At 36.3% G+C, this 72089-nt stretch overlaps 1 long non-coding RNA gene across 1 annotated transcript; it reads left to right on the top strand.

The window, feature by feature from the left end:
- The first annotated feature begins 40304 nt into the window (after nt 1-40304).
- LOC139440125 (uncharacterized) lies at nt 40305-46108 on the top strand. Its single transcript, XR_011650184.1, has 2 exons — nt 40305-40449; nt 45148-46108. It is a non-coding gene; the product is annotated as an uncharacterized lncRNA (long non-coding RNA).
- Nucleotides 46109-72089: the final 25981 nt, after the last annotated feature.

The following is a 72089-nucleotide window of genomic DNA, read 5'->3' as shown; positions in this document are numbered from 1 at the left end:
TTCAACTTATCAAATTTTTTACTGGATCATACTTTTCCTGTCATATCTAAGAAATCTGTCCTTAATCCAAGGGTACAAATATATTCTTCCATGTGTTTCTGGTAGGAACGTCAAGTGGGGCAACCACTTTGGAAAACAGTTTGCCAGTTTCTTAGAAAGTTAAACACACACTTGTCATATAACTCAAATATCTGACTCTTAGGTAGTTACCCAAGAGAAATGAAAGCATATGCTTATGCAAAGATTTGTCCATGAGTTTTCATAGCAGCATTATTTATGATAACCATAAAGTGAAATGTCTATCAAAATTTGAATGGATATATGAATTATAGTAGATATATACAATGGAATAACACTCAACAATACAAAGAACAACCTATTGATACACATAACAACATGAATGAATATCAAAATAATTATTAGTAAAAGAACAGTTTAAAAGAATATATAATTTATATAAAATTTTAGAAAATTCAAACTAATTTACAATGACAGAAAACAAATCAATGTTTGTTTGGGAATAGGTAGCAGTGGGAAGTGTGCCTGGAATAAAAATGATACAAATAGACTTTGAGAGGTTTTTATATGTTCATTAAGTAAATTGTACTGAGAGGTTCATAGAGTTATAGATATGTCAAAACACATCAAATTGTACATTTTAAATAGCTTCAGTATATTTTATGACAGCGATATGTCTGTGAAGCTTAAAAAAGATCATATATTTAACATAAAATTTTTAAAATGGCAACTTTTAAGGAAATCAGTTAATTGATTACAAATTCTAACATTTCTTGGCTTGTGGCATACAGATGGGAAAATCACTTAGGAAATTATAATGATACCTGGCAGATTAAGATACAGAACTACAGATCTTCACCATTTATTTCCACCCTTCATATAATTATAATTGTTTAAATAAATAGTTGATAACAAATACAAGTTGCTTGCCTCAAATTATATAACTTTCAGTAAAGTTAAATTATGGACATTTACATAATTCTCCATCATCCATTTTTTCTTCCATGTAGAAAAATTATAAAGTTTGACAACATTTTTTTTCCTTATCCTTTATCTGTGCAAGTTGAAATTTTTTTCTCATTCTCTTCATCCTAGTCTATAAAATTGATATTGGGATGAATTAAGCAATGACTGAGGTGTGAATTTTTATTTTAAAAATACCCACATCTTGAAGTACATTTTGTAATTGTGAAATCTGGTTTTTAGTATGATTCCTCTTAAGAAAATATTACCTGATAAATAAAATTACATGTATTGTTTACTGGCAAAACAAAGATTTAGACAAGTTACCTGAGGATATTTCTGGTGTATCATGTCAAAATTAATAAAACTGTAGGTGATTGCCTTTTCCCATAAACCTCTTAGAGATATTTTGTTTTACAGTTTTTCAACTTTCAGTGGTATGGAATTAGAATAAGCAACCACATCAAACTTTCAAATGAATATGCTTAGCCCATCAATATGTCTGTAAATGTACTAACATTATTAGTTATTATTGATGGCTCCTACCTCCCTATCAATCAAGGAAATGAATGACTTGGACATAGAAAGCAAGTGCCAATTCTGTCTTAGTAGACAGAGTGTGGCTTGGAGCAAAACGATTCTGAAAAATATGATGTGACATAAATAAGCAAGCCAATACCTATACATCTAGTTTGTCTGGGAATTTCTTATACGATCTCAGGAATATCCCAATATATTCTTTCTGATTGTATCCCTATATACAAAATTTCCCAGTGGTGACCAAGGACATTCACATCTGATGATGTTCAATGATTCTTAAGCTTATGCATCAGGTCAAGACCTTTATCAGGGTCACCTGGTGGAACTCTAATTTGTAACATTTCCTTTAGTTTTCCAGCACTTAATTAATGTTTGCTTCAGTTGTTTTAGAACATTTACCTAATTCTCCCTGCCTCTGACTCCTGTCTAGATTTCATATTATTAAAGATTTTCTTTTATTACTTGATTCCTAAATAGACTTTGAATATTTGGATTTTTTTCAGAGCCCCTATTTCTTTATTTTTCCAATATTACATTCCCAATGTTATTTCCTGACTTGATTATATCATTGTCAATGTTTTTAAATGTTTATCATTAATTTTCTATCATTATTCATCTTCCTCTTGGACATTCATGGCATAACCAGTTTCAACAAGGATATGGGGATAAAAGAGTCATTTCCAAAAATTCATTCTTGCCTCAGTTTTTAACATATTGCTGCTTGTTGTTAACAGTCAGTACATAATTTAAGCAACAGTTCATTGTATCATTCCCTACACAAGCAAAATTTTATGTCTTAGTTTACCTTTCACATAAATTTTCTAGCATTTTTTTCAAACTTTAAGTCTTCTGGAGACACTTCAATGGGGTTTTAGGTGGTTTTATGTGTTAATTATTGCTTCAGTAATACTTTAAAACAAACAGTCACAAAATACCAGTGGCAAACAACAGTAACCATGTATTCCTCATCCCTGCATCTAAGGGATGTTGGGGAGACATTGCTCAGCATGTTTCACTCTGGTGCCAAGGGTAGAAGGGCAGGTCTACCAAAGGTCTGATCTCCTCTGGCAATGACAATGGCAAACATCCAAGACATCAAGGACAAATAGGACAAACTTTAGTATATTGCATCCACTCTCTAAAGCAATTCACATATCCAAACCCAAAGTCAAGAGATACATAAGTACAATCCTCCCACCAAGAGACAAAAACTAACACCAATAGTGTTAGAAGAAATGTTCTTCTCAGGGCTGGTGGGAAAAGGGGGCAGATGGTGAGTTTTGCTGAAAAATAATCTAATCTACCACACCAGTGGAATATTTGCAACTCCTTTCAAAAGTTAATAGTCTAAAGAAGTAAAAAAATAACTAGACTGACATCAGTACTTTAAGAAAGACATATTGATTGATTTTCCCATAAAAATATGGTTACATACAGAGATTAGAATCAGTTTTTAAATTACATTTTGAGTTAAGTAGATTTGAAGACTGGTCTGAAACCAAACCACCATGAATAGTGTTATTTATGTGTTCCAAGTCATGATACTTCAAACTATAAACACATTTTTTTGTTGTAAATGGTAATTTGGGGACAGCCTTCATTTCCTTAATTTTTTTTTTGCTGTACTCTTTCATAATTCACACAGAACAGCAAGAATTTTATTTTTGATTGGAGTGACAGAAGCTTAGAATAATATGTGAGTTTTCTTAGATATGCATTTCCTCAAAGTCTCCATAAAAACATAAGCCAAAACACATACCATTTTCTAAGAATATTAATAGAAAGTAGGCCCAGAGAATCCTGTTTACTCTCTATTGTTAGGCTTGAATATTTAATATCTTTTAAAGTTACCACTAATATATTCATGTATATATATTAGAATAAAAAATAATTGTGGTAAGTGTAACCTTAAAACAAACAAAAGTTCAAGAAGGATATCCAGAGTTAGACTACTACTATAGCCAGTACATTTATACTTACCTCAGCATTTTCCCTCTCAGACATTCAGGTACACTTTTCTAGGTGGTGCTATGAGAACCACACACCACACACAGAAAGAGGGACATATTAAGGGATGTATGTAAGCTTACTAAACTACCTTGACATATTATCAGGCTTCACTGTCTACACGGACTAATTCATGTCTTAGAAATTCCATTTATCTATGCTTATCATAATAAGGCAATAAAATTAATATAGTTAAACCCTCAGAATCCTCAGAAATCTTAGAAAATCTAATTAAAATATCTATTTAAATATATAGCAATTCCTTTGAGATTCTCAAAGAGAAGTTGAGAGTTTATTCCCACTATAAGAAAAGGCTACCATTGTGTTTAGTATTGACATATTTATCTAATACTTGGTATTGACATATTTATCTAACATTGACATTTCTGATTCAGAAAAATATGTGTAAACTTCCTTGCCATCTTTCATTACCAGATTAATATTGTTACTAATTATAAAGCGACATTTATAAATAGGCCATGACCCATACAACAATTGGGTTTTTTCCTATGGAATTTGTTTTTTCATTCAGAATAAGTTGATTTAGGCCATGTTGACACAAACTAGATATGTTAAAACGCTGTATTATTTGATCCACAACGTTTTTTTTTTTTAATTCTAGCACTTTTGTAAATAAGGACCTCAATATTTGAGTTATAAAGAGATATAAACAATTTTTGTGGTATCTGATTGTGGCTACCTAATGCAGATGAACAACTACACCTGTGACCACCATAACTTTACCCGTTTAAGTTCCCCAGTATCAGCATTTGGGGATCTCTGAAGTCCAAGATATCAATCATTTTCCACACAGGCTGGTAAATATTCTCCATATCTTAAAAAAAATTACCAGAAGCTTCAAACAATTTGATTTCCTAAATGTCCTCCTTCCTTCCTTCATCAGATTGCATATTTGCAGCACTTGGTTATATAACTCTCCCCACCCCCAATCTAATCCTCCTCTAATGCTAGGTTTGGTGAGATGAATTTATTTGTTTAATTTCAGCTTATGACTATACTTTATCTTGTTTATGTTTATTAAAATTCAAGATTACCTATTATACACCAGTACTACACATTCACAGATTATATTGTTTTTGTTTATACTTAATTGTATATTCATGTTAAAAAGTTTTCATTATTATTGCTCACACATTTTTCCCCCCATCATATCCTAAATGGAGGTCTATTTTTCATGTTTATTATTTGCTTACAGTATAAACAAATAATACATTATGTTTAGAGCAATGTCACTTAAGTCAGACAAACAGTGTGAATCACAACTTCAGTGTTGCCTGATTGAGTAATCTTTAAAAGTTATATGTTTTCTCAGTGTCTCATCTGCTATTTGGAGTACTAATAATGCTTACTTCATGGGCACGTTATTGGTATTGTTATTGTTTTGCAAGGATAAAGTGGGTTTATATATGTAAAAGGGCTTAGGAAATTGCCTGATATATTTTAAGAGCTTATTATCTGCTTTTGCTCTAATAGTTTTCTTAAAATTTATTCTCCAAAGCCTTGCATATCTCAAATATCATTCTTTAACTCTGGGTTGTTATGAGATTCATGAACTACAGTGGATTTTTGTCAGTAATATGCAAATACCATTCCACCAACTCTTACACTTAGATGTCAGAGATAAAAATGTCTGGTTTTGTTCTTTATATTTTAGAAACAAAATTTTATTTCCACCTGTGATGATTAGGCTAATGTGTCGACTCAGCCAGGTAATAATGCACAGTTGTTTGGTCAAGCAAGCACTGGGCTAACTGTAATACAAGGACAAGGACATTTATGGGCTTTATTCACCCATGAGTTTACTGCATAGATAGCTGATTACACCTATATCAGTCAGGGAGATTGCCTTGAGCAAGGAGAGATGCTTTATCCAAACAGTTGAATGCCTTAAAAGGGGAAGTGATTGCAGCACGCGAAAGAATTTCCCAGCTCTTCTTTGGAAAGCCAATATCTCCCAGAAACTCATGAGGACCTTCATTGAACTTTCATCGGAGTCCTTGGTTTGCAGCCTGCCTGCAGAACCTGAACTTGTGCATCCCCATGGTCACAAGAGAGACTCATAAAATATTTTATTATTGACAGATATCTCCCATTGATTCTGATTCCCTAGAGAACCCTGACTAATACAGCTTGGTACCAGGAGTGGTTCAGAAGGAACAGAGTCTTAAACATGGGATGTCTAAGGTGGTTCTGGGAGTTTTACAATTGACTTCTCTACTCTAATTGGACTCAAGGGTACTAATGATTCCCTTTCCAATAATGAAGAGGCAGCTAACAGTCTATGGCATGAGCTGGCTATAGAGATATGCAAAATATCAAGGATCTGGGTGAGAGTGTTTTCAACACCTTAACAGAGTTTGTGGCATCAAAAGATATAGTGAGGTTGGCTGGCTCCTCCTAAATACTCTGGATACAGCTACCAAAGAAAGAGATGTGCTAAAGGCTTCAAATTTGCAACTTAAATGCATCATGAATGATGTGAAAGTCTCTATGTGTGCTCTGAAAGAAAATTTTGTCTCCTGTAGTCACAGGCTTGGAATATCTGAGAACCAAACTCAGAGTCTCATTGTATGAGTAGCAGAGTAACAAAGGAAAGTAAAATCTAAACCCTGCAGGGAGGGTTTCTGACATTAAAGTGGAGGCATTGATTGGAAAGGAATGGAACCCAGAGAATTGGGATAGAGACATATGGGAGGATGATAATGTTGGTGGGGACATTGGAATCCTAAATTCTGCTGAGATTTTACCAGATAAACCTGTGATGGCCTGCCCTGTGGAGACCATACAGTGTCAAACTTGTATCACCCAGCCTCCAGCCTGCCCCAGGGATTCAGGGATTCTGGATCTCCAGTCATCTGAAGCCTTTATTGCCTAGCCTCTGGCCTGCCCCAGGGAGTCTAGACCTCCTCCCAGGTCTGAGGCAGGTGCCAGCCAAACTCCAGCATGACTGCCCAGCTTCCAGCCTGCCCTGAGTAATCTTCCTTCCAACCCCTTCCTGAATAGGTTAATCCAGTCTCTGGAGAAGAAAATGCAAAGGAATGCCCTAAGGTTAGTAGCTTGTAAAACATTTCTAATCCCTCTCCTTGCCCACCTCCACCACCCCTCTTGTCTTCAAGAGCTATTACTAGACCAAAATCATGACAAGCTCCTAAAGGTGAAATACAAAGCATGACCCATGAGGAAGTATGCTATACTTTGAAAAAACTGCATGAGTTTTCAAACTTATATAGACAGAAATCAGGGGAATATATGTGGGAATGGATGCTAAGTGTATGGGATAATGGGTGAAGGAATATAAAGTTGGATCAAGCTGAATTTATTGATAAGGACCCACCAAGCAGAAATTCTGGATTCAATGCTGTAGCTCAAGAGATTAAAATGGGTTCTAACAGTTTGTTTGGGTGGCTGACTAAAACATGGACCAAAAGATGGCCTAGGACTTCTGAGGTTGAGAGGTCTGATTTGCCCTGGTATACAGAAGAAGGAATCCAAAAGTTTAGAGAGATTGGAATGCTAGAATGAATTTACCATTTGAGAGCTGCCTACCCACTCCAAAAATGTCTAGAGGACACACCTTTAACCAGGACTGTGAGGAATAAATTTGTAGGACTAACTCTACTCCATCTTCCCTGAAGAGCTCTGTGGTTGCTCTTCTCTGTCACCCAGATATTACTGAAGGGAGGGCTATAATGGAATTAGAATCCTTAAACATTATGGGGATGATTGGATCTCAGTCCAGTAAAAATCAAGTATCCACAGTTAATCACCAAAGACAAGGTTGGTGTGGTTACTGTAATGAAAGGCAGATTCAAAGCAGCACTCAAAATAGTCTGAATCACATAGAGTTAGGCATTGGCTAATAAATCTTGGGGTACCTAGAAGTGAAATAGATGGACAGTCTACTAAATTTCTTCTGGATCTGTACAAATAGAAGAGTTCTAGTTTGAGTGATAAAAACCCTAACTCAAATTAGATGCAGAGAATCACAATCCCTTAATCAATTCCAGGACTTGAGACAGTTTACAGAACCAGAGCCCCTTGAATGAGGAGAAGGCCAGGTCTCCATGGGGAAGGATCCTGTTAAACTGCCAAAAATGTATACATTAGTCTTTCTCCCACCTTTCCCCAAGGAGACTTATGGCCTTTTACCAGAGTAAATGTGCATTGGGAAAAAGGAAATGATCAGACATTTGGGGATTATTAAACACTGGCTCAAAGTGAAATTAATTCCAGGAGGCCCAAAATGTCACTATGGTCCACCAGTCAGAGTAGGGGCTTAAGGAGATTAGGTGATTAATGGAGTTTTAGCTCAGGTTCATCTCACAATGGGTCCAATGAGTCCCTGGACCCATTCTGTGGTAATTTTCCCAGTTCCAGAATGCATAATTGGAATAGACATACTCAGTAACTGGCATAATCATCACATTGGAACCCTGACTTGTGGAGTGAGGGCTATTATGCTTGGAAAGGCCAAGTGGAAGGCACTAGAACTACCCCTACCTAGCAAATTAGTAAATCAAAAGCATTATTGGATTCCTGGAGGGATACAGAAATTAGTGCCAACCATCAAAGATTTGAAGGATACAAGGGTGGTGATTCCCACCACATCCCCGTGCAACTTTTATTTGGCCTGTGCAGAAAACAGTTGGATCTTGAAGGATAACAGTAGCTTATCATAAACCTAACCAGGTGGGGACTCTAGTTGCATCTGCTGTCCCAGATGTGGTCTCATTGCTTGAACAAATCAACACATCCCCTGGTACCTGGTAAGCAGCTGTTGATGTGGCCAGTGCTTTTTTTCTCAATTGCCATTAGTAAGGACCACCAGAAACAGTTTGCTTTCAGCTGGTAAGGCCAGTAGTTTACTTGCACTGTCCTTCCTCAGGGATATGTCAGCTCTCCAGGCCTATGCCATAATATTGTCTGCAAGGAACTTGATCATCTCTTCCTCCCACAAGACATCACACTGGTCCATTATATTGATAATATCATATTAATAGGCCTTAGTGAGCAAGAATTAGCAAAGACTCTGGATTTATTGGCAAGGCATTTGTGTGAGAGAGGATGGGAGATAAATCCAACAAAAATACAGGGCCTCAGTGAAATTTCCACCTCAATGAAATTTCCACCTCAGTGAAGTTTCTAGATGTCCAGTGTTGTGAGGCATGTGAAGATATCCCTTCTAAAGAGAAGGATAAGCTTTTGGATCTGGTGCCTCTGTGACCAAAAAAGAGGCACACTTCTTAGCTGCTGTCTTTGGATTTTGGGGACAACACATGCCTCATTTTGATGTGCTACACCAGCCCGTTTACCAAGTGACCAGAAAAACTGCTAGTTTTGATTGGGGCCTGGAACAAGAGGAGACTCTGTGACAGGTCCAGGCTGCTGTGCAAACTACACTACCACTTGGGACATATGATCCAGCAGATTCAATGGTGCTGGAAGTTTCAGTGGCAAATAAAGATGCTGTCTGGTGCCTTTGGGAGGCTCCTATAAGAGAACCACAATGCAGACCCTTAGATTTTGGAGAAAAGCCCTGTCATCCTCTGCAGATAAGTACTCTCCTTTTAAGAAACATCTTTTAGCCTGCTACTGGGCCTTAGTAGAGACTGAATGCTTAACAACAGAGCATCAAGTTATCATGAGACCTGAATCGTCTATCATCAACTGGATATTGTCTGACCCACAAAGCCATAAAGTTAGGCATGTACAGCAGCATAGTAAAGTGGAAGTGGTATATATACAAGATAAGACTTGAGTGGGTCCTGAAAACACAAATAAGTTACATGAGGAAGTAGCCCAAATGTTCACCAACAATCAGTGAAGCTTTATCCAATTAGTTGAATGTTTTAAAAGGGGAAGTGATTTCAGCATTCAGGGTGAATTTCCCAACTCGTCTTTGGACAACCAACATCTCCTGGAAACTCATCAGGGACCTTCATTGGACTTTCACTGGCACCCCTAGTTTGCAGCCTGCTTGTGAAAGTTAGACTTGTACATACTCATGATCACATGAGAGACTCTTATAAAATCTCTTACTGTTGACAGCTCCTGTTGATTCTGTTTCCCTAGAGAACCCTAATACACGACCTGAAAGCTTACATTCTTTGCTCTTTTTCCTTGTAGCTCATGAACTTAAAAATACATATCTTGTTGTGTATCTTTTCTTATTTATCCCACATACAACTTAGGAAGTCATTTTAATGTGGAATTAGGATTTTTAAAATATATTGTGGTTATACATGTATTTCACAAAATTTCCAATTTTAACCATTTTTAAGGTTACACATCAATGGCATTAATTACATTTGCAATGTTATGCTACCTTTATCAACATCCATTACCAAGACTTTTTCATCACCTTAACCAGAAACTCTGTAATTTTAAACAATAATGCTCCATTCCCCACTACCCCTTGATCTTGGTAAACTTTAATCTACTTTCTATCTCTTTGAATCTGCTTATAAATATTTCATAAAAGTGGACTCATACAACATTTGTTCTCCTGTTTCTGGCTTATTTCACTCAACAAAATGATTTCTAAGTTCATCCACATTGCAGTATGTTTCAGAGCTTCATTCTTTTTAATTGCTGGATAATATTCTATTGTATATTTATATTAAATTTTGTTTATCCATTTATCTGTAAATGGAAGCTTAGGTTGCTTCCATTTTTTAGCTATTGGAAAAAATGCTGCAAAAATCATTGATATACAAATATCTGGTTGATTTCCTGTTTCCAATTATTTTTGGGTATATACCTAAAGGTGAAATTTCCAGATCATATGTAAAACTATGTTTAAATTTTTGAGGAGCTCAAAGTTGCTTTGCATAGCAGCTGCACCATTTTATATTTTACATTTTATGGTTTACATTTATAAGAATTCCAATTTCTCTACATCTGTGTCAGCATTTATTTTCCTTTTTTTTTTTTTTTTTTTTTTAAGTACTAGCTATCCTTGTGTGTGTGAAGCTGTATCTCATTTTGGATTTGATTAGCTTTCCCCTGATGAGTGAGTCTGTGCATCTTTTCATGTGTGCTGGTTATTTGTATATCTTATTTGGAGAAATGTCTATTCAAGTATTTCACCTAGTTTTAAATTGGGTTGTTTATCTTTTTGTTGTTGAGTTGTAGTTCTGTATACATTTTGTATATTAAATGCTAGAGGAGATATAATTTACAACTATTTTCTACCATTCGATTGGCTGTCTTTTCACTTTTGTAATAATATATTTTGATGTATGAAAGTTTTTAATTTGATGAAGACTAGTTTATCTATCTTTTTCTTTTGTTGCTTATGCTGGGAAATCATAGCCAAATCCAAAATCTTGAGAGTTTTCCCTTATGTCTACTTCTAAGAGTTTTGTGGCTTTAGTTCTTATATTTAGGTCTTTGATCCGATTTTTAGTTGATTTTTTAATATGATGTGAGGTAAGGATCATATCTTTCTTAAAGTAAGTGAGATCTTCATATAGCTTTGGTTCCTTTCTATCCTTTAGAGATTTCTTCCTCCTAAAAGTTTCTTACCTTTATATTTGCCTCATACTTTTGCTTTATGGTTTGAGATATGTCTTCAACTTTACATTCGAGACCACTGATTTTGGTCTCAAATATAATCATTCCTTTGATTTACCTATTGCATATTTTATTAAAAACAATATTTCTAAGAATCTTCTTGAGCACATAACTCTCCTTAAGGAGAATATCTTCACTGGCAATACAACAGTGAGCAAAACCATTTCTCAGGCCTCTGATAATGGTCGATTTCTTCATCTATAAATTGTGTGCAAAAAATGACTCATATTTGCAGGAGGCTACATCCATAGTAGGTTTTCCTTTAGATTATTTTTTTTTTCTTTTTGAGTGTGTATTAGTATATAAACACTGATTCATATAAAAAGTTTGCAGGGGACAGTGACTCACTTGAGATATTGAATTAAAAGAATTTACTACAATCAAGATCATCACCTAATTTAGGATCCTCTGGTTGCAAGTGTGAAGACCTATCAGGAAACTTTGATAATGAGTTTGATTTATGGAGGAGAATATAAAGGAGTCTTCCTTTGGAAGATGGATTCTTCTATCTGCAGAAGTTTGTAAGAAATTTTTGAAATTTTTTGAAGTCCATGATTATCTTACACTTTAATTGCTTTTTTAAAAAAGTTATAGCTCTGAAAAACAACTTTGTGACAATATAAGGTTAAATATGAGAGTGCCTCTAAATTCAAAGACATAGCATACTATTACAGAGGTTGAAGAGTTTAAGAAAATCCTGCACCTTTTTATCCCTATCACTTATTGTAGGCACTTGAAGCAAAATATGGTAAAAATTCTTGTTTTCTACATACTGTTTTCTGAAAAATTTTCTGCCAAAATAATTGGTGAGTGACACATGAAATTAACTTTCACAGGATGCCTTTAGGAGAAAAAGACTCAAAAGGGAGCCATTGTTTGAAAAGTGGTATGACTTTTCAAGAGCTAGTAAGATGAAAAGTTGTTATTGGACATCCATCCAGTTGTATAATATTTGTGAGTATATGCATGAAGAAAGTAAGTGGAAGAAATGTTGATGTATTGTTATGCAAGTTGTGTATTTCTTTACATAATATGATTATATGTATATTTCTTTACATAATATAATTATAAAAATATCAAAATCCATGTTTGTGTGCATATAGGTATATAGGTATAAGCAAAGAAAATTTGGTGAAAGTATGAAAGAATGGACACCAATTTTCCTTGCATTTATTAACAATTAGGGCACCCTTTGCAGTTTTTTAAAAGTGCTGCCATTATGAATTGCTTTCCCTCCTCTTTGATGTTCTGTGAGAGAAACAAATAAAAATGTAACTATTTTAATTAACATTTGACTATTTTTCTATTATTTGATGATAAAAAGCCATTCCTAGTATAGCCAGTTGGGGACAGAGATAATCTGGGATTAAATATGTATACTGTCCAGAATTTCAATCTGACAAAACATTTTCTACTTCTATAGAGCTTCTGTTCTTTTTCAGAAAGTTTTCAATTTTAGCTTTCTGACCTTGGAAATATTTTATAGGAATATTAATGGATCTAAAATTTAGAAAATAAATTAAATCACCCATTTAATCCAAGTAGTATTATGCCAAGCATTTTAAAGTCAATTTCAGCTGCCTGTGACTGCCAAGATTATACCATAATCAGGCTTGTTTCTGACTTAGTGGTATGGCATTTAGTTATCAGATGGAGCATGAAGACTTGATCTTGGAAATACTTAGATACATATTAGTCCTGACCAGTTAGTTTCAGTTTTAAATTGCTACTTTAATTGGAACAGAATTTACTTTCTGCCAGTTATGTTACTACATACCTATAAGAAAATTAACTAGCTTCATATTTTAAATATATTCAAGTATTGTAGACTAGTGCTAGGCATGTGTCCAGCTGTCCCACACCTTAATGAAGGACTGCTCTCAGCAGGAACTGTCAGAGAGTAGACAGCTCCATGTTGTATACAAACTCACATACACACATAACCCTGTCCAAAACACTCCTGATCTGTAATGCAGCATCTGTGGGACACCACAGGATCCAGCTTTGTGTTTGATTCTTCCACCTCATACTTGAGCCCAAATGCACAAATAATATTCCTTCCTCAATTTCTGCCTTAAGATCAAGATCTGCAAATCTTTCAAACAAAGAAACACATACATGGAAATGGTCATAAGGTATTTTGAAGTATCTTCAGATCATTTTCTTACCAGCTTCAACTACCCTCAAAATACCCTCATTTACAACAAGTTTGTAATCAGTATCTATGTGCATATGTTTAATTTTTTTAAATTTTAAATGTTTATTTTCAAAGGAAGTTGCAAAAATAGTACAGAGAGAGAAGTACATGTACCTTTTACCAGTTTCCCCCAATGGTCACATCTTACATAATTATAGTACAATACAATATCAAAACCAGGAATTTGACATTGGTACAAAAATGTTATGGATTCAATCATGTTGCACACAAAGATACGTTTGAGTTCTAACCCATGGTTTTATCAATGTGAACTCATTTGTGAGACTTTGAAGATATTATTAGTTAAAGTGAGGCCAAACTGAATCAGGGTGGGTCTTAATCCAATAGGACCAGAATCTTTATAAGAAAAGGAAATTTGAACAGTTAGGAATAGGGGACAGAGATAATGGACACGTGACTGAGATAGAGATTGAGTTATAGATTGGTAACAAACTACTACCAGAATGCTTCAGAGACAGCATGATTCTGCAAAGACCCTTGTACAAGATTTTGAACTTGTAGCCTCCAAACCCACGAGTTGACTCTTTTTTGATACTTTGATTAAAAAATCCTTGCAAAATAAGACAAAGATATAGTTTTATATCATTTTAATACATGTGTATATTTTTGTAGCTACAAGTGCAATCAAGATACAAAAATCACCCTTATGCAAAACCTTGTATATTCACACCCAACTCCTGCCCCAACCCACAGACCCTAACCTGTGGCATCACTAATATGTTTTCTATTTGAAATTTTCATTTCAAGAATTCTATATAAACGGAACCATGCAGTAGAGGACTCTTAAATTCACTTTTTCTCATTCAGCATAATGCCCTTGAGATCCATCCAAATTGTTGTATGTATTGATTATTCCATTTTAATTCATTTTAATTCAGTAAGACTGAATGAAAAGAGTTTTCATCCCATAAAACTATAGGAAAGATATGTTAGATAAAGCTCCAGATAAATATTCATGGATGAGGGTGGTAAGGAGAAAGTTAAGATTGTCTAGTCTAGTATTCTTAATTTTACTTTGATAATAGTCTTTGTCATCTGTTAACAGTGAGAGGGTTGGTGTTAGAAGATAAACTCGAGGTAAGGGGCTGCATTTTATAAAACTGAGAGGAGATGAATAGAAAAAATTATTGAGATGCAAAAAAAATCAAAGGGATTTGTAGCAGTTTGATAGAGTTCATGAATTCCAAAAGTAGATTTTGGATTATATTTGTAAACTGGTATGTACCTGGGTGTGATTAAATTATGATTAGGGCTTTGGTTGGGCTGCTGTCAGTAGGGTGTTAGGTCCCTGCAACTTTGTGGGTGGGAACTCACAGATAAAAGACATGGCAAAGAAGCAGATTTGGCTCAACTGATAGAGCATCTACCTAACGTATGGGAGGTCCAGGGTTCAAACCCAGGGCCTCCTGACCCATGTTGTGAGCAGTACTGATGCACACAAGGAGTGCCGTGCCATGCAGGGGTGTCTCCTGCATAGGGGAGCCCCACGTGCATGGAGTGTGCCCCACAGGGAAAACTGCCCTGCATGAAAAAAGCGCAGCTTGCCCAGGAGTGGTGCTGCACACAGAGAGCTGATGCAGCAAGATGATGCAACAACAACAACAACAAAAAGATACAGATTCCCAGTGCCACTGACAAGAATGCAAGTGGACACAGAAGAATATACAGAGAGCAGACAATGGGGGGCAGTGGAAGGGGAGAGAAATAAATTTAAAAAAATAAATCTTTGAAAAAAAGAGACAGGCAAAGGACAGAGTTGGAGTTTTTGATGCTTGAGTTTTGAGCTGGAGCTCAGAAAATAAACCCACAGAGGAGCAGAGCAGATGAGCCCAGAGTGAAGCAAGCCCTGGGGAGAGAAACAGAGCCATTCAGCTGATAGTCTACAGCTGGCCTGGTAGAGAAAGGCAAAGCCTAGAGAGCATCATAGTCTAGAGCTGACCTTGTGGACAAAACAGAGGAGTTGGGCCTGGAGAGAGGCAAGCCCTGGGAAGAGAGGAACCCAGGAAGCCTGAACCCCTACAGACATCAGCAGCTATCTTACCCCAATATGTGGCAATAGACTTTGGTGAGGGAAGTAATTTATACTTGATGGTCTGGTAACTGTAAGCTTCTACCCCAAATAAATATCCTTTATAAAAGCCAACAGATTTCTGGTATTTTGCATCAGCACCGCTTTGACTGAATAATACAGGATTGTTTAGCCATGTCAGGGAACCAGCTGAAATCGAGAGAGTACTAATTTGTAAATAAAGCACTCAAGATATAAATTTATCTTTTCTTTGTTTTCATATTTTAACTAACCAAAATAAAATTTCTTTGAATAAATTTTCACCCTGGAGATATTATTATTGTCCAAAAAATCCAGAAAATCTTATTTTTTAAAATTCCAAATATTCTACCTCACAAAACAGAATTGTATTAAAAATATACTTGAACCTGTCAATTAAAAAAGCACATCAATTACACTACCTAAGTAATGTTTGTTGAGCAAATAGATCACTGAGTCAGTTTTTGACGTTGTGAAATGGACACAAATAGCTGTCCAATATCAAAATGGAAGTTTTTCATCATGCTAATAGTTTCATGAACATTATATGCCTCTATTTCATCTGTCATCCATATCTAGTATTCATCATTTCTCAATGTCCAATTTCTTCAGGATGGCAATTTGCCACCACAATATTAAATTTATCAGAAGAGAGAAATCTTAGAAGTTATCCCATCTATCAATTTGTTTCCTGATTAGATTACATCTAAAATATTCCTATTTATAAACATCTGCAGAGCAAGAGATTCCACAACTTCACTTGACAACAATTTAAATAAACCTCTTTGCTGCGAGAATGTTTCTTTCTTAGATCATTTTCGAATGCTGCATATACAAAAGAGAATCTGTTTTCTTTCATTATCTGGTTTTGTTCAAAAGATCTGGCTGCAAGTTGTCATATACAAATGCTAACTTTGTTTAAAAATATATTGTGGGATGCCATTCTATTAGAATCTGCTTGATATTTTTCTCAAAATTAGACTTGATTTTGATTTTGGGGAGGAAGATCACAGAGGTAATAAGATATTTTCATCACATTATATTGAGTAGATATTATCAATATGATTTATGAATGTTGACCTTGAGCAGCTGACTAATGTAGTGTTTGTCAGGTTTTTGAACTGTAAACTTATTCTTTCTTTTCACCCTTTCCATAATACATGGAAGTCACTGTGAACCTCATATACCTAAGGATTTTGCTTCCCTTTTTCAAGGAAGAAAATCTACATAATTTATATGGAACTATTAAATATAGGACACTTATCTGTTCTCCAGAATGTTAATGTGTTCATCACTTAATTACATTAGTTTGGACTCAGATATTTATTTTACACTTTGAATTATAATTCAATGCCACTTTACCTATTTTCTTACTCATATTATTCAAGCTTTGGCCATTGCAAACTCTTTCAGTTGGCTCATGTGACCCTTTGGCATAACCCCATCAATGCAAGTTTGTTTGTTTTTTTTTTCCTGAGCACTTCTAAGATCATCTTATATATTACATCATCAGTCTTAGAATTGGACATTTCTGCTGAGAGCTTTGGAAAATAGAATTTGAAACCAATTCCCAGACACTAAGTATTCTCATACTCCTAGAGAGTCTTTTCATTTAGGCCATCCCCAATGACAGAGCAGAGAAATGTACCGGTTTATTCCAATTCATTTATATGCACATATGTATAAACACACCTATACATAGCTATTTGTACCTATATATAGTGAAATGGGGCTTACTTATGTCCCCAACATTAACCTATTACCATACAAATTCTAACATCTATTGTGTATCTGCAAATCTCTACTCCAACAAATGAGAACACTGGCTGCCAGCAATTGTCACCCATTTTCTTAATTGTTCAATTCCATTATGTATATATAGCAGTTTCAGAATCAACTGTTTTTTCTCTAGTGTCATCTTTGGGAATTCCCAAGAATCCCCTCTAATATTGGATTTGTGTTTTGCCATTCTTTCAGTTATAAACCACTGTTACCCTTTAAGTGTTCCTACCAGTTTGTGGTACCTGTGTCTTCTGCTTCATCCAAGCTATCTCAGCTGTATTTCCTGTCCTTTCAGATTTTAAGGTAGAAGTTTGCTTGTAATCTCAAATTTCTGGTAGGACTAAGAAAAGTCATTATTTTCAACCTGAAAGTTTTTTTCTTATTCTAAGGATTGGAGTGACAATTTCCAATTGTTTTGTATGTCAGAGTTGAAAACAGAAGTGGATTCTTGGTTTTAATATATTAAAAAATATTTGAACCATGTGTAGCAGTTTGATATGGTTATGAATTCCAAAAATAGATATAGTATTATGTTTGTAATCTGATCTGTACCTGGGCATGATTGAGTTATGATTAGGGCATAAAAGGCATGGCAAAGAGAGTTGAGGGTTTCTGATAGTGGAGTTTTGATGTTGAAGTTTGATGCTGAAGACTTAAGCTGGTGGCCCAGGAAGTAAACTCACAGAGGAAAGAAAAAACAGCCCCAGGAAGAAAGGAACCTTGAACCCAGAGAGAAGCAAGTCCCTGGAAGGGAGGAATCCAGGAAGCCTGAACCCTCACAGCCATAGGCAGCCATCTTGTTCCAACAAGTGAAAATAAACTTTGGTGAGGGAAGTAACTTTTGCTTTATGGTCTGGTATCTGTAGGCTCTTACAGATACAAACCAACCAATTTCTGATATTTTACATCAGCACTCCTTTGGCTGCCTAATACATCATGTAAGATGTCCCCCAAATTAGTTATTTTTAGAAATCATTTTTTTCTTAATTATCTTTCCCCACTTATGTTTTATCAACTTGATAGAAACTCACATATATGATTCTCAAATATTCTTTCTTCTCTGTGTATTTACTTTGAAGTTTTCCATTTTCCAATGGAAGGAGAAGAGGATATAGGTTAAAAACTACTATGACTATAGAAATTATATGTCCTTTCTTGCTTTATTCTTTAAAAGTTTTCCTCTACATTGAGCTTGTCAAGAAACATTTTATTTTACTTGATGCTTTTCTGCTATTTTTACATCTGGAATTAAAATACTTTATTACAGTAAAGAATAGATTCGGTAGAAGATACTTATTTTTAAGAAATTAATGAGAAGATTTCTTAATAATATCATGACCTGACTTACAGAGAACCTATGACAGGGAGTTGAAGCATCTCTGGTTTAATTTCCTGAAAATAATTATCATTTGATGTTGATTTCTTTATTCCTATCTGTAGAAAATTCTTTTATTCTACTCCCTTCTCCTGAAGTTAAGATAAATATAATACAGATTATGGAATTAACATTTATAGAAGAAGAAAAGAAGACGAAGAAGAAGGAGAAGGAGGAGAAGAAAACATATTGATTGAAAAATATAGCCTCCTAATAAATTCTCTTCTAAAGATTGTTAGCCCTTGATGATAAAGGAACAATTATTAGAAATGCCTAATAGTGAGGGCTTTTTAAACTTATGAGTTTTTTTTTAACCTATGACATATAAAACTTCAGAGCTTTTTCAAATTACAGTATTTGTTAGTAATAAAAAGGCAGGAATTTATTTATAGAAAAATAGAATAGAGTAGAAATAAAATTACATTTTATTACATACACACATATGCAGTCAAGTCAATCACATACAAACACACACAGTCAAGTTGATTATTATTCACATATTGTGTATTTAAAAATTCACCAAACTCACTAAAATTTTCACCTGAAATCAGTATTCATAGCACTTTTAAGGTATTCATGCAGAGTGGTAAAAAATTTGTATTGTCAACATGCACAGTGCTAACTAAGGTCAAATAAGATAATGGTCTGCCTTCTCATTTCAGCTCCCATACTCAGTTTATTTACCTTTCTGTGGTACATTTAGCGCCACTTTTTTTTTTTTTTACAATTTTGTGCTTTTTGTTGATTTCGATATTTGAAAAGGTTCCCAAACGTAGTGCTGAAGTGTGTCTAGTGTTTCTAAGCACAAAAATGCTATAATGTGCCTTACAGAAAACAAAACAAAACAAAACAAACTCAAGTGTTAGATAATATAAAAAGATAAATGGAGGCATTTTTTAAAAAATGTATTAAAGTTTTTCTGGATAACAATTTGGCAGCACCAACCCAAAAGTGGTAAGGGGATCCAAGGGAGTGGAAAGTGGGGGTGCATGTAGAACAAATGTGAAAGCAAGTGAAGAAATATTGATTGGATTTCTAACCTACAAGGCCTTACATGGGTAGTTTCTGATTGAAATTCCCTTATTAAATGTATATTTCTGATTGGCTTGCACTGTTTCCATTTTATATAGGAAGTTTCTTACAAAGTGGGGAGCAAAAAAGCATTAATTAACACGGTACATCTGTTCTGTTAAGCTTTCTCTCCTACAACAATCTGGGTCATCACAAGACGTAACTTATCTGCATATCTGTTAGGTATGTTCCACTGTTCCATTTTCTCAGAAAACTCCTGAAGGTCAATTGTTTTTGTCATTTGGGAAATCATTTCTCAGAAAGGGACATGTCTTGGCAATATCCAATACAGGCAGCCATTTTATTTTACTTAAAAATAAGTGTTGTTCAGACATAAGTTATGGTGTTGGCCAGAGTTCAATGTTAATAAATCAGCATCTTATTTAATGAGTTCCAGTTGCCTTACCCCAATGTAATTTGATTAAACTTGCTAAAATTTATGTTCAGAGGCTTTGTCTATATGTTGCTCTAAAAGTTTCTGAAGGCAGTGATACTATATCTAGATGGGATTAAATTAGGTCAATGTCTGTCCAAAAGGCTGGTGACACAGTAAACAGTGTCTCAAACAGTGGGGCTTCTAAGGGCTTTAGAGATACTAAGCACTATAAGCAAGGCAGACAGGCTCAGGAATTGGGCACTCTATCACTGGGCCTTACTTAGGAATTTATGCTCCTCAGTGTAATAGAGTTAACTCATTTTTAGTTTCCCTACACGTGGTTCTTCTGCCCATTTTATTTGAACCTATAATTAGCACTATACTTGTTAAATATATGTCCCAGAGATAAGCCTTTGGTCCATTCAAATGCCAGTTGAGCCCTGAATCTCAGCAGAGTTGCAACACCTACTCTCCAGTTCATTGTACTCACCCAGGAAAACTAACAGTTAGATAATGATGGACAATGACTATCCAAGGAACAGAGAGTGTCTGCAACTGCAAATGAACTACTTCCATCCATTTGGCCCATAGGATCTGTGATAGTTATGCTATTGTGTCAATTCGGCCAGGTAATTGAGCCCAGTTGTTTGGTTAAGTAAGCATTGAGCTAACTAATACAAGGGCATTTATGGATTTTAGTCACCATTGACTTCACTGCAGTGGTAAATCATAGATAGCTGGCTATAATAATATCTATCAGGGAGATTGCCATCAGCAGTGAGTGATGTTTAACCCAATCAATTGAATCCCTTAAAAGGGGAAGTGATTCCATTTAACCCAATCAGTTGAATCCCTTAAAAGGGGAAGTGATTCCAGCATTCAGAGAGAATTTGCCAGCTTGTCTTTGGACAGCCAACATCTCCCAGAACTCACAGAGAATTTTCATTGGACTTTCATTGTAGCTCCTGGTTTCAGCTTGCCTGTGGAACCTGGACTTGTGCATCCCCACAGTTGCATGAATGACTCTGTTAAATCTCTTACTATTGACAGATATCCCTTGTTGATTCTATTTCCTTAGAGAACCCTGACTAATACAGCTTGGTACCGGGAGTGGGGTCCCATATGAATGCTCACCAGAGAGTAATATCAGCAGAGGAAGATTTTAATAATCAAGTGGATAAGATGATCCACTCTTTGGCTAATACTCAGCCTCTTTACCCAGCCATTCCTGTCATTGTCCAGTGAGATCATGAACAAAGTGGCCATGGATGTATTAATTGATGTTATGCGTGGGCTCAGCAACATGGACTTCCCCTTACCAAGGCTGACTTGGCTACAGTCACTGATGAGTGCCCAATCTGCCAGCAGCAGAGACCCACACTCAGTCCCCAATATGGCACCATTCCTTGAAGTGACCAACCTGCTACCTGGTGGCAGGTTGACTACATTGGACCACTTCCCCCATGGAAGGGGCAATGATTTGTTTTAACTGGAATAGAGACATACTCTGGATACGCATTTGCATTTTCTGCACACAATGCTTCTTCCAAAACTACCATCTGTGGACTTACTGAATGTCTTCTCTACTGCCATGGCATTTCACACACCATTGCTTCTGATCAAGGAACCCACTTCACAGCAAATATGCACGGGAATGAGCACATGCCCATGGAATTCACTTGTCTTACCATGTTTCCCATCACCCTGAAGCAGCTGGATTGATAGAATGGTGGAATGACCTTTTGAAAACTCAATGACAGTGCCAACTAGGTTGCAGTACTTTGAAGGACTGGGGCAGTGTTCTCTAGGAGGCTGTGTGTGCCTTAAATCAGTGTCCAGGTTATGGTGCTGTTTCTCTCATACCAGGATTCATGGGTCCAGGAATCAAGGGGTGGAAATGGGAGTGGCACCATTCACTGTTACCCCTAGTGACCCACTAGCAAAGTTTTTGCTTCCTGTCCCTGCAACCTCAAACTCTGCTGGTCTATAGGTTTTAGTCCCAAAAGGAGGAGTGCTGTCACCAGGGAACAACAATGATTCCACTGAACTGGAAGTTAAAACAGCCACCTGGCCACTTTGGGCTTCTCTTACCTCTGAATCAACAGTCAAAAAGGGAATTACTATACTGGCTGGGGTGATTGATCCTGACTACCAAGGAGAAATAAGACTGCATCTACATAATGGGAGTAAAGAAGAGTTTGCCTGGAATACAGGAGATCCTCTAGGGCATCTTCATTACCGCCATGTCCTATGATTAAAGTCAATGGAAAATTCCAACAACCCAATCCAAGCAGGACTAACAATGGCCCAGAATCTTAAGGAATGCAAGTTTGGGTCACCCCACCAGCAATGAACCACAGCCAGCTGAAGTGCTTGTTGAGGGTAATGGAAATGTGGGATGGGTAATGGAAAAAGTTAGTGATAAATATGAACTTCGACCATGTGACCAGTTACAGAAACAGCTTGTCTTTGGACAGCCAACATCTCCCAAAATTCACCAAGAATCTTCACTGGACTTTCATTGGAACTCCTGGTTTCAACCTGCCTGTGGAACCTGGACTAGTGCATCCCCATGGCTGCATGAGAGACTCTGATAAATCTTTTACTATTGACAGATATCCCTTGTCGATTCTGTTTCCCTAGAAAACCCTGACTAATACAGGATATAAACCCCCATCTCATTATCATCCCCAAATCCTCAAGACTGGGAATGAATAATGGACTAAATTAGACTTATTATTGTTATTATAGCAATGGAAGAACTTTTATCATTGCTATAAAGGAAGTGGCCACCAGAGGTTCTGAGAGCAGAAAAATAGGTATAACTTGGGACATTTTGGGGACATTGGAAATATTTATGCATAACTTTCCTTTCTCTTCTTTTCTTCACTTATTTTTTATTCCCCTTTCAACCTTTATTTTATCTATATCTTTATTCATTATAACCTACCTCAAATTCTTTTTCACAAGTATAACACAACAAATGAAAAGATAAGAGTTGAAAATTATACTTAGTGTGAGTTAAATTGCTGTAATCCTTCAATAATTTACCCTTCAAATCTCTTGTCCATTCTCTTTGAAACTCAATTATCTTACCTATTTGCAAGACTCAGAAATACTTAGTATCATTGCTTAGTAGAGATTTTATTGTTATTTCTTTATAGAGGCTTTCTCTCATGATATTTAATTGACATTTTTCTCTCTCTAAATCTGATTGATAACATAGGAAATGTGAAATAGACCTCATCACAGTAATACTAGGAAATAAACACACTTTCATCAGCTGGGTGAATACAGACACATAAATAGGGATTTTTATTAAAATGTTTTACACCATTCTTGAATTACCATTGAGTTGATACGTTACTCATTTATTCATGATGTAATCAATGTATAAAGATTCAAATCAACTCTCGTAAAGTCACTTGGAGTTATTTCCTTTAAACAGAGTTTATGTGGTTTAAATTTTGTATATCAAACTTTATATGTATATTATTATTCAAGTTACTTTCCAGCATTTAGTGTACACACACACACCACACAAAAGCAATTTCAGAAATATTTAACATAAGTTTCTAATCTCTACTAATTATATTATTTCAATAAATTATATATATTAGAGTTAAATATATCATTTATTTTAAAAGTTACTTATTTAATGCCATTTTACAAAGCTTATTTAGTGAAACTAGAAATAAGAATTGGAAGGAAGGAAGATTCAAGTGTTATCAGAATAAAGTACATTAATTAAATAGATCTTTATTTATTCATGCAGACTGTAGAATTTTACTCATCAACCTCTGTTCCATGAAATTTACATAATTTTGAGTTTAAGTTTAGTTCTTAGGGTGACTAATTCCTAATGTTGTTTGGGAGTTGATTCTAAGGGCCATAGAGCAAAAGTTAGCAAGTACAATTCTGCATTCTTCAGTTCATAGTTTTTTAGTGGTACATTTTATAGGTTTTATGTATTATCAGGGATTCATTTATGACCCTTACTTCCACTTACTTGGCCATAAAGATGATTAATTTATTTAAATGCTTGAGTCAATGAAATTTTTTCTGTTTCCACGTTACATCTTTATTCTCTGCCCAGACTTATATCTTTAGGCATGTATTCTTTGCCAAATGAGGTGCTTGTTTTGCAAACATGGAACAGAATGTCCTTGTTGATTCATATAACTGCCTTATACTAACTCTACAAATGGCAACAGGAAAAATGCTTTGATAACTAAAATTTAGAGCTAAAATTATGTACTTCAAATATACAATAAGCATGCATAATAATGCATATTTATTCTGCTATTACTTTTTATTCAGCATTTATCAAGGGAAGTCAAAGGCATAATGTGTCAAGAAACAAAATTTGCAGTTTCCACAAGAAATATGGTAAAGCAAATGTTGAAAGTTTCTTTTTACTAGATCAAAATAAAACCTTAGTTTCTGTATGATTTTTGAAATTTAAGTTTTTCTGTTTAGTTGCTTTTTCCTTATTTTGTTTCAGTGATCTTTAACCAAACAAATGTTTTGCTACACTGCTTGGAATTCAAGCTTATGATTGTTTAGGGAGTTTCATGACTACATTTTTTCATTAAAAGCCTGTTACTCTTTTCAGTGGTTTGGACAGAAGGAAATTTTGTGTATATTTCATTTTCCATGAATCAACAAAATGTCTGCAGTGCTTAGTTTTCCTCTTACTGAGAACTCCATGAAGAGAATAAAAAGAGAACTGTGGGAATCACAAGAGCAACCTGAGCTCAAAAAGTGTGCATGCATTCATAACATATTTATGTTGACACAAACACTCCAACAGGTGACTAGAGAATTCTGAGACATATAGCAGATACATATTATCAGGTTTTTAAAAAAATCCTAACATGGTAAACTCCTTGTTTTCATTTGTACCATATTTTGAGAAACCACAAACAATACCCCTACTGATGGTGAGCCTTCCCCCAAAGTAATGTTGTTTGGCTAGATAATGTGGTGACCTTTGGCATCTTATCCATCCCCATTCCACACAGTGTTAGCTTAACAAATTCCTAAATTTGGTAAGGTACCCATGCCTCTCCCATGAATTCCATGAGTTTCAGGAGAAGCTCCAAGCCTGGCAATCCTATGAGCCAATGTCACATACCTCCCCTCCCCCACAAAAATTAGTTGTGAAACCAGACTTCAGATTTCAGGACATGGAATTTCCATGGTGGCAATTTTTTATTTTAATTTAAATATCTCAGTCAAACTTGGGAGGACAACTTTACATCATGGTTACAAAAGGTTTCCTCTTTTCTTTTTTTTATGACTGCCCCTCTTTTCTTAATACTCATTAAGGTATTATAAAGAGAGCATGTTAATTTAGTGATTGCTAGATGCCAACACTAAGGCAACCTAAGGAAACAGCCTGGGGACAAAATTTATTCTCAGATAAAGGCAGAGACAACAATTATCAAATCCCAGAACACTTCCATCACCCCAAAAAGAAATCCTGTTTCTATTAGCAGTTGCCCTCAATTTCTCCCTTCCAACATTCCCTCACAAACATAAATCTACTTTTTGTCTCTAAAGATTTGACTTCTTGGAAATCTCATATAAATTAAATTTTAAAAAGATGTGGTCTTTCATTCCTGACATTTTATTCAGTGTGTTTTGGAATTTCACCTATAATGTAGCAGGTCTGAGGACTTCATTTCTTTTTATGGCTGAATAATATTTCATATACCATATGTTTAATCATTCATCAGTTACATTTGGATTATCTTCATGTTTTAGCTATTATGAATAATGTCACTATGAACACTCATGTACAGTTTTTTTATTGTGAAAGTATGCTTTAAATTCTCTTGAAATTTAACAAATAATTCCTGAGTCATATAGTAACTCTTTGTTTAAATTTTTAAGGAACTATTAAAACTATTTTGCAAAATGACTGGCCCTTTTTACATTCCCACTAGGAATATATGAGGGTTCTCATCAATACTTAATAACTTCATTTTGTTAAATATAGCCATCATAGTGGGTGTGATATGGTGTTTTAATCTGCCAAAGTCTGCCAATGCAAAACTACCAGAAGTGGGTTGGCTTTTACAATGGGGATTTATTAGACTAAAAACATATTGTGCTGAGGCTTTGAAAATGTCCAAATCAAGACATCATCAAAGATGCTGTTTTACCAAAGGTTGCCTGCTAGCAGCTAATGGAGTCCTGCCATGTGGCAAGACAAAATGATAGCTCTACATCTGTGACCCGACCCGTGGGTCAGTAGAACCAAGACCTGAAGGAGGGAGCAGGAATGAAAGGGACAAGAGACACAAAGAATGGAGCCAAGACAGGATTCTGATCAAGTCTTGTTTATTGAGGGTCGATCAGGGGTATTTATAGCCAGGGATGAAGGAGGTGGTACATACCGATGACAGCACATATGTCGGTAAATGATTAGGTAATTAGATTTTGAATTTCGCGCCACACGCATGTGCAGATGGTTGTTTGGCAACGTCTGTGGAAAGACTTTCGGGCTCTTTAGGGAGTGCCCAATCAGAGCCTGGGGGCGTGGCGTGAGGATAGAAACTTAATTACTTCAGTGAGGGTGGGGAAACAGAAACTTAACCGGTTTAGTATCTAAAAATAGCGTTTAGTAACAAGATGGCCAATATGATACCAGTGCCAGAGGCAGCTTCCCACACATCTGGGTCTCTACCTTCTCCTCCCGGCCTCTTTCTTCTCAGGCTCAGCTAAGGCTGATGTAGATACAGGATGGCTCTTCTCTTCAGCTTTGAACTGTTCTGTGGGCCTAGCTTCTCAGCAGTCTCTTTTCCTGCCTCTAAATTCCACTGATTCTAGCCTCTGGCCTCTCTCTCAGCCCTCAGGGTTTCTCTCAGCCTCTTTCTTAGCAGAAGCTGATCCTGGAGTCCTCTTTCACATGCAAGGGTCAAAATTGTAGTTCTCTGTATGTGTGTCCCATTTCAAGTCTCAGCTTATATAAATCTCCAGTAAGAGGTGGAGACCTGCCTTTGGTCATACCTCAGTGATGTACTCCAAACAAAGACCCAAAGGAATCTAATCAAAGAGATCTAATTAAAGGTGCATTAACTGAATCTAATCAAACGGTCCCATTTGCAGTGTGTTTACTGGCACAGGAGTGGATTAGCTTAAGAACATAAGTTTCTGGAGTCCACAAAAGATAAACCAGGATGTGTAGCATCTCATTGTGGTTTTGTTTTGCATTGTTTTAATCACTAATGATATTGACTTCTTTTCACTGTTTAGACACCTTCTTAGGAAAAATTTCTATTCAAAGTTTTAGCCCAATTTTTAACCAGGCTGCTTGCTTTTTTGTTGCTGAGTTGTAACAGTTCTAGATATGTTCTAAATACTATATACATATATATGATTTGTAAATATTTTCTCCCATTCTATGTGTTTTATTTTTCACTTTCTTGATAGTGTCTTTTAACAAGCAAACATCTTTAGTTTTGCTGAATTTCAATTTATATATTTTTTCTTTGATAGCTTGTGATTTCAATATCATATTTAAGAAACTGTTGCTAAGAGTTTTATATTTTTCATACATTTACCATTTCACTCCATTTTTAAGTCATTTTTGTATGTAAATGTGGGATACATTTACAAAATAGGAATTGTTAGTGTCCTACGGCTGCATAACAAATTGCCACAAATTGGATGGCTTAAAACAACAAAAATGCATCGTCTCACAGTTCTGGGGACTAGAAGATCAAAATTAAGGTGTTGTCCAGGCTATGTTCTCTCAAAGACTATGGGAAAGAATCCTTCCTTGACTGTTCCTAGGCTCTGGTAGCTCATGGCAAACCTTGGCATTCCTTGTTTGTAACTGCATCACTCCATTCTCTGCCTCTATCTTTACATGTGCTTCTTCTGTGTTTCTTCTCTGTATCCCTATGCTAAAATCTCCCTCTTCATCTCCTACAAAGCACAAGACATTAGATTTAGTGCCCACTCTAAGTTTACATTGATTTCATCTCAAAATTCTGTTCTGTTGCATCCACAAAGACCTTGTTTCTAAAGAAAGTCACATACTGAGGTTTTGGTTAGACATGAATTTTTGTGGGACGCTACTAAACCCACTACAGGATCCAATTTTGTTCTTTCGCATGTGGATATCCAGTTATCCTAGCACCATTTTTAGATAAGACTACTTTTCCCCCACTGAATGATCTTAGAACACGTGTTGAAAATAATCATTTTTGTGTGTGTGAATCTTCTAGGTTTTTCTTAAAAAAGATCATGTCATTTCTTTCTTTGCCAACAAGATAGTTTTTATTTTCTTTTTTATTATTTTATTTCCTTAACTAGAGCTTTCACTACAATGTTGAATAAAAGTGGCCAGAGCAGACATTTTTGCCTATTCCTGAGTTCTGGGGACAAGGTTCCATTTTTTCACTTTTAAGTATGATGTTAACTGTCATTTTTCAAATTGCTTTTTATCAATTTAATACAATTCCCATTAACTATAGTTTGCTGAGTGATTTTCTCATAAAACAGTTTTGGATTTTTTCAAATGCTTTTTGGTAGTTGATTAAAATGATGATGAGTGTTTTGTCTCTTTATTAATATTGTGGTAATACATTGATTGCTTTTCATATATTGAAACAGGCTTGCATTCCTGGAATAAATCCCATTTAGGAATATTGTGTAATTCTTTAATATGTTGCTGGATTTGGTTGCTAGCAATTTGTTGAGTACTTTTGCATGTGTATTAATAAGACATAATGGTCTGTAGTTCTTTTTCTTGTGATATATTTGGCTAGCATTGATACTAAGCCTTATATTAATAGAAAGAGTTAGTAAGAGTTCCTTTATCAACTACTTTTTAGAATTGTTTGAGAAACATTGTTGTTAATTCTCTTTTAAATGTTTTGAAGGATTTACCAGTGCAGCCATCTGGTTCTGCATTTTACTTTTTTGTAAGTTTTTCTTCATTACTAATTCAATCTTTTTATTTACTATAGATCTGTTCAGATTTCAATTTTCTTCTTATATGAGTTTTGTAACTTGAGTTTCTAGAAATGTAAATGTGCCCATTACATTTAGGCATACAGTTATTCATAGTAGTCCCACATAACCCTTTTTTATTTCTATAAGGTGTGTAGCAATGTTTCATCTTTCATTTCTGATTTAGTAATTTGAGTCAGTAATTTTCTTGGTCAGTCTAGCTAAAAGTTGGTCAATTTTGTTGATCTTTTCAAAGAGCCAAATTTGTTTCATTGACACTTGGCTTTTTATCCTCTATTTTTAAAATCTCCATTCTAATTTTTATTGTTTGCTTCTTCTGGTTTTGTGTTTAGTTTGCTCTTTTTTTACTATTAAAGTGAAAGGTTAGCTTATTCATTTGCAGTCTTTTACTCTTTTAAGGTTGGCATTTACAGCTATAGGTTTGCCTGTATCTGGTAAGTTTGTTATGGAATGATTTATTTTCATTCATCTAAAACTATTGTCAAGTTTTTCTTGTGATTTCTTCTTTTTCCTTACTGGCTATATAGGGGCATATTGTTTAATTACACATATATGTGGATTTTCCAAATTTGCTTCTGTTTATGCTTTCCAATTTCATTCCACTGTTGTCAGAGGATGAATTTTGTATTTTATTATTTTTAAAGTTTTTGAGAGTTGTTCTGAAGCTTAAAATGTATATGGTCTATCCTAGAAAGTGTCCAATGTGCACTTGAGAAGAATGTACATTCTGCTGTTTTTGGATAGATTGTTATGTAAATATTTGTCAGAGCTACTTGTTCTGTAGAGTTAGTCAAGTCTATTTACTTGATGATCTTCTGTATTGTTTTCCTATCTATTTTTGAAAGTGGAGTTTAGAAGTCTCCAACTATTATTGTTGAAGTGTCTATTTCTCCCTTCAATGTTTAGTTTTTGTTTAATGTATTTTGGGGTTCTAGTCTTAGGAGCATATATGTTTTAAATTGTTATATCTTGATGGATTAACCCTTTGATGGAAATATATTATATATTTTTTTCATTTCCTGTATCAATTTTTGTCTTAAAGTTTATTTTCTATTATATTAATATTGTCCTTCAAGCTCTCTTTTAATTAATGTTTGCATGGAATATCATTTCCATTCTTTTACTTTCAACCCACTTGTGTCTTATAGTATACAAAGTAGAATCTTGTAATTAACATATAGATGGATTTTATAATCCATTCTGCCAATTCTGCATTTTAATGGGAAAGTTTAATCCATTTACATTACTTTTATATGTATATAAATTATATTTATATTTTATAAATAAATTACATTTATCATTATTTATAAGAAAGAACATGCATCTGCCATTTTGCTATTTTTTCTACATGTCCTTATCTTTGTTGTTCCTCAATTTCTCCATTAGTGCATTCTGTTGTTAAATGAATCTTCACTTGAATATTATTTTAATTATCTTGTCATAATTTTATTATATATTTTTAGTTATTTTCTTAGTGGTTTCTTAGTGGTTGCCATTGGAATTGCAATTAGCATATTAATTTATAAAAATCTAGTTTGCATTAACTTTAACCTAATCTCAATAATACATCAAAACTTTTCACCTGTATAACTCTGTCCCCACCCCTTTTGCTTTTATTATAAAAAATACATATTTATAGATTTTGTATACCCAGCAATATAGATTTATAACTGCTATTTTAGGTAGTTGTCTTTAAATCAGACTGGAAAAAATGAGATAAAAACAAAAATATATTTACTGCATAGTTACCTTTACAAATGTTCTTTATTTCTTCCTGCAGATCCAAGTTACCATCTAGTAACCTTTCATTTGAGCTTGTAGAACTCTTTATAGTTTGTCTTTTAGGGCATGTTTGCTAGTCATGAACTTTCACAGATTTTTAATTTGAGGGAATGCCTCAATTTACTCTTCAATTTTAAAGGAGAACTTTGCCAGATATAGAATCCTTAGTTGAGAGTTTTCTCTATATATACTTTGAATATACATCCCATTGCCTCCTGGCCTCCCTGGTTTCTAGTGGGAAATCAGCTATTAATCTTATTGATGATCTATTGTATGTAATAAGCGATTTCTCTTGCTTGTTTCAAGATTCTTTTTCTTTGGCTTTCAACAGTATGATTATAATGTGGCGAATGTGTATCTCTTTGAGTTTATTCACTTGGAGCCCATTTATTTTCATGGTTTTGTAGTTAATATTTTTCACCAGTTTGTGAAGTTTTAAAATATCATTTTATTAAATATTCTCTCTGTTCCTTTCTGTCTCCCCTCGTGGGACTGCCATTTTATGTGTGTTGATATGCTTGATGGTGTCCCACATATTTCTTAACCTCTGTTCATTTTTCTTGATTATTTTTCTTTCCATTTCTCAAGCTGGATAATATTAATTTGTCTATCTTCAAGTTTACCCATTCTCTCTTTTGTCTGCTCTTATCTGCTGGTGAGCCCCTCTACTGAATACTTCATTTCTATTTTTTACTTTATAATTCCAGAATTTGTATTTGGTTCTTTATTGTAAATTCTGTTTCTTTATTGATAGTATCTATTTTGTGATACCTCATTCTCAAACTTTTTTTAGTTCTTTAGGCATGGTTTACTTCAGCTCTCAGAACACATTTGAAATAACAAATTTAACATATTTTCCTATTATGTCAAATGGCTGTGCATATTCAGAAATTGTTTACATTGATTGATTTTTCCCTGTGTTTGAGCCTTATTTTCTTGTTTCTTTTCAAGCATCATAAATTTTGTTGAAAACTGGACATTTTATTTACTACAGGATGCTAATTCATGAAATGAGAATCTTCCCTTCCCCAGACTTTTCTGTTGTGTCTTCTTGTTACAGTTAAAATTTCTCTGTTTAGTGACTTTTAGAAAGTAATTCTGTAACGTCTGTATTCTTCGTCATATGTATCTACCGAATTTATTGTTCCCTTAGTTTAGTTGTCATTTGCTGATTAGACTGAAATTTCTTTAAACTCATGGAAGCAAAAATCTTCCAGTCTTTGCACATGGCCTTTGTGTGTGTTAGAGCACACTTTCCACACTCTGTCAGGTGCTTTACAATTCTAACCTGGCCTTCACTTTCTGCTTTCAGTGAAGCTCCCATTTAGCCAAAGGTGTCAGCTTAGGGCATTCTCAGGTCTTTTATGAACAATTTTCACAGTTCTGGACATGTATGTGAACTTCTGGGTTTCCAGGAATATTTCAGAGTATTTCAAAGCCCTTACATACATTTCATTCCACAACCTTTTCTCCAAGCTTTTGGGTTAGTCTTTGTTTGGACCACTGTTATCCATTACCTCAGGTATCAGCTCCTAAAACATTTACCTATAAATTTTTATAGTAAAGGTGCCCCCAAATCATGATTTTAGCACTGAGTTCCCAGGCAGACAAAAAAAAAAAAAAAAAAATCAAGTTTTTGAGCTTATATTTCAGGATGCTTCCCTCATACACACTTTCACAGAGGAAAAAGAAACAACATTAAAGAACATAATTTCCCAATGGAAAGAAGTTTTAGAATGGAATTTAGTAATCCATGTTGTGTGAAAAGAGATATCCCAAGTTAAGAATATATTTGGACTCATGGTGAAGCATGAATTGCATAGTTTGTTGCACATGAAACTGAAAGAAAACAAAGCTTGAGAATCAAAGACAAGGCAATTTGTGAAAAAGCCATGTAGTCTGATCTATGGAAATAGGCACAAAGCATGTTAACATCCACCATAGAGCATCCGCAATGAAAGAGGCACTGATGTGGGCACAATGGGTCCTTGAACATAATATCCATGTAGCAGAGATGGTGGCGATGCATTGGACAAACAGTATGGACTTCTATTTACAAAGATATCTATTTATTGTACGCAAACCCTTTGATGAACATAAACTCCCCATTTTAGAACATATAGTAATTCATGCTGACGATAACACACAAATATTCTGAATATTAAAGCCAGTGGCAGTAGGACTGGGATGTAGTGTGTACTATAGTGCACTGCCTAAATACCCCCTTCAGGATTGAGGCACTCATTCCTTCCTTTTAGTGAGTGCTTATGACTGGCATCTTCTCATTGATTTATTCTCCAAAAATTGTCCTCTGGTGAAAAGTGCAGCCTCGCTCAAGTTCATGTCCTCTTTAAAGTTTTCAGAATATCCTTAATGCAAAACATGAATGAAAAAGACAAATGCACAGTGTCTTAGTTTTCTGGCGGCTAAATCAAATACCTTTCAGTAGGATTTCTTAAATAATGGGAAATTATTAGCTCACAGTTTTGAGGTAAGAAGAAGCCCAAAATCAATGTGTCATCAAGACAATGCTTTCTCCCAGAAGGCTGTGGCATTCTGAGTTTAGCTGCTGGAAATTCTTGGTCCTTGGCTTTTCTGTCACAAGACAAAGCACATGGGAGTGAATCCTGGCTTCTCCTTTCTTTTCCAGGTTTCATTAACATCCAGCTTCTGGCTGTTACCCATGGCTTTCTCTCTTTCAATGACCTTTCCTATAAAGACTTCAGTAATAGATTAACAACCACACTGATACAGCTTGCCACACCTTAACTGAAGTATCCTCATCCAAAGGTCCTATTTATAAGATTTCACAACCACAGGCATGGTTTAAGTTAGGACATGTTTTTTTCTGTGGTACAGAGATTCAAAACACAATATTCCACTCTCTGGACCCCCAATATACATGTTCTTTTTGCATCCAAAATGCATTCCTTGAGAAGCAGACTTGATCTAATGGATAGGGCATCCATCTATCACATGGGAGGTCTGCGGTTCAAACCCCAGGCCTCCTTGACCCGTGTGGAGCTGGCCCATGCAGAGTGCTGATACGTGCAAGGAGTGCCCTGCCACGCAGGGGTGTCCCCCGCATAGAGGAGCCCCACACGCAAGGAGTGCACCCTGTAAGGAAAGTCGCCCAGCATGAAAGAAAGTGCATTGGAGTGGCAGCAGTCTCCTTGAAAAACAGGGTAGTAGACCAGCCCCTCCAAGTGCCAAGAAAGATGGCCTGCCACCTCCAAATGCAAGGGTGAAACTATATGTTCCACACATGGGTGGGCCCACTCTTATGACCCAAGAAGATCTCTTCAGTCCAGCCCTTGGCTTCCATGAATCTGCTCTAGAAGTCATTCTTCCCTCAATCCATACCTCCTCTGTTCCTTTCAGCTTGAACCAGCAGTAGTTCTGTTTCTACAAATTTTGCAAAAAACCCTTGTTGACTGCATAAAATACATAATGGGCCAAACCATCAGACTACAGAACCTTCCACAGATCCTTCCTGCACAACTGCATTTATAATACTTACTTCCACTGAAATGGTTGAATGCTACCGTTGTTTCAGTTTCCTAGGTTGCTCAAAGCAGATACCATGAAATGCACTGACTTTAAACAATGGGAATTTATTAGCTTACAGTTTGAGGTTGTGAGAAGTTTCAAATCAAGACATCAATGCAATGCTTTCTTCCTAATGACAAGGTACCAGTAATCTTGGGCTCCTCCTCACATGGCAAGGAAAAGGCCGCATCTGCTGATCTCTTCCTTCTCTACCAGGTTTCACTGCTTTTGGCTTCTTTCTTCCATAGTTTTCTTTTTTTTTTTTTTTCTTTCTCTCTGTAGGAAGGACCCAAGTAAGAAGATTAAGACCTATCCTGAATGAAGTAGGTCACACCTTAACTAAAATAGCTTCTTCAATATGTGCCACTTACAATGGGTCAACATCCACAGGAATGGGTTAAATTTAAGAGCATGCATTTCTGGTGAACATACGGCTTCAAATCACATCTATGTTCAATTAAACCCTCACATGGAGACTTATTCTTTGGGAAGTCACTTTCCAGAAGCTCAGAGGGCCTGATAGAGTTGCTTTTGTCCTTAGTCTCAGAGCACGATATCTAAATAGGCTCAAAATTTCCAATCAATTTCTAGTTTCTTTATGTTTAAAAGTTGATTTCTCAGCTTAACTTTTTCTTCCTTCATATCACTAAAAGATTCAAGGAGAAATAAGGCTTCACCTTCCACACTTAGCCTGGGATGAAAAATAAAAAATGAAGTAAAAATAAAATAAATCTTAAAGTTAAAAAATAGAGTACAAAATTGTATGCAGAAATTATCCCAGTTTTACATTTATTTTTAATTATGTATATATTTGTGTATGTATTTATTTATAAAAAATAATGAATTTAATATAAATAATTATTATAATAGTTATAAATAATTTAAGGATTCAAGTATCATAAGTTAATAGAAATATTTCCTCAGTTGCTGGAATTATAGAATTCTATTATATTTATTATACTTTCATATTTATAAAGTTTTTACATGCATGGTAATATTGATAGAATCAGGCAAAAAATATTTTAACAAGTGCTACCGGAGCTCAGAAAAAACTGATTATTTCTGGTTAAAAGGACGGAGAAAAGTCTTTTAAAGACATTACATTTGATCTGAATGCTGAAGATTTGTTGGATTTTGATGAGAGAGGTTGGAGCAAGGGCATTCCTCTTACTGGGAAGATTATTGACCAAGAAATGAAAACAAAGAAAGTCTGGAACATTTCTCCAACATGATGAATAGTATGCTTTGCCTAGAAATACATTATATTTTGAAGGAGAATGCCTAAGAAGTAAGACAGCTATTAATCTACCTTGAATTCTTTTCAAAGAAATTTGGGTTTTAGTTTTTAAGCAATAGGAAGCTATGTTTTAGAAATACAAACATTTTAAGGTAAGAGTGAAATATATATTAATAGACATTGAATTATATACTGAGATTTAACTTCTTTTTATAGACTTTATTGAAGTATATTTTAGAAACACTACTCTGAAAGTCTTAACTAAAATTTCACCTGATTATTTAGTTATTTGTTTTCCTCACTGCTAAGATGTTATAAAATTTGTATTGTATTCTTATTATTTTTCATGAAATAAAATTTTAATACTCACTGATTATTCCCTAGATTTTGTATATTTTCTTCTTTAGCTCTTTTTTCCCAACATCCTTACATATATAAGAATTGTACCCAATGTATCCTACAATCCAAAGAGTAAGTATTCTAATTAAAAGTAAAATTGCTAAGCAAGTGCTTTAAACACAGTGAACAATCAATTAATACTTACTAGCAAGTGAGATAAAGGTTCAAGATTTGTATTTGTTGCCCTTTTATCTTCCTCTAGAGTAAATAAAATTGATTGAAGGAAAGGGGAAATTAGACCATCTCATTACATAGGAAAATCCAGATAAACCCCCTTTTTTTATGGAGAATTTGAGAAAGGAATTCTCAATCAAAATATTTTCTGACAAAAGGAAATGTTAGATCCCTTGCTTACAATCACACATTGAATTAGAAAAAAAGAAAACAGTAACTGTCCAGAAACCTTACTCTAATTTGTGTTAGCACACATTAAAGAGTCCTCATCTATAAAAAAAAGGGATTTCTGAAATTAATCAAAAATCAATAATTTAGCTTTCAGTGTAGCTACATGAATTATTCTAATGTGTGGTCAAAGTATGTCTTCTATGTTTTTGACAGTGTACTATACAATCAGCTCAGTGCCATGTCCTATACTTTTCACATATTTGCAGCATTTGAAATCTTCAAAAAACCAATCAGATATCTGTTATGAAGAATTAAGCCTTTTATAAATCCCATCATTCAGAACTACATCAGTCCCAAGGAAAAATTGCATGCCATTAAAAATAAAATAAAATTCTCTGCCAAAAGAATTATAATTATATCCTACTTGTTATTATAATCCATTCTGACACTGGAGGACATCAAATAGTATTTTGTATAAACTTTACTTTTTTTCCCATTACATAGGTTAGAATAATATAAAATATTATAGCATCAGTTTTATTATGAATATTGTAATGTGATAATATTTGCTAAACTACTAAAATATAGCTATTTCTATCTATCCATTTTAACCTTTGGAAGGAGTTTATATTTCAAAGTACAATTTGTTGGTCCTAGGCTATAAAGTGGTGCCATAAAACAGGAGGGACTCTACTTCAAAAGAATACTGGTATTTTTATTATAAATATTAAATACTTGACGACAGTTATAAATGAAGATCTGTAGGGATCCTTGTTTAACTCCAAATCTTTAAGCAGAGCATTTATCCTATAATTCTTTCCATAAGCCAGGCTAGTGCTACCAAACTATGCATATTTCTCCTAGATTAAAGAAGTGCAGATCTAATGAACTCATGAGTACTTGGCTTTGCATTCATCAACTCTTCCAAAATCAAATGTTCTAGCAATAGTAATAATGGATTGTGCTGATAAGAACCTAATAAATTAACTAATAAGGTCATCAGTCTCATCACAGTTGACAGTCATGATACCCGGCTAGATTCTCTTATTGAATAGTGGATATGCAATAGTAAGATTATTAAATTCTATGTTAATTTCTATTTTTGTGGAAGCTTAAGAATTAAATTTAGTTTATGTCTATTTCCACTAAGGAATATTTATAAATGAGAAAACCTTCTGTAGAGTGTTTGTAGGTTAAATATTTCAAAAGTTTAGTGAACAATTCTAGAATACCTTTATTCAGATAATAAAACCTGTGCTCACTAACCTGATCATAAAATAATTAGAAATGTTTAGTTTGTCTTATACAGTATTGTGGTATATAAATTGTGATTTCAAAATTAATATTAAAAGAGTAAATTGATAATTTTCTAGTGAGGAATGGTGACATTTCAAGAGAGCAATATATTTTATTATAGAGGAACATGATAATATCTTTACCTCACCAAATCAATTAAACCCCTTAATACACAATATTTCTGTTCTTAAACTGGATGCCTTCAGACTATCTGTAGATATCATTTGTCATTCTAATATATAACAGTGAGTGCATGTTAGAAATATACACTCATCATAAACAGTGCTCAGCACAATCTCATGCAAAAATTATTATTCACTAAATAATCTTTTTAATGCTGCTAATGTATATTAGGTAACATTTGAGTGAGTGTATTTGTGTGGCATGTTTAGCACAACACTTAGCATGGTAGATAAATAATTAATTTCATGTCTTTGTTCTCTAATGTTTATCTTCATATAATTGATTACTTTATGCTCATATATTATGAAAAGAGGACTTTGTCATTTACATTGGAGATATTTTCCCAATTTTTGGTGTTTCTTTCAACTTTCAGTAGAGTGTTTATTGCTCTATAGATGTTTGATGTTTTTAGTTTGTATATAGTCAATTCTGCCCAAGTTTTTCCTTGGCTAGACTATTCCTAAACCAATTTTATGACAAATATTCATTTATATCAGGGGTTCTTAACTTTTTTTATTCCATGGACCCCTTTGCCAGTCAGGTGAAAACAACAGACCCCTTACCAAATTATTTTATAAATATATCACATCTGCACCAACACGTCTCCACAGAATAATGATTTTTTGAATTTCAATTCAAGCTCATGGGTCCCTTGTTAAGCACTCCTGTTTTATATTGTCCTGTATTTAAAATTGTAAGCTTTCATTATTTAGTCCATCTGTAATTTGTGAATGATTTCAAGCAGGAATATAATTTATTTTTCCAAATTGTGAGTCAATTGTTTCAAATCACTGAATGTTTAATTTATATTTCTGGACAGATTTGAATTGCCATATTTTATAATACACTAAATTCCTCTAAATAACAGATTCTTTTTCTGAACTTTCTATTTGGTTTTGTTGACACCTTTTTCCCCTCCATAAGCATGTCATCAAAAATTCCTACCACTTATACTTCTAAAATACAGCTTGAATTCATCTCCACCTCCATTACCACCACTCTAGTCTAAAATTGCTATACTCTTTTAAATGGAAGAAAATAAAGCTACTTAAACAGTTTTGTACAGCCCCTCTCATGTCCATTTTCAACAATGCATTCTGCATGATCCATTTAAAAAGTCAGATGTCCTGTTAGAATTCTTCAGTAGTATACAATTACAACTGCATAAATATCTAAATTCTCTCTAAAATGACAAACAAGACCCTAGCAATATTGCTCTCACCCACCCAAATTGGCTCTTATGGTTTTTCGAGCAGGTCAAACACTTTTCATTCTCAGCATATGTTCTCCTAGATTATAGGTCTGTAGTAGTTTGAAGCTGTATGTAACCCAGAAAAACATGTTCTTAAATTTAATCCATTCATGTGGATCTCTACCCATTGTAAGGAGGGCTGTTTGATGAGGATATTGCCATTAAGAAGGTGTGGGTCTCCTCAGTCAGGTTAAGTATTAATCCCACCACTGCAGTCCTTTATAAAAAGAGTGAAATTCAGACAGAGAGAAACCACAGGAAGCTAGAGTCTGGACAGGAATGGAACTCTGAATAGAAGGAGACCAGCAGATGACACCCTGTGCCTTATAATGTGACAGAGGAGCCAAGGATTGCTGGCAGGCAATCCCAGAACACCACAGTTTTCAGGGAGAAAACTTTGCCTTGATGACACCTTGATATGGACAGTTCTTTTAATCTCAAAATTGTAAGCAAATAAATTTCCATCGTTTAAGCAGAACTATTATACTGGCATTCACTTGAGCAGATAAGGAAACTAAAACAAGGTTATTATTTTATTAGGTCTTTCTTGGCTATTTCTTAGTTATATTTCTGGTTTCATTTCAAATGCCCTTCCTTGACTCATTCCTGCAAATATAAATTAAGAATGCCCTGCATACAAATTCTATTGACAGATTTCTTTTTTTAAATTTTTAAAATTTTTGTGTTTTTTTTTCAGGTTTCTTTTTAAAATTTCAAAACCTTTAATTTCCAAGACAATTTTTCCTTATTGCAGAATATTAATGTGTTATCTTATCTCACTAATAATACTTTAAAAGTATTAGACCTTTTTCTGAATTATTTTTGCTTTAATGGTATGGTAGATTGAATTATGTATCCCAGAAAAAGAAATTTTCTTAATCTTAATCCATTCTTGTGAGTGTGTGAGGGACCATTTACTCCCTGGTAGGCACAGGTGTGGCTGACGAGTCTGGCAGAGTCCAAGGTTTGAGATGAAAAAACGTCTCCCTTGAAAGGTGTCAGGGTTGAGGTAGGCCTCAACGCCTCCCCTGGAGCCTTCCTCTGTACATTTCTGCTGTCTCATCCACCCTGACAGCCTGCTGGGAGTAACCGGCCTTCAGAAATCTAACCTCTCCCCAGCAACTGCCTACAACTACCAATTAGATGCGTAGCCTACAAAAATCATCCCCACACCCTGGCAACTGCTTACGGTAACCAATCAGAAGCCTCTAGCAGTTAGCCAATAAGCAACGTCACCCGCCCCCCTAAACCCTATAAATCTGTAAGCACTTCCGCAATAAAGCAGACCTGCGCCATCAGCCAGTCTCCGAGTGTCTTCCTTCGGCGGCCTGATCAACCACCTCCAGGGGGCTTCTCGTTGGTCTTACCTCCCACACTGCCCGGCCTCAACTGGCGCCCAAACGTGGGGCCATCAGCTAATCACAGGTAAGACCCCCCGCCGGCCTTCCACCCACATCATGGGCTCCGCACTTTCTAAGCGACAGGTTCCGCAGGTACGGGCGCTTGCCGCACTCTTAGATTGCCACTGTTGCCGAGTCTCGGTCCGGCAACTACAGTGCTATTGGGACCTCCTTCTCCCCTTCAATCCCTGGCTCCTTACCGCGAACCTGTGGGATCCAGATACTTACAGGCTCTTAATTGACCGAGTAACTACCTCCATGCAGCAGGAAAAAAAGACTTTTCCCCCAGGGTTAATCCCTACCCTAATCACCATTAAATCCTGCCTTCAAGGCAGTGTGCCCCCCCCCCCCCCCCCCCAGAAACCTTCCCAGTTGAAACCAAACCTGAGAAATCCGACTCCTCTGACGAGGACAACGAGGCCTCTCTGATGTTCCGGATGAATAATCTTTTAGAAAAAGCGGAGACTAAGATGGTGGATCACCCATCTTCTAGCCGCCCCAGGGAACTTCCGCCTTATTCTCCGGATCAAAACCGGAAGTCCCTATATCCTGAACTTCCACCCCCCTCCCCAGAGCAAAAGCGGAAGCATGGCTACGCTAAGCTTCCCTCTTCAGAGGGCGCTCCCTTTCCATCAGCACCACCTGGTGGAGTGGAGGAACATTACACCAATTATCCCCAAGTAGCCCGAGCTTCTAATATCGAAAAGGCAGCTCAGGAAAGGAGACCTCTATTCGCCCTTTTCGGACAACCTGAATTTAAGCCCGAGGTGCCTGAAACCTATTTTCAAGAAATGTGCCGTGCTCGTGACGCTAGTCAAAACCCTTATAAAGCAATGCTAAAAACTACTAAGTTAGAAGAAAACACACTGCCCTCATGGGATGATAGCTTATGGCCTACGCTCACCCCTGGAGCCCAAGCATTTCCAGTAAATCTCAACAGGACACAACAAAGACCGCTCCCTTGGTATCCCCTTGAGCATACCGATATAAAACGCCTTAGGGAAGCGGTCTGAGATGATGGGCTTAATAGCACTTATGCCCAAGAATTGCTAGATAATATAGGAATTAACCTTAACACCCCACGAGATTGGCATCAATTAGCAAGAGCAGTCCTTACCTCTGGGCAATATATTAATTGGAAGGCCCACTTTCAGGACCAATGTGAAAGACAAGCCGAAGAAAATCGATCCAGAGGAGTAGTTTAACCTAGAATGTCTCCTCGGGACAGGAATCTATTCCAACCCAGCAGTATACGTTCAGGCCCCCCCACAATATTGGGATCAGGTGAGACATTGTGCATTAAGAGCCTTTAAAAATTGCTCAGCTACCAAAACTGACAAAATTGCTAAACTCATACAAAAGAAAGATGAGGACTTTTCCACCTTTGTATCCCGGGTGCAAGAAGCTTGCACTAGAAAGGTAGAAAACGCGCAAGCCCAAGAGGCTTTAGCCCACAAACTTATCTTAGACGGGGCAAATTCAGTATGTAAACAAGCTATAGGCCCCATTAGAACTGCCGACATCCATGACTGGATCTTAGCCTGCAAGGACTTAGACCAAAACACCCAAATACTAGCTACCACCCTAGCAAAAACACTTGCAGAGGCTATGGCCCTCTTTCAAAATGCAACCTGCTTCAATTGCAAAGCCCCAGGGCACTTGGCTAAAGAATGCCCACAAAAAGGACAACCCACACATCCTAAATCTCCCACTCCCTGCCCTCGGTGCCATAGAGGATACCATTGGGCCAAAGATTGTAGAGCGAAAACTGATAGGGATGGGAAGCCTTTAAACTCCAAATGGGGCACACCCCAGCCCCACACCCAAGGGGTACCCCCTACTCGCAGCACCCCAAAACCATAATGTGTACAATTCCCATAACTAAGGAAAAGCCTCTCCTCTCTATCAAAGCTGACAATCGGTGGTTCCATGGCACCTTAGATTCAGGAGCAGAAGTGTCCTGCTTTCCCGTGTGTTATCAACATTTATGGGATACTATACCCGGTCCACCTATCCAGGGAGCTACAGGAGAGGCTGCCACAGTGCAAACCGCACAACCCATACCTTGGGAGGATGAAGAAGGACATTCAGGCACATTTCAACCCCTATTCGTGCCTTCCCTCCCCACTATTCTTTGGGGTCGGGACATATTACAGCAAGCTACAGTTTGTCTTACCACCAACCATCCCCCCCAATAGAATTGGCCATTGTCTCCGTGGAGCAACCACAACCCACTCCTCTCTAATGGGACACAGAGGAGCCTATATGGGTGGAACAATGACCTCTTCCATCCCATAAACTTCAAGCTTTACAGCAGCTAGTTCACCAACAACTTCAAGAGGGACATATTGAGCCCTCTGTAAGCCCTTATAATGCTCCTGTTTTTGTTATTCATAAGAAGGACAAAAATCAATTTAGGCTTCTCCATGATTTACGAGAAATTAATAAGCACATCCTTCCAGTGGGTTCCACTCAGCCAGGGCTACCTCACCCCTCTGCCATCCCTAGGAAGTACTATATTTATATCATAGATATCAAAGACTGTTTTTATTCTATACCATTACATCCAAAAGACAAACATAAGTTCGCCTTCACAGTACCCCTCCCAAATCATCAAGGAGCGAACCCTAGATACCAATGGAAGGTACTTCCCCAAGGGATGAAAAACAGCCCTACCATCTGTCAAAATTATGTCAATGCAGCTGTTACACCTCTTAGAACAGAGTACTATCTCATTCATTACATGGATGACTTACTCATAACTCACGGAAATGAAGCTACTCTTAACAAAGGACTTATACAGTTACAATCCAATCTTCAAAAGATAGGCTTACACATTAAAACAGAAAAAATACAAAAAATACCTCCCTTCACCTTTCTGGGATATTACATCAGTCAAAGCTATATCAAGCCAATCTCTCCAAAGATAGACATCCCAGACACCTTAACACTCACTCAATTACAACAAATATGTGGACACATCAATTGGATTAGACCCAGCCTACCCATTACAGCAGCAGATTTGGAGCCGCTATTTAACCTTTTAAGACTACCAAAATCTGCCATTAGCAACCCGGCAAAATCAATTAAAATAACACCAGAGGCAAAACAAGCCGTATCCAAAGTGTCACAAGCCCTTACACGAGTCAACGGCCAGCGGTATAATCCTCAATCTCCAATCCTCGCCCTTGTCATTAACTCCCCAAAGGTGCCAATGGGAGTCTTGTGGCAAGACGGGCCCTTGCTCTGGTCCCATGTCTCCCTCTCCAAGCTTGGTCATGTCACCCCACTTATAGAAGCCTTCATACAGTTAGCTTCTAACCTAGTCCATCTTTCCCGACAAACATACAATCGGGATCCTTCTTGTATAATTTGGCCCCTCAATACATTACAAACAAATCAATTATTAATTGACAATATATCTTTTCAAACACTGCTAACCACATATATGGGATCATGGGATAATCATTACCCTTCACATAAACTTTTACAAGGTATCCAGCACCTGTCCTTTTGCCCAGGACATGCATTCCCCTCAAGAACAGCTATTCCACATGCCATAACAATCTTTACTGATGCTTCAAAAACAGCTTATGGCTATGTTGTATACCACCATTGTACCAATCCCTTAACAAGGCAATTCCCCTTAAAAGATTCAGTCCAAAGAGGAGAATTGCTGGCTGTAGTAGCAGCCTTGCAAGCATATCCCAATTGCCCAGTGAATATTTTTACAGATAGCCAATATGCACGTCAATTATGTAAAGTTCTAGCGTTTAGTATATTTATACCCAAGGAAGCACCGTTAGATAGAGCTATCATCACTCTCCAAGAGACTATTCAACAAAGATATCACCCTTGGTATATGTCACATATACGTAGCCATTCCAACCTTCCCGGACCTTTAACCACCGGGAACGATTTAGCTGATAGGAATGTACAAACATTCATTATCTCTATACTCTCTGAAGACCTTATAACGCAAGCCAAAAATCTACATGCTAGGTTTCACTTTTCTGCAGCATCTCTCCATCAATTACTACCCAACTTACCAAGGAGATATGCAAACATCTTGTACGATCATGTGCCACATGTGCCCCCTTTTTACCCTTGGGGCCCCTACAGCCACAAGGAGTAAACCCTAGAGGGCTTAAACCCAATGCCCAATGGCAATTAGATGTTACCCATGTGCCCAGCTTTGGCAGACTTAAATATGTACGTGTCATAAAAGACACCTTCTCTGGCATAACGTATGCCGCTGCACTTGCGGGGAAAAAAGCGAAACATTGCATCAAGGCTCTCCGGCAAGCTATTTTATTTATGGGTGTACCTTGGGATATTAAAACAGACAATGGGCCTGCTTATCGCAGCGACTCATTCAAGCAATTTATTCAAATGTACAATATTACACATCATTTCGGCATTCCATATAACCCCCAAGGACAAGCCATCATTGAACACACCCATCATCTGCTCAAACAATTAATAAAAAAGGAGCAGTCCCTCCAGCCTGCATCTCCGGATGAAATCATCACCAGAGCACTTATACACATCAATCTATTCACATTTGATGATAAAGGCCTTTCCCCTATACATAAACATTGGGGACCCTCCCACGTCCCCACACCACTTCCACTGGTATACTGGAAAGACCAACAATCTCAGCAATGGAAGGGATCCAGCCCCCTATTAACCCAGGGACGAGGGTATGCTTGTATTTTTCCAGATGACGAACCGCAACCTATCTGGGTCCCGGGCAGAAACACCAAGCCCTACACCGGCATGCCGATCATCACGCCGCGAGAGACGTCGCCTGCGCACCATAATCTACTAAATGAGGCGACTCAGCACCAACATGATACTGAGAACACCGTCCGATGACCGGCTCCTGACAGAGCTCCACTCCAGCACAATCTGTGATGGACGCTATTCCTTTACCTCTCTCTGCATCACGCCTATTCCTGTGAAGAATCATACCAGATATAATTTGCGATCCTGGATTGTCAGTTCATATAATACCTCATTCTGGGACCTCACCACGAACATTCAAAATGGACTTAATACTTTAGAGAATATCCATATTCCTACTATGTCATCCAACTTACTGAACATCATATCCAAAATAAGTCATTGTTGTCTCCATCTTCCCTTATCATTTATGGTTCCTTTTTTATCATAATCCTTGTTGTTGTATTAATAGCTAAGCGTGTTTACCAATCCTTAACAATTGTGAAGCATGACCAAAAACTTATAGCTGCTGCAACCATTGCCTTAAATAAAAAAAGAGGGGGAACTGAGGGACCATTTACTCCCCGGCAGGCACAGGTGTGGCTGATGAGTCTGGCAGAGTCCAAGGTTTGAGATGGAAAAACGTCTCCCTTGAAAGGTGTCAGGGTTGAGGTAGGCCTCAACGCCTCCCCTGGATCCTTCCTCTGTACATTTCTGCTGTCTCATCCACCCTGACAGCCTGCCGGGAGTAACCGGCCTTCAGAAATCTAACCTCTCCCCAGCAACTGCCTACAACAACCAATTAGATGCATAGCCTACAAAATCACCCCCACACCCTGGCAACTGCTTACGGTAACCAATCAGAAGCCTCTAGCAGTTAGCCAATAAGCAAAGTACCCGCCCCCCTAAACCCTATAAATCTGTAAGCACTTCCGCAATAAAGCAGACCTGCGCCATCAGCCAGTCTCCGAGTGTCTTCCTTCGGCGGCCTGATCAACCGCCTCCAGGGGGCTTCTCGTCGGTCTTACCTCCTGGGCCCGGCCTCAAGTGTGAATAAAGGTATAAAAAGGACCTTTTAAAAATGTTATTTTTAATTAAGGTATGATCCAACTGGATGAGAATGGGTCTTGATCCTAATACTGGAGGCTTTATGAAGACAAAGCTACGTGGAAGAGCAGAAGCTGGAAGTCAATGGAATGGAAAAGAAAGGAGAAGATGGTGCATATGCTTTGCAATGTGATGGAAAAGCCAAGGATACAAGGATCACCAACTGCCAATTCCAGAATGCCACATTCTTTAGAGAGAAAGCACCACCTTGTTGATGGTTCAAGTCAATAAATTCCCATTGTTTAAGCCAACCCATTATATGGTATTTTTTTTAGCAGCTAATAAACTAAGAAATATGGGAGACATTTTCTCTGATTATTTAGTTCCCCTCCTTTTGACAGTTAATCATCCTCAGTTGTTACTTTTTCCTACTCATAAGTTCAGATTTATATTAAAGGGTACTATTAGCTAGAATGGCCTCCCTCAATAGTCACATTGGTCACTTTTTACATATCCCTAGCACAAATTCACAGAACATTGTAATTGACAAAGGAGCTCAGCAGAAGTTATTTTCCCTGGATGAAGTGAGTGGGTAATAAGCATTAGATAAATTTCCTTCAGGGGTTCAGTTAATCCTGTGGTGCTTTGAAGCTGTATGTATCCCAGAAAAAAAAAGTTCTTAAATCTAATCCATTACCATGAATGCTAACCCACTGGAAGTAGGATCTTTTGATGGGGCTAATTCAGTTAAAGTATGACTCACCTCAATCAGGATAGGTCTTAATCCTATTATATTACTGTTTACCTTTATAAGACAATAAAATTCAAACAAAAAAAAAAAGAGAAAGCTTCTGGTAGCAAAAAGGTGAAATGGAACCCAGAGGAGTATGTCAACCAGGAGATGCTATTATGTGCCTTGCCTCATGACGGAGGAGTCAAGGATTGACAGCAACCAGGACCAGAATGATGCAGTCTTTAGAGAGAAAACATTGTTTTCATGATGCCTTGATCTGGATATTATCCCAATCTCAAAACCATGAGCAAATAAATGCTCATTGTTTAAGCTGAACCATTCCATGGTATTTGCTTGAGTAGCTTAGGAAACTGAAATATATTTTGGTACCAGAAAAGTGGGATACTGCTATTACAAATACCAAAACTGTGGAAACAACTTTGGAACTGGGTAATTTGTATGGGCTGGAAGAATTATGCAGTGCTTGATAGAAAAGGCCTTGATGGCTTTGAATAGACTCTTGGTAGAAATATGGATTCTAAGCATACTTCCAATGAGACCTGAGAATGGAATGAAAAATATGTTATTGTAATGTGGACAAAAGGTGATCCTTATTTTAAAGTGGCAAAAAAACTTGGCAAAATTCAGTTATGATGTCAGATAGCAGGCCAAATTTGAAAGTAACAAGCTGAGGAGATTTAGCTGAGGAGATTCCAAGCTAAATGTGGAAATTGTAGCCTGTTTTCTCCTTGCAGCTTATCGTAAAATGTAAGAGGAAAAGAATAAGCTAAGAACTGAAGCCAGAAAAGAAGCCAGAAACTGATAGAAATTGATGGTTTGTAATAGTGCTGCATGTGAGGGTTTAATTGAACATGGACCATTCAGCAATTTCTGTGCAAGTCACAATTAGAAATGCAGTTATCCAGAAAGGATTTGTGGAATTTCTTTTGTCTGATGTTATGGACTCCTGTGTACTACATACAAAACCAACACGTTTTTTGCAAATTCTTTATGAACAGAATCACTGTCAGCCTTGACTAAAAGGCACATAAGAGGCACAAATTAAAGGAAAAATCACTTCAAGGACAGAATCATGGAAGCTGCAGTCTGGATCAAAGATATCTTTATGATCCAAAAGAGCAGGCCCACCTCCATTTGTGCAAAGGGTGAGTCTGTCCTGGTGCTTGGAGAGGGCAGGCCTTCTACCCAGTTCTTCAGGAGGCGTGCTGCTACCCCAGTACTCAGAGATGATGGAACCTATATCCTTGTGGTTATGGAGATTCTGGCCCCACCCTATTGCTCTGAGGGGAGAAGACTGTACCCTTACATTGCCGGAGAACAAGACTGTTGAGCAAGCACTTGAAGGGGTAAGGCTGTCACTCCATCAGGCCTGGAGGACAAAACATCATTCCATGGATGACTCTCAGACCTTGAAATCTGACAGGGTATGCCCTGCTGGGTTTCAGAATTGCATGGGATCCATAACCAGCTTTCCTTCCAATTTCCTAATGGTAATGTTTATCCTGTGCCTATCCCTCCATTGTATACCAGAAGCTAAAACCTTGTTCTCCAGACTTCACTGGTCCACAGATGGAGGGGAATTGTGCCCCAGGACACATCCAAAACTGATTTTGATATGACTTTGTACTAAGCATTGTTTTAGAAATGATTTGAAGCTTTTGGGGTATTGGGATGGAATGAATGCATTTTCCTATAGAAAGAACATGTCTTCTTTGGGGTTCAAAAGGCAATGAGGTAGTTTAAAGCTGTATGTATGTAAGAATAAAATGTTCTTAAATCTAATCCAGGGAAGCAGACTTGGCCCAATGGTTAGGGCATCCATCTACCATATGGGAGGTCTGCGGTTCAAACCCTGGGCCTCTTTGACCCATGTGCAGCTGGCCCACGTGCAGTGCTGATGCGTGCAAGGAGTGCCCTGCCATGCAGGGGTGTCCCCGCATAGGGGAGCCCCACGCACAAGGAGTGCGCCCCATAAGGAGAGCCACCCAGGGCAAAAAAAAGTGCAGCCTGCCCAGGAAGGGCACCGCCCACATGGACAGATGACACAACAAGATGACACAACAAAAAGAAACACAGATTCCCGTGCTGCTGACAACAACAGAAGCAGACAAAGAAGAACACACAGCGAATCGACACAGAGAAGAGACAACTGGGGTGGGGGGGGGGAGGGAGAGAAATAAATAAATAAATCTATTTAAAAAAAACCAAAAACCTAATCCATTCCAGTGGGTGGAAACCCACTGCAAGTTGGACCTTTGGATGAGGCTAATTTATTCATCAGAATGAGTTGTTATCCTACTACTGGAGTCCATTTTAAGAGGGTGGAATTTGGACAAAGGGAGAGGAAGCCACCAGAAACAAGAAGCTAAAATGTAACCAGAAGAGAAAGACAAACAGGAAATGCTGCCATGTGCCTTGCCATGTGACAGAGGAGTCAAGGATCACCAGCACCCAGCCCTAGAATACCATAGCTTTCAGGGAGAAAGTATCACCTTGATGATGCCTTGATCTGAACACTTTCCCAGCTTCAAAATCATGAGCAAATAAAATCTCATTGTTTAAGACAAACCATTACATGATATCTGCTTAATCAGCCTAGGTAACAAAACACCTCTCTTAACTAGGAGACAAGTATTCTAGCTTAGTTTCAATTCTGTCCTTTTCTTTCAGACAAGGAGAGCCTGAAAACTCAGGCCAGGGAAAGCTGCTCCAGCTTAATTCTCTGGTAGAGTTTGGAATGTTTTGCAATATAGTACCCAGCATCCTCTAAGAATATTAAGGGTATCTGTATTAAGTTACAGCTGGGGAATAGGAGATTTGTTTATGGAATTAAAACATTTTCTTTTTCTCTTTTTTTAAATCTCTTCGTTAGTTTTGATAAAGCAAGTTATAAATAATTATGTAACAACTAATGAATGATTTTGGAGGAGATAAGAGAAATGAGCATGTGACCTAGTTTACTCTCACACCAGAAATACATGTGCATTTCCCAAATTCTCCAAATGTATGTTAATATCATTAGATTATATCAAAATTAGTAAACTGTAAACATAATAAATATGTATGTGACAAGTGAAGTGCTGCTGGAGAAAGAGATCTGTAGATTGATGGTGAATAGACTGTAAAGCGAATGCACACAGAAAAAAGAAATGCATATTAAAGACTTGGCAACATAGCATTAAGAATTTGTTAAAGGTAATTAACTAAGGTAAGTTTTTCCTTTACCTTTCCATTTATAAACAGAGTTATGATTTGTGCACATGAAATTAACACAGAACTCAAGCACACATTTAACAACATAGCTTAAATTTTAGAGGGTACTTGTATAAGACATTGGAGATCCTGCCTATAATTGAGGTGATGAGAAGGGAGAGAGTGAGGGGCCAGTGTAACACCTATCATAAATAAACCCAAATGATGAATTCTAGGGGGGTAATAATATTTCAAAAACAACACATATGCTATCTCCAAAAGATGTACCACCTTTCTTTCCTTTCCTCATTGAAAAAAATCACTCTACATTTCTGCTGACACTCTACATTTCTACATATGACTGGGCCACCAGGATTTCAGTGTTTAGGAATACCAGATAAGCTCCAAAAACACATGGAAAGATATAGCTTTAGGATTCTAGGCAAAACCTCATAAATAAAGGTTATGAATGGGGCAAGACCATTCTTACTCTATTAGGTAATACATATGGATCTGGGTGGGGAGACTCACCTTTAGTTAAGATCAGAGAGCTAAGCTCCACTAATTATTTAAAAGCAACAGACAAGAATATTTTCTAACACATTGTGTGTAGTGACACATGTCCCCTAACAGAGAATGAAACAAGTTTCTTGATGCAAGAAGCTATAAGACAATGAGAATTAGAATCTCAAAAGTGGAAGAGTACCTCAGCTAGCTCTGTGAGAGAAGTCTCAGTATGAAGACAGCAGTAGAAGCTTGGCAGTGGCAGGAGGAGCAGTGCATCAGTGACAGGAGATCTTCATGCCAGCAGTGATGTCAAGCATGAACCATGAGGCAGAACTTCTAACAGCTGGCAAAGGCCAAAAGGCAAATGTATATAGATGAATACCAAGGAATGCAGTTAATTTTAATTGCTGTCAAGGCAAAATGTGGGTATTTTTAGTTTCTTGCAGAGCCCCCAAATATAAATCTTTGATTTGAAAGTCTTATGAATTCCAAATGGTGTGTTGCAGAGCAAAAAGTTTTGCTATTCATTGTACTATTACCAAAATGATTGTTTTCCAAATTCATGGGATCAAATCAAAGCTTACATAAGGTGATAGGGAATGGGATGGGGAGATGAGTATTTGGTCAGAGGAATGGTTCTGACCTTCAAACTATGCTGATAGTAACTTTGCTTAATTTAGTACTTAGTGTTGCCTCATTTCTTGGTGCTGATGTTAATATGGTCTAATTTTCCACAGTAGAATGAGATAGCATATGTGACAATTTGAAGCTTCCATGAATCCCACTTATCTAGGTAAGATTTGTGGAAAGTCCTATTGTCTGATGGATGGGAACTCTGTGAACTGCATGTGAAACAAACAAGCATTTGCAAGATCAGTATGAATGCAAACACTTTCTGCCTGAACTAAAAAGAACAGAAAAGGGAGACACTGAAGGAAAAATAATTGCAAGAGCAAAACCATGGAAGCTGAAGTCTGGACTTAAGACATCTTCTCCTCCAGGAAAGTGGCCCCACTCCAGTGGAAAGGGTGAGTTTTCCCTGGGATTGGAGGAGAGTGAGCCTTCTGCCCCATTGTTCGGGGAGAACTCCAGGCTTTAGAGAGACTAGAGCACATTCGCCAGGATTTGGATAGAGTAGGTCACCACCCAACTGTTCTGAAGGAGTTGAGCACATGCCCTGGATATTGGGGAGATTGTGGCCATCACTCCAATGTTCTTGAAAGTAAGGTCTAGAGCTTGTCCACCATCCAGATGCTTGATGAGAGTAGAACGGAGAAGATGGCAACCAGGCCAGCCCTTGGAAAGGGTGGGCCTCCATGAAGCACCAAGGAGAAGAAATAATCATTTTACAGATGACTCTCAGACATTAAATCTAATGGAATATACCTTGCAGGCTTTCAGAACTGTTTGGGACCCATGACCCCTGTTTTCTTTCCAATTCTTCCCTATGGAAATGGAAATGCTTATTCTATGACTTTCTCTCCTTTGTATATTGGAGCAGATAACTTGTTTTGTAAGTTCCACAGGTATTTAGCCAGAGTGAAATTTTGTCTCAAGACAGATTGTGTGCCTATAACTGATATTTTATGATATATTGTACTTAGCCTTGTTACCGAAATGATTTAAGGCTTTTTGAAATATTGTGATGGAATGGATGTATTTGGGGGGATCCAAATGGTAGAGTGCGACAGTTTGATGTTTTTGTGAATCCTGGAAAAGATCATGTTCTTGGAGCTAATCCATTCCTGTGGGTGCGGGACACTTCAGTAGGATAGCATTCAGTTAGGGGTCTTTGGTTGGAGTATTTCAGTAAGGCATGACCCAGGGTGGATCTCAGCCCTCTTGCTTATAAATGGGTCCTTATAAATGGGTGAAACATTCAGACACACACAGAGAAAGAGAGCTGCCATTTTCACACTGCCATGTAAGAGAGGACACCAGGACTTCCTATAGCCACAGAAAGACAGAGAATCCCTGAGAGGCTGAGTGAGAAGCTGGAGGCTGAAATCAGCATAGTAGCCTGAAGCTGAAGAAACTAGGCCCAGGGAGCTCAGAGAGAAAATGAGCCTGGAAGAGAAGGCAGTGTCTGGCTTCCAGTTTGCCTTGCCATGTGACAGGAGTCCAGGATCTGCCAGCAGCTGACATTGGTAAGACAGCATCTTTGATGATGCCTTGATTTGGATATTTTCACAGCCTCAAAACTGTTAAATTTTACCCTAATAAATTCCCATTATAAAAACCAAACATTTCTGATATTTTTGCATTGGAAGTCTTTAGCAAACTAAAACAATATAGAATGAAGGAGAGGTTAGTATTCCTTTTTCCTTTCAAAATGGAAAGTTGAGATTTTTAATGAGACAGGTCCTTGTGCACAAAGTGAAAAGATAAGAAGGTTTTGGAAAGCTTATCATTTGAGAAGCAAATGGTTGGACAATACTAGACTAGTCAAGAGTTCTGGGTCTTGATAAACAGAGATAGAAGCTCAGACATTAGAAAAGAGATGGAAGATTGAGGCTTTTCCTTTAAAGAAGAAAAATAATACACTGATTATTTTTGAATAACAATATAACCTGGATGATCAGTGTCACTAACAGAAGAGTGTCAAGGGTAAAGGCAGATCAAAGTTTTGTGAGTCCTAAAGCTTACACAAGCTACATGGTATGTGTGGATGGATGCATGGCGTATTAGTCAGCCAAAGGGGTGCTGATGCAAAATACCAGGAATTGGTTGGTTTTCATAAAGGGTATTTATTTGGAATAGGAGCTTAGAGTTACCTGGCCATAAAGTGTAAGTTACTTCCCTCACCAAAGTGTATTTCCATGTGTTGGAGCAAGATGGTTGCCGACATCTGTGAAGGTTTAGGCTTCCTGAGTTCCTCTGGGCTCAACATCTCTGTTTTCTCCACAGGTCAGCTATAGACTATGAGTCTCTCTAGACTTTGCCTCTCTCCATGAGGTCAGCTGTAGAGTATCAGGCAAACAGCTCTGTCTCTCTGCCTGGGGTTTCTGCCCTCAGGTGCCATTTCTATTCCTCTGTGTTCTTCTCCTGGCTCAGGTCCTCTCTTCCCAGAGTTTGCCTCTCTTTCCTCTGTGTGCTGACTTCCTGGGGCTCCAGCTTAAGACTTCAGCATCAAACTCCAACATCAAAACTTCAATATCAGAAATCCTCAACTCTGTCCTTTGCCTTTTATCTGTGAGTCACCACACACTAAGGGGTGGGCACTCAATGCCCTAATGACATGGCCCAATCAAAGCCCTAATCATAACTTAATCAAGCCCAGGTACAGACCAGATTACAAACATAATCCAATATCTATTTTTGGAATTCATAACCATATCAAGCTGCTACAGGTGGCAAGGGGATGGTAGAATCCTCGTCAAGAAAAAAAAATGATCTGAATAGAGACTGAGGTACAAAAGTATGTTATTATTTAGAATTAAAAAAAAGAATCTCACAACAAATTATACATTTTTAAAAACCTGACAAATACATGATAAATATCTCAAATAATAAAATAATATTTTATCAATCAGCTATCTGGAATATCTCTGTAACACATTTTTGGTCTCCAGTTTGGGTACATATTCTATTATATGTAATATTTCTCATATGTAAATATAATTTTCTAAAGAAAGAAGAGAAAAAAAATTAACCTTACTCTGGGATTATTGATAAATAAACTTTGTCATGGATAGTTGAGAAGAATTTGTTTCTGCTTCAAATATTATTATTATTTATAATATGTATATTTTTAGTATTGTCAAATTTGGACAGCTTCTATCAGGCTGTAAAATATAATGTGTTTCAAATTCATTTCACAGTAACTAATTTTAAGTAGACTCTAAATTGGTAACATTCATTAGCCAGTTTATAATAGGTGTCTGTGTTGTAATAGCACTTTATCAGTTTTATGAATCTCTATCTCAGTATTTCATGTCATATCAAGAAAAATTTAAATTTTTAATATGTTCATATGATTCATATCTCAATATTAATTGGATTATCAAAACCCAAGAGTTTATATTTTACTTTAATTTGGAATAAACTCCTCTTAATTAATTACTATTTCCATATGATCTACTGTATTTTAGTTACAAATAACTTACTGGCATCAGAACAGTTTTTATTAAATTTATTGTTCCTTTCATTACATAGTCATTATTTTTTCTGTATTTTCTCATAGGTCTTTCATTAATAAAATTAAATTCAAAGAATGAACCCCTCTGTATCAGTCATCTATTGTCACAATAGTATGCATAATAAACCTACTTCAAAATTTAGTTTGGTGGAAAACCACCATTTACTCTTTCTCAAGTCTCTGGTTCATTTGGTTGCTTTTGTTGATCTGAAATAGCTTAAGTTGTTCTCTTTTGGACTCCTTAAGTTACATGGACTCAGCTGACTGGTCAACTGGTTGCTGGCTGGTTAGAGTGCCCTCAAATAGGAACAGGGCATCTTTCCTCCAGGTAATTTCTCCTCCTCCAACAAGCCACTCCAGGCTTGTTCTCATGGCAGTGACAGAAGTAAAATACTAATAGTTTCTAAAAAGATGCAAAACCTCTTGATATCTAGAGTCTAAACTAGCACATTGACACATTTGTCCCATTCTATTGGCAAATGAAAGTAAAAGTGTAGTCCAGATTCAAAGGTGGGAAACAGACTCCACTGCTTAATAACACTGCAAGTCACATAACAAATTGCGTGGAAATGGAGAGGTATGAAAAATTAGGGCCATGCATGATACCCATATATTATACCTTCCCTTCTTCAAACCAGGCTTTTTTAGCATGCTTTATTGAAATCATTCTAAACATTGTTATAAGTATAGTTAACATAGAGCATTCAAGCTTTATCAACTTTTTAAGTATTTTCTGTATCTCATTTGTGAATAGGTTACCCCTCAAATTCATCAAACATATACTTGAGTTTTATAAGATGTTATACTCACTTTATAAGTTTTGAACAGCTTTATAATGAGAATCTTGTTACACTGACATTATAAAGAAAAATCTGAGTACCCTGAGTGTTCATGATATTTGACATAGTAGCCAAATTCCAAAAGAAAATGTATAATATCACCAAAACAAAAATAGTAAACAAAGTGAAACAGGCTTATCTCCAATGAGTCAAAGAATATGAGCTGCATTTATCAAAAAATTACTGACATTTTATGCTGGATGAGCAGCACAGTGGGCAATGGGGCTATTCCTACACCAGTTCTAAATAACTTTATGCAGATGTGACTGCGAACCATAAAACTAAATCCTACCCAACCCATGCTAACTACATCCAAGGTAAACTTTGTTACTCCAAAGCCATCTAACAGAAAGGGGCATACGATGGAGGGGTAGTAGAGAAGATAGAGACAGGTGTCCTCACTAATTGCAGTTAAAATATCTTTTTAAAAAAGAACATATGATCTTGTGAACAAATTGTTAGAGCTTACTCTAAGTCTTTGAAAGGGGTCATGCAAATGTGGGGCTCTGAAGCTTGAGTTCCACTAACTTCATGAAAAATACATATGATGATGGATTACTTGTGTTGGTCTGTGGTCACAGGGATTGGCTGCTCTAGGAAACAGTTTTGATACTACTGAATTAGAGGGTAATATCTGGAACTCATTTTCACATATCTGCATTTGGCAGATGGATCAAGAAGAAACATGATGATCTCCATGTTAAAAGGCTACACCAATCCCAGTTTTTCTGATTACTGTATAACTCAATGTTCTTATAAGATCCTTTGAGGAGAAAAGCAAGGAGACCCAATAATAATTAAAGTTGAATTTTTCACAAGAATAGTACAAGATGGTTCAGAACAAATTTTCTAATTTAGAGAAATAAAGAAATATGGTATTTTTAGACCTAATTTATGAGAAAATAATTCTTACTTAAATTTATTATTATTATTAATGATAGCCAATATTATCATTATCAATTAAGTTCCAGAATCACTGTACACCCTATCTCCTTTTTTAGAGATTCACAATACATATTGACATAATGTTTTAGCTCCCAACTGCTAAAACAAATATCAAGTAATGGATTCATATAACAACAGGAATTTATTGGCTCATAGTGTCAGAGGCTAGAAGGCTTCCTAGGTCAGTATATTCTGGCTGACCAGCAATCTCTAAGGTTTCTTGGCTTTACTATCACATAGTGCACTTTCTCCTTTCTCTTCCAGGTTCTCTTGCTTTCCAGTTTCAGGCTGCTCTCTGAGGCATCTACCACTGTGGCCTTCTCTATAAGCCTCCAATAATGGGAATAAGTCTCATTCTTATTCATCTAGGACAATGTAACTGAAGAAAATTCACCAAAAGTTTCCATTTACAATGGGTCCACACCCACAGGAATAGTTAAAAGGAAGAATATGTTTTTCTGGGATACATAACTCCAAGCCACCACACATAGATACAACATGTGTTTACCTTTTTCTAAGCTGCTCTTCCAAAATTTATTTGATGCTAAATGATTAACATCTTACCAGATTAGTGTGACAGTTTAAAGTTCTTTTGTGAAGTCCAAAAGAGGGATTGTGCTTTGAACTAATCCACTCCTGTGAGTATGAGACATGAGATGAGACCTTTTTGATTGGACTATGTCAGTGAGGCATGACTCCGATTGAGTCCCCACACTCTTGTTGAGTCTAATATAAATGGAGACACAGAGGAAAAGAGACCACCGCCATATCTGATCCTATTGAGAAAAAGGATTCCAATTTCACCCGCACCTGAGCTTCAAGGTGAGAAGATCCCAAAAGACTTAAACTTCTGAGGTCCAGGAAGAGATGAGTCATATGCCTGACAGCTTCCAGCTGAATACAGAAAGAAAGTGGAGTAGCTGAGACTGAGAGAAGGCCAGAAATAGAAATGTCCTATGCCTGATTGTCCACCATGGAGCTCTGGGAGATGGTATATGCTGCAGGGGAATGCATAGACTTCAGCAGGGTTTGGAGGCTGTCTTCACCGTGTGGCCAGATGCCAGGATCACCAGTAGCTAACTTTAGTGAGAAGACATTACTGATGGTGTCTTAATTTGGACATTTCATGGACTCGGAGTTGTAAGATTTTACCCCAAATAAAATTCCCATTTTAAAAGCCAGTCTATTTGCATTGGCAGTCTTTGGCAAACTAAGACAACCAGAATCTTAAGGAACAGAAAAATCAGAGTACTAGAGAGGTTATCCAAAGTCAGATGGCATTTGTAGTCTCTGACATTTGGCCAAAAACTATTTCCTTTAAACCATGCTTAATATTGTTACCACAGCAGTAAAATATATTTTGCTATATTTGGCAGATTTCAATTTTGTATCATGAGCTTTGATGACTTAATTATTTTTATTTTTAAGCATTATCTCTCAAATTAGGTAGAAAGGGAAGAAATGTCCAAATCTGATAACTTTATTTTATAACCAGCACAGTCCATATCATTATTTACATTATTTCTCTACTAATATACTAACATCATTTAATTTTATTGCAATTAAGTAAATCTAAACTTTTTTCAGTTTTAGAAAGCATGTAAAATAATCATCCTCTCAGTGAGCTATGTGTGTTTGATTTCCATTATGAGGAGTAATGTGGTAGCATTTTTTAAAAAATTAGTTATTTTATTATTGTTCTCCATTGAGTATGTTCCGATATCACCATGTATTTAATTACTAAGGAAAATTTGAAGATTTTTTTTTTTTTGCTTTCTCTCTTGCCTTACAATGTGGTTCAACTTTTAAGTTGGCATGGTGATTATTTTTCTAATATAAAAATCAATTATTTTTGTTCAGCTTTATTGAGATATAAATTTTGTGTAATAAAATTCATTCGTTGGTAGTATATAACTTAATGATTTTTAGTAATTTATAGAATTGTGCAACCACCATCACAATCCAGTTTTAGAGCTCTTTTACCACCCCCAAAATTTCCATCAATCTCAATTGCAGGCAAATCCCGCTCCCAACACCCCAATGCCAATGTAAACATTGACCTGCTTTCTGTTTCTATAAATTTGCCATTTTTGGACGTTTCATATAAATGGAATTGTATGATACATGACTTTTATTCCTACCTTATTTCACTGAGCATGTTTTTGACTTTTGTCCATGTTATAGCACTTATCATTATTTCATTCTTCTTCTTTAGTGAATAGTATTACATTGCACAGCTTTACCACATTTGGTTTATCTATTCATCAGTTGAGGAATATTTTCGTTGTGCCTGGTTTGGGGGTATTATGAATAATGCTACTGTGAATATTCATATAGAATTCTTTGTGTGTACATGTATTTTCTTGTCTTTTGGGTAGATTTCTAGGAAATTACTGGGTGGTATGGTAAATCAAGTGGGCCCCCTCAGCAGTAACAGCAGGACTGCTGGTTTTTACAGCCTGTCCTGCCTGTTTGAACTGGCATGCTAACTGAGCTGGGGAAATAGAAGCAGCCCCAGGCAACAATGCCACACACCATAAGCTATTCTTAGCTGGGGTCAGTAGATTTTGTGAATAAACACTGCTCAGCTTGTTCAATGTCCTTGGTTGATTTCCAGAGAATCAAAATGATTGCTTTAACAGGTTTCTCCAGCCTTATAATTGTTTTTGGGGGAGAGAATTTGTTGACCTCTTCATTCCATCATTCCAGAAGTGAATTCCAAAACTTGTTTTTGAATATCCTATTTGTTTTTCATTGCTTCTAACTTTTTTTTTTTTTTTTGAGGTACTACAGCCAGGGATTGAACCCAGGGCCTTGAGTGTGGGAAGCCAGAGCTCAACTACTGAACCACATAGGCTTCCTTGAGTTGGTGTTATCTTTTGTTTGTTTGTTTTTGTTGTTGTTTAATCAGGAGGCACCAGGAACCAATCCTGGGAGCTCCCATATGGGAGGCAGGCACTCAACTTCAGCCACATGCACTCCCAGCTTCTAAAATATTTTTGATGTTCAGGAGAATAAAAGAAGTTCAATTTTATTTTGCTTTGCTTGTTTTTCAATCATGTGTTTGCAGCAGCCCACACATTAGAGCCAGTTACAGTTTTGTATAATAGATAATTTTAAATTTTTGTGCAATTGGTGGACCACAGCATGTAAGATGTTTCTTAATTTTTCAAAATCAATTTGTTGTACTATGTATTCCATAAAGGTGCTAAGCTTTTAACAAAAAGTTCATTACAAGTTAACCTAGATAACTTTTTTTTATGAAAAATACTTTCTAGAACCAAAGTTTCATGAAAAGAGTAGCATGATATCTGCTTCCACATTCATTCTGATGTGATATATTGTTTTGGTCAAAGTATATTAAAAAAACCCAACCTCACAAAGAGATGAAGGTGGAAGAGGGATGGGTACTTTTAATAGATTTTTCATAAAATTTTTGTTAGTATTCTTTGATTCAACACCAAACTTTAGGTGAACTTTTCAAACTCCGTTACATTAAAATCCATTAGGGCCTATTAATGTTAACCAGCTTTCAAGTTGCCTACTAAAGGGTTTTTTTGTTTGTTTGTTTGTTTTTGTGTTGTGAGTTACAGTCCTGTCTCAGTATTATATGTCATCACATTGAAACTATTATGCCAGTTGTGTTTAAAGAATAGATCATTTCTTATTTGGTCAAGGTGAAAATAAAAAGAATGTTAAGATGCCAATGTCATTCTAACTCATACTGGCTAAAACCTATGAAATACCAGTGTGAAGACCAAAATAATAATAGGTATTTGAGTCAAGGTCAATGGTATGTCTTGGAAAATATACTACCAAAGATTAGGTCTCAGTGAGGGTCAGGATACTCTGGTAGGAAACTTAGGATGGTTTCCCAGTGGTAGTAAAAAAAATAATTAAAAAAAAAAATCCTAAGGGAGATGGAATTCTTGAGCAGAAATATGTTAATGAAAGTGTTAGGTTTAGTGCAATCACACGTGGAAGGAGAAAAGATTTATATGAGGGATCGTAGCATAAACTTTAAAACCATACAATCAATCAAAGAAATAAAAATGCATTTCCAGAAACATTGTTCAAGAATAAAATGTGAAGGACATATAATCATGGATAAAAGAACATGATGAGCATGGTGAAAACAAATGATAGTAAGGATTGGGGAATGTCGATGAGGAGGTGCTTTAATTTGCCAAAGGGTTGCTCATGCAAAGTACCAGAAATGTGTTGGCTTTATAAAGGGTATGTATTTGGGCACAGAAGCATACAGTTCCAAAGCCATGCAAAGTCCAAACGGAGGCACCTTCAGAGATGCTTTCTTATCAAAGTCAGCTACTGTAAATCCTGGTGTGTTGTCACATGGTGAAGCAAGATGGCTGCCAATCTCTGCAGAGGATTCTGTCCTCTCCTCCAGAATCTACTGTTCCTTGGAGTTCAGCTTTGAGCAAACAGGCATAGGTCTTGGCTCTCTTTAGGCCTCCTACATCAGCCTGGCTGTTCAGCTGTCTTCCCAAATTCAGCTGTGAGCTATCAGGCATATAGCAGGGCTGGTCTCTTCTTGAGCTGCTTTGTGGGGCTAGCCACTTGGGGGTTTCATGCTTAAGTAATCCTCTCTCACACATTGCAGAATCAAATATGCCAGCTCCCTTTTTGCCTCTGTCTGTCCCTGTGAGTTCATTTATATCAGACCTAGCAAGAGGGCAGGGACTTAAGCTGAGTCAAGACTCACTAATGTAATTAAATCAAAAGCCCTAAAGCAATCATATCAAGTAATCTATTCAAAGGCCTTTCAATGGACTTTAATGCAATCAAAGGGTGTCACACCCAAAGGAATAGATTAGTTTGCAAACATAATCTTTTTCTTTTTGGCATTCATGAAATAAATCCAAACTGCTATACCCCTTATATCCTATAGTTATATATATGCCTCCTCCTGTGGCAGTTTGAAATTATTTTACTAATCCTAAAAAGAGAAAGTTTATATTTGTGAGGTAATCCAATCCATGAGTGAGGCCCTTTCACTTGGACTACATCACTGAGATGTGACTCAGGTTGAGTCTCTGCCCTCTTGCTGGATCTGATATAAATGGTGACACAAAGGAAGAGAGCGCTGCTATATTCAACCTGCCATGAGAGAGAAAGGAGAGACTCAAATAGCTGAGCCCCAGGGAGAGGTGAGCCATATGCCTGATAGCTTGCAGTTGAACTCGGGGGGGAAAATCATGGCAGCCAAGCTTTACAGAGGAGGTCCAGTAAGAGACAAGCCCTATGCATGGTTGCCCACAGCTGATCTCCAGGAGACTGTTGAGCCTGGAGGGGAAGACAGAGACCTAGGCAGAGTTCATCCACCATCCTGCTTCACCACGGGGCAGCTGACACTGGTGAGGAAGATCCTCTTATGGTGCCCTAAGTTAGACATTTCACAGCCTTGGAACTGTAAGATTTTATTCCAAATAAATCCCCTTTACAAAAGTCAACCAATTTCTGGTACTTTGCATCAGAAACCCTTTGGCAAACTAAAACAAGGGGTCATCTGTGTCACTATCAAAGATACAGCCATACAAAGAAGTCTGGGTCCAAGTAGACACTATGGTTCTAAACAGGAAAAATCTTTTCAGAATTAAATCAGCAAAACGTAACCTGTGCTATAAGTTGGAGGAATTCTATAGTTGAATACCAAAATTAGCACCAAAGGATATGTGGAGGAAAGAAGTATAGCAGTGGTGGGAAATTAGAAAAGCTTTCCTGTTGGAGGTAGAAAGAATGGATGAAGTTATTATCATGGGGATGAAAGGTATTTACCTTTGAGGTTTGAACTCAGATTAAGTTAACAGCCGTGTAAATGTTTTTCTACTTCTGTTTCAGGCTCACAAGCTTCTTATACCTAAAATGCCCTTCTTATAAGTTCTATCCACCTTTTATGCCTCAATTCAACCTCATCTTTGCACATTTTATTGGGCGAACTTAAAGGAATCTCTTTGACCCCATATTGTCTCCTTTCCAGTCTTAATGCCAATCATTCTGCTACACAAACCTTGTGATCCAGTCTAATTCAAGTACTTTCTGTTCCTCAAACATGCTCCCTGTTGTCTTGTTTTTCCACAGACTATGCCTATGGCATAGAAAGAGGTTTTCTTCCCCCTCTTCTCCCTCATTCCCTAGGCTTTGCAATCCTTTCAATATTATCAAGGTCTATATGTCTCAGTAAATTCAGTTTGAGAATAACTCACGGAGGTGTAAACAGTGAGAGGAATGAGGCTGAGATTCTTTATTGAAAAAAAAGAAATTTAATATGCATGCTAAAAAAAGAGAAATACTAGGTACCTGTAGCAGTTTGGTATTGCTTATGAATTCCAAAAATGGATATTGGATTATTTATCTCTGTGGGGACTCACAGAGAAAATGACATGGCAGAGGAGAGAGTTGGAATTTTGGATGCTGGAGCCCTGGGAAGTAAATACTCAGGAGAAGAACTCAGAGGAATAGAAATGGCTCCATAGACAGAGCAGAGGCCCCAGGAAGAGGGAGAGCCTGATAGTTTACAGCAGACCTTGTGGAGGAAGCAGAGCAGCTGAGCCTGGAAAGAAATGAGCCCAGGGAGAGAGACAAGACTTATCTCAGTCTACAGCTGATAATGGAAGAAACTGGGACCATAGAGCCTTAAGGGGAAGAGGGAGACTGAAACCTTGCAGATGTTGACAGACATCTTGCTCCAACACATGGCAACAGAATTTGGTGAAAGAAGTAACTTGTGCTTTAGGACCTTGTGACTGTAAGCTTCTATCCCAAATAAATACCCTTTATAAATGCCAACAGATTTCTGGTACTTTGCATCAGCACCCCTTTGACTGACTAATACAGTACCAAAGTAAACTTCATTAATATTGATGAATGTCAACGACATGCCAAGCACTGTTTTAAACACTGAGGTTGGAAGAGTGAAAAAGACAGATGTGGTTCTTCTGTCATGGAACTTAGATTCTAATTGGGGAAGATGCAATCAACAAACAAATGAATAAAGATAATGAAATGTACTATGAATTCAGTTGGTAAAAAGTGAAATGGGACTAATGAAGTAATAACAGCAGGTAATGAGTAATAATATTGGAAGAGAATATGATCAAGGACAACTCAGACTCGGGAGGAATCAAGAGATAAATTTAGATGGGGTGATCAGCTTAGCTTCCCTAAAGAGCTAATATTTGAATCAAGGCATTAAGGATGAAAAGGAGCCAGCGATATGAAAACTGGTGGTGGGGAAAGGGGAAATATAGCCCTTACCAAGTGTATAGCAGTTACAAAGGCCCTGATATGGAGATAAAATTTGCCTATTTGAGTCTCAGAAAGAAGATACAGATAAGTGGAACAGAGACAACATGGGATGGGAGGTGTAGAAGGTAAGTGGTAAAAAATTAATTCAGAGAGATAGGAATGCACCAGAGCTTATAAAATGTGTTCAATAGAGTTAAATGTATGGGTAGATGTCAGAAGAGTTAAATCATTCTTTAACATCATCAATACAAAATTTTCATAATTTTTATTGATATTTCATTGCCCTATCTCTTGAACTCTCCTCTCACTTTGCAATTCATTTATGGCTTTTACTATACGCCACATCACATTAATTACTCATTCCTATTTTAAACTACTTAACAGATAATAATCTCCTTGAGACTAAGGACTCTAACACTCATTTTTGTATCCATGAAGCTCCTAATTTGGTATCTTGATCAGAGCAGGCATTAGTAATTATTTTCCTGAAGCTGTGTATAGTGCTACAAATAAAATTACAGTGAAGCAAATTTTTGTTGAATTAATTGGCATTATTTATTCTTTTTTAACAAATAGTTATTTAATGAAGAGTTTTCTTGATGTTATTTGGGACTCTATTCACATTCAAGTATCACTGAAGTTCCTGTAAATGACATTGGTAAAACAACATCTAAAAACAAGTAGATTTACTGGAGCATGAGACTTTATCTCATCAAACTTCATTAGCATACTTACTTAAGACATTAAAGAAATTTTAACAAAGTTAATGAAACCAAAAGGAAACCTTCTGCATGTTGCAACTTCAATAAAGCTAATTAGAGGAAACAGGATTATCAATAACACAGATGCAATATATGAGATCTGAAGAAGTACAAGGAGATTGGTTTATTGAATTTCAAGTAGCTGCAAGCATTTCAGGAATGACGTTAATCAATGATGTGGGAAATAAACTTTATAGCCCCACCTGCCTCTACTACCGTTTTGTTTTGTTTTTGTTTTTGTTTTTGTTTTGGCCTCAGATCCTTAGATATGATAATGCCAGAATGCTACTATGTCCTTGAAGGAACACTAAATTACTTGAAAAGTTCTGCTACAAGGTAAATCAAGCTAATGGAGTGACCTATGACAGATATTAAGTTAAATACATTCAATAATCATGGAAAAAATTGAGACGAGATTAATAGTACTTTCCCCACACTGGTAAACATGATTGACATATACAAAAGTCTCTGAGTGGATTTCAACTGCTTGGGCTTCACTGTACAGTATTTTATTTCTCTGCAGGTTCATAAAACTTTGTTCTTTGGGCCAACGTCAATAGTGCAAAATAAATCACTTTTAATACAGTAAGTTCTATAAGTGTCCTTTTACCTTCCTTGTGTTAAACAGAAAATGGTTTGCACATGATTGCACATAGTTTCTCAAAAGATTGTTTGTGTCCTCTCTTTGTCAAGAACATCTTACCAGCCTTAAATGAAAGTTAACAGCTTTAGGTAAGCATTTAAAAATTATAATAAAGAAATTGATAAAGGCAATGCACATTACTATAGATTTATTTTGCAGCGAATGGCATAAATAACATTTCTCTTTAAATTATAAAAATCTGCTATAACATCAAGTTCTCTAAGGAAACATCTTTGTTTCTAAATATTTACTCTTTTACAAGTCCCATGTAGTCAAACTATTCTTTCATATTTACCAGTTTACTTATTTTTTGTTAAGCTGAATTATAACAGTGTAGTTATACAATCATAATATTGGGAGAACTTTGTGTTCATCAAAAGTCTGTTGTCTTTCTATAAGTGTTACTGACTCTCTGAGAATCTAATGAAAGTTGTGTACTTCCTCCTCAGAAAAAGGACCTAAGTGCCACCCTCCCCAAAACTTCTGTAAACAATTTTGAAAGATACTTGGCTTTTGATTTTCTTCTTATCCCTGACTAATATACACAAGTAAATAGTTTTCCACCATTTTCCTAAAGCTCTTAAGAAAAGATATTTCATAGCATCTCTTATTAACATGTTACAATTGGTTCAAAATCTTTCTTAATCAGCCCCATATATCACAAGAGTTTGGACCTCATCAGTCAATTCAGATGAAAAACAATTGTCCTCGTTTTCACTGTTCATGGAAAAAATTGAACAGGTACAATAATGAGAAGTAACTAAAAGTAAATAATCTCTAAATCCATGTTTTCCTATTGCTACTGTCAGTTGAATGAGACTTTTCCTTTGAATTATTGAAAAATTGATAAACTTTAAATTACATGGTGAACTCTTTCATTTCTTAATTGAATGTCATATTGTAGCAATTCATAAAACAAACACCTGCTTTCAAAATTTAAATTTGGAGGCATTTCCTGAGATTCCAGATTAGAATGAACTAAAGGTTTAGAACAGTGACTGTCTTACTGGATTTGAATTCAATGTTCACGGTCAATATTCCCAACATCTCATCTAACCTGCATTCCCTGCATTTCCTTGGTTTTAACTGAAATGTAAATAAGGCACAACCTTGACTCACTATGAATTCCTTTGTCTTTATGCATAGAAGCCTTTTGATGAGCAGCATTTCATCAAACAATTATTTGTTTACACACATGTTTATGTCTCAAAATTTATTAGATTTTTGCCCTGGATTATAATAATTTCTTTAGCCTTTGTCAGTTGCTTAATATTTAAATTGTTGATTCCAAAATTTGAAAATTACCCTGTATATCTCAAAATATGACTTCATGGGGATAACAATAAGAAAATATTCAGCTACCCTTATATTTAGGCAGATAAACAAGTGAGGGAAAGCATGATGCTGTATAAAAAGTGAGAATGTATGTAAATATGAGTTTGTAAATAACATCACTACCTATATTTATGATAAAATGAAATATTCTAGGATGTTTATCTCCTTATTTCTATCTTTTCACCCACATTCCTTGTCACTCAATTTAAATTATTTTATAAATACCAAGTTCACAATTTTTATTCAATTCTCATGTATAAATGTTTAATTATTGAGCTAAACTTATTTCTGAAAATGAAACAAGATGATGACACATAGATAATGTGACCCACAAAGACTGGTAATTCACTAAGATCACTTAGATATATCCAGAACTATGTGGAAAAATTTGATAGTATTCAGCTCACTTGATCATGTTTTCATGATTTAATTCTTTAGCATGCATTTTAACTTTCTACTTATGCATTTTGAGACTTAAAATTTGTTGACGAGCTCATTTAATACCACTTGAGATTACTTTGGAAATCTTAATTACCTTTATCTATTAAAAAATATATAACATACATGGGTAAAGAATACATGATTCTCTTAGTTAAAATATAAAGTACTGAAAATTCCAATTAAGGATGACTGATTAACCATTTATGTTTAACCTCTTCCCTTCTTAAAAACACAATATCAAAATGGGAATAGAGAAAATGAGATTTAAGTCCACAAGGAAAAGGAGAGCTGGAGAATAGATGCAGATGGCAACCTATAACAGATATGGATCCTGTATGTGTGTGTGTGAGAGAGTGTGTGTGTGTGCTTTTAAGACTGAAAGCTGGGTGAAAGATGTCTACTATCTAGAACATCAAAATCGCCACATAAATTGTATACAATATTTGCAATAAATGAAAAAAATTATATAGAAATAATCTTGTTTGTAAGAAAGCAAAAGGAATCCCCTAGAATATGAATCAAAGGGGCACCTGAAAAGCAGAACAGTAAGTTCATGAACAAAATCTGCAATGGGAATGGAGGAGGGAAGTTGGCTACTTGGAAAATTTGTATCTACCACCATGAACTTGATAACTTCTCAATATCCAAAAACTTTTCGGTGATCTCTATGGTGATTTTAATAAGATTTTTTGAAAATGTATAATGAAAGGTGGCAATGTTAGGAAGATGTGCATAATTCAATGGACAAAGATTTTCCAAAATTATTCATGGACAAAGATTCTATTCAAAGTGCAATATAAGCCAATTGATCTTAATGTAATGGAATAAGAAATCTTTGATATGTCTTCCATTTCCGAATCGCTGCTAACAATTAGGAAACTTTATCAAGTTTATGTTTGCATCAAAGAAGATACACAATTATCTGAAAATGGTATATCCAAGTGAAGCTGGATTTTCTTCACATACTTTAAGCAAAACAATATATTTCAACACATTTAAATGCCAAAGAAGACATGACAATATATTCATCCAGACATTAAAGAGATTTTCAAAAAAGCAAAAGAATGCATCTTTTCTCATTAAGTATTTTTGCATTTGGAGAAGATAATTATGTATCATAGAGCATTATTTATGTTAGCATGTAATAGTTTTACTGTTGCCACCTTAAGTGAATTAATAAGTAAATATGTTAAATATTTCTGTTTTAATTTTAACATGGTAAATATTATTAGATGTAATCCATATGAACCAAAACTCTTTGGGGCCCTCAATAACTTTTAATAGTGCAAAAGTTCCCAAGACCAAAAAGTTTGAGCAACATTGAATTAGAGCTAACGAATTCATTCAATTAGAACTAAATAACATGTTCAGTGGCATACAAGAACTGAAGTTAGTGTGTCACATTAAAACACAAATTTTTCCTAAGCCACCAAGCTATTCCCCGTCAACTACTATTTCCATCCATCACACATCCATTAAGCAGAAGAGTGTCGTGAATGTCTGTATATGTAATAATATTATTTTCAGGAGTTAATATGTCTATATTGTATGTGTTTAGTTCTTGTGTGAGAAAGAAATCATAGATATGTAAGCACTGACAATGGCTAGCGGCTATGTTCAACAGTTCATATTCCAGGAGCTTATTCTGAGGAATCAAAAGAGTGCGTGCATTACTTTGTAATTTCAAGATTTTCTGTTACATTTCTTTGGCTTTACTATTGTTCTTAGTCATTTATAAGTAAGTATAGGAAGTGAGATGTTTAATGATACATCATAGACATTGTATCACATTTACTTTGTGCTGTCCATTAAAATGTAAACTCTCTGAAAACAGGGATTTTTTTTTTCTTATTTAGTTGACTACCTTATCACAAACACCTAGAAAAAAATCCCTGTCCTCGATAAGCATTTTATAAATTGATAACAAATACTAAGAATATATAGCAGAGAAATTGTGAAAAGGAATCATAGATAAGGTGGCCTTCACCACCTCACTATGGATATTTCTCCCTGTTCTTATATTTCCTAAAATTTGCTTCTTTATTCAGGTTGCTGTGTCTTGTAACTCAACTCTATGCTCTCCTGATTCTTTCCTCTCTCTCCAATGCTGGGTTATCCAAGCCTTGTTACCCCAACCTATTAGACAGGAATAAAAATTCATATAACAAAATTACTATAATACCAGTCAAATTTTTTTTTTTTTGTCTAAGCCTATCCCATCTAGGCTTGTCTTCCACGACAAAAGATACCCCATTAAAGTAATTTTAAGAGTAATTGTCCTTCCCACAATACAGGATTTTATCTTATATAAAATGGGCATTCTCTCAACATTTTTTAGAAACGATGTGACTTCATGTGATGCAGCTTTAAAAAAGATAATTGGCCACAGTTAGAATAGAGAAGGACTGGAATCAGAGACTTGTTAGAAGGTAATTGCAGTACACAGAAAAAAGATAAGAGTGCCATCTAAGACTTAAGCATTTGCCTGGAGAAAAGGGGATGGACTATAGATATATGGAAGAGGAAGAAATAATGTGATTTAAGTAATTATATGTGAAATAAGGGGGAACTCAGGGATGTTTGAGTATTAACTCACTTTCAGGAAGAAGAAAAGTTCTGTACTCAAGATAATGCCTACAAAAGAAAAACCATGTGTGCAGGAAGAAAAACTACTTTGGAAATTTTGACTAGTGGTTCCTGTGAGACAATGAGGTAAAGATGTTTAAGTAACATTTTAAAATACCTGGTTCTGGCACTTAGAAGAAAGGCCAGAACTTGGAAAAGAGATTTGAGAATCGCATATTATGGATGGAAGCATGAGTCAAAGGAAAGGATAAGCTCACCTAGAAAAAACAGAGAGAGTGAGATGCAAAACTACCTAAGGGCAGAAACCTATAGTACATGCTCTCAAATATTTTGGAAAAGTTAAATAGGATGAATACAGAAAAAGATAGAAATGCAAAAGGCCAATCTTTATATTATCTATTCAATTAGCTAAATCAAACTCCCCAGAAAGAGTACTTAAGAAAAATGTGTAGGATCATCTCCAAGGACCAAAACTGAATCATAAAATGACCACATAATATGCTGTATATCCATTTTTTAGGAAAATATTTATAATACTAGACTAAATGTAAAAAATACAAACATAAAATTCTAGATGCACTATGATCTGACCACATCTGTATAAAAATGTCAGCATATGAATAAATATTGGAAGTAGGAGAGGAGAGTGTTTAAATATGGGCCAAAGAGCAAATTGCCTGGATTTATATATAAGCCTTAACAGTATTGTCTGAATTTTGTGATTCTTGTTTTCTAATTCCCTAAGCTTTGGTTTCCTTATCTTTAAATTGGGAATAATAATGCATCCTTCTGCTTGTGGAAAGGATTAAATGTGATAATCTATGTGCTAGACACATGATTAGCACTCTGTAATAGTTAGATACAATTAATTTAATTTTGTTTAGTGGAAGGAAATAGAGAACAGCAAAAAAAAGTTGCTATTTTTGATGGATGGTTGTGATTTTTAAGGAACTGGGATGCAGGTTACACTCCATGAAATCATTTTCTGTAACTTGGGTGAATTATTTAGTATTTCTGTGCAAATAACAATTGCACTTACCCAACAGTTTTGTTGTAAAAAATGAACAAAGATAAAAATTAGAATAGTGCCTGATACATTTAGGACTTTAATATATTTGTTAATTTCAAAATCTTCTAATTATATTTTTAAAAGTCATTTTTCCATTTCTTTGAATTATTTTTACTGCAAGTTTTAAAATCTATACTGTTTTTGCAGTAAAACTCCAAAATGGAAAAATATCTAATCAGGACAAGATCAACATTGGTTATCCTGACTTTCAAATAGTCCATTTCTGTTTTCCAATTTTCACCAGTCCATATATATATATACATATTCACACACAGAAGTTTGGATTTTATAATGTGCTGTGATATTTAAGCTTACTTTGTGTATGTGCTAAATACATATAAATATCTGCTCTTCAACTTGGAAGATCACAGACCACTTATTTTCATTAGTGACATTTTGTTCATTACATTGTGATTTCAATATTTATGAGTTCTATGATAGGAAGTAGACACCACACAGCATCTATATTAGCCAAAAGGGTGCTGATGCAAAATACCAGAAATCTGTTGACTTTTATAAAGGGTATTTATTTTGGATAGAGGCTTACATTTACCAGGCCATAAAGCATAATTTACTTCCCTCACCATTTTGTTGCCACATGTTGGAGCAAGATGGCTGCTGCCATCTACAAGAGTTCAGCCTGCCTTCTTCCTCTTAAGGTTCTGTGATCCCAGTTTCTTCCAATAAAAACTGTAGGCTGGGAAAAGTTTTCTCTCCCAGGGTTTGATTCTTTCCATGTTCAGCAGCTCTGGTGTCTCTACAAGGTCAGCTGTAGACTATCAGGCTCTCTCTCTTCACAGAGCCTCTACCATGTCTACGGAGCTGTCTCTATTCCTCTGTGTTCTTCTACTGTGTGTTCACATTCCAGGGCTCCAGCAGTGAAGACTCCAACATCAAAACTCTTTCTCTTCTGCCTTGTCATTTTCTCCATAAGTCCCCACCCACCAAGGGGGTGGGGACTCAATATCCTGCTGACATGGCCCAATAAAAGCCCTAGTCATAATTTAATCAAGGAAAAGTGAATCCTCTGAATTCAATACAATTTAACTGTGTTGACGTTTGTTATTGTTTATGAATTCCAAAACTAGACATTGGATTATGTTTGTAAACTGGTTTGTTCCTCTGGGCATATTAGATTATATTGATTAATAATGATTGAGGCTTTTATTGGGCCTTATCAGTAGGACATTGAGTCCCCACTGCCTTGGTAGGTGGAAACTCACGGAGAAACCGCACTGCAGAGAAGGGAGTTTGGAGTTTTGATCCTAGAACCTGGGAAGTAAACACATAGAGCAGCAGATACGTGAGGAAGGAGAAAAGGCTCAATTGGACACAGGACAGATCCTGGGAAGAAAGATGAGCTGTTCACCTGATACTCTACAGCTGGCCTAGTGGAGAGAGAGGAGAAGCTGAGCCT

This window comes from Dasypus novemcinctus, chromosome 12, assembly GCF_030445035.2.
Source record: "Dasypus novemcinctus isolate mDasNov1 chromosome 12, mDasNov1.1.hap2, whole genome shotgun sequence".
NCBI lineage: Eukaryota > Metazoa > Chordata > Mammalia > Cingulata > Dasypodidae > Dasypus > Dasypus novemcinctus.
This window is presented reverse-complemented; position numbering and strand designations above follow the sequence as displayed.